This window comes from Musca vetustissima, unplaced genomic scaffold (assembly GCF_032173495.1).
Source record: "Musca vetustissima isolate MV318-11 ecotype Yass unplaced genomic scaffold, APGP_CSIRO_Mvet_v1 utg58267, whole genome shotgun sequence".
NCBI classification, from domain to species: domain Eukaryota; kingdom Metazoa; phylum Arthropoda; class Insecta; order Diptera; family Muscidae; genus Musca; species Musca vetustissima.
In genome coordinates this window covers 34,231-106,319 of record NW_026873136.1, presented here as the reverse complement: position 1 = coordinate 106,319, position 72,089 = coordinate 34,231, and the positions used below count along the sequence as shown (strand labels likewise).

Sequence of the window (72,089 nt, the reverse complement as noted above, 5' to 3'; positions counted from 1 at the left end):
CACAAAGCATTTAAGCCTATTCGTAGAGCTTTATGACACGTGTAATACAATACAAAGTATGCAATTAAATTGAAAGAAAAACAACAACAGCATCCCCCACCCGGAAAAGAAGAATAACAATCAAAATATGTAAAACAGCAGAGTAACATCAAATTTTCTGGTGATTTACTTTAATGACATTTTGTTAACCACTAAAATCACAATTGTTTTATATACACAGAGGCGAACACACTGAATTAACTACAAAAATATTTAAATTTAACGATGCCTGTATTACTTATGCAAATCCTCGTCTAAGGACATTTCAGGGAATTTAAATGATTTGCCTAGTCTATAAAATTGAAATCATAAAAAGGATTAACTTTCGACAATGTTTGAATTGCTTTCTTCCCTTTCCAATGAACATTTGAATTCAACACTTGTAAATAGAGTATAGAATCGAATTCATCCCTTCTTATATATAACATGCAAAAAGATGGCAAAGATGGACCGGTAATATCTTTCAGGATTAGTAAATTTAAAGATGAGTTCCAACCAGCCGATTGTCTCTCACTGAAAGGAGAAAAGTTCGTCCGAAGTGAATAAGTAAAAAACCCAGTAAGGAAAGTAGTAAAGTCGGATTGGGCCGACTATATGATACCCTTCACCACTTTGGGTATATTTTACATATGTATCCGAAAAGACGTCGCTGTACTGTTTAAAATTTAATCTCAATCAGACACCCATTGAATATTTGGCGTACAATTAACATAAATAAGTCGAAATTATATATGGAAGCTAAGTTATATCTATATCTGAACCGATTTCAAGCAAACCTGCCAGAGATCCATGCCATAGTCAATCGAACTATGGTATGGATCTTTAGTGTACAATTTGCTTAAAACCATCACGTCATTCTAGACGCTATGCCAATATTCTTGCTAATCAAAAGATTTGCAGGGACTTTGGTGCACCATTTACCTAAAATCGGCCGCAACTATATATGGGATATATCTAAATCTGAACCAATTTTCACGAAACTCAGCACACATCATTCTAGACCTAATTCAGTAGGCTATACCAAATTTCGTGCAAATCGAAAGATATGTAGGGACTTTGGTACACCATTTACCCAAAATCGGGCGTTACTATATATGGTAGCTATATCTAAATCTCAACCGATTTTCTTGAAACTTGGCACAAGATATTCTAGACATAATTCAATACGCTATGCCAAAATTCGTGCAAATCAAATCTTTTTCAGGGACTATGGTGCACCATTTACCTAAAATCGGCCGAAACTATATATGGTAGCTATATCTAAATCTGAACCGATTTTCATGAAATTTTACACACATAATTCTAGACTCATTCCAGTACGCAATGCCAAATTTCGTGCAAATCGAAGGACATATAGGGACTTTGGTACACCATTTACATTAAATCGGGCGAAACTATATATTGGAGCTATATCTAAATCTGAACCAATTTTCTCCAATTTCAATAGGGTTCGTCCTTGGGCCAAATAAGTGAACTGTGCCAAATTTCATCCAAATCGGATCATAAATGCGAACTGTACTTTGTTAACAAAAATACATGGACAGACGGAGGGACGGACAGACGGACATGCGTAAATCGACTCAGAAAGTGATTCTATGCATATTCTCAAAAGGAACCATGGGTCTATCTCGATTCCTTTTGCCTGTTACAAACACATGCACAAAGACATAATACCCTGTACCACAGTGTGGTGAAGGGTATAATTAATTTCCGACTCCATTTGGAACAATTATTATTATACTGCAGCGAAATACCTAGGGATCTGCAGCAAAACTTCTGATTGGTATATAGGGTAACATTTAAATTGTTTACTAACGAAATTTGGCTAGAACAGATTTTGGAAATCAAATAAAATGAATCCGAAATGGCGGATCAAATATAAGAAAATATTTCATTTTATGGCATTATTATACCCTTTACCACACCGCGGTACAGGGTACAGTCGACTCCGCTTTACTGTAAGTCGCTTAACTGGAAAATATCGGATAAGTGAAATTGATTTCCTGCACCATTACATTTTAGGTAAATCGCCCACAATTTACTCCGCATAAGTGAAACTTCGCATAACTGAAACCAGTGAGCGGAGGAATAGTAGTCGGACGGGGCCGACCATAGGATACCCTACACAACTTCCATTAAAATCTAACTTTCTGTGATTCTACATTCTGAGATTGGGCAATATTTCGCGATATTTTCACACTTTTGAATGGCTAGTGGTCAGCAAATGTTACTAATAATCAGTACATCCCCTCTAATTGTGTGGGTTGTGTTGTGATGTTTGGCTTTCGACTCGAAAAACACAAATAATTAAGTTTTCGGTAAACTTTATCCGAAAAATTATTATCTGATCATCACCTAGCATTTTGGGCGTTGTGCTTAACCTTAACTGGAACCTCATGGAACATTTCAAAGCGATCAGCGCTATATTTCCGCCCTCCAGTGTGGTAATAGGTTACTAAATAATTTCTGAATACGTAAGCACCTACGGCAATATAATTGGTATCAATTTAAAGGTCAATCACTTCTCGGGTCTATGCTCTTCAGGGGTAAATATATACGCTATAGAATACAAATTTCGTAATTTTTCACACAAAAGATAGGGTCCATTTGACCCGCTAAATATTGACCGATCTTTATCAAAACAGGCATGCTTATTCTTTGGCCCGATCCCCTTCTCCATGCAAAAATTCGCGATGTTTGGGCCATAATTGCGGCCTCTGGAGCGACCAGAAAATTGGACAAAAATAAAGTCATCCCCTAAATATTAACCGATCTTTTCCAAAAACAATATAGGTCTTCATTGACCAGAACCCATCCTACATGCAAAATTTCGTGAAGATTGGTCCATAACTTTGGCCTGTATCGTGTTTACAAATTATAATGGACAGACGGACGGACGGACGGACACACATGTCTAGATCGACTCAGCTAGTCGAGATATGACGATCAGTATACTTAAAGGTGGGTCTAGGACCAATATTTCGCGGCGTTACAAACATTTGGGGCTGCACAAAGCTATAATACCCTGACAACATAGTTGTGTAGGGTATAAATATCCGATAACTGAAATAGCTTTTGGAGTCAAATATTGCAATTTCCTTTGAAATCACTCCGTATAACTGAAAATCGTGAGAATGAAGAATAATGACAGAATATTTTGCATTGAGGAATACACATCATCAAAGTCATCCTAACATATACTTTTTCTGCAATTAATGATTTTTCCGTCATATGGAACGTGTGTGTTAATTTTGACGTCGAAGAACCTTAAGTTCGTTCGGCCAAACTTTTAAAACCATTTGGAAAATTCGAAACAAACTCCGATCCACATTTCTATATTTCATATACAATAACAAAGATGCACCAAAATATGTTATTGAATGTACCGTTCAAAGGGGAAATGTCAAAACGAGGTCCACATAGAATTAAACAAAATGAGAAGATCGTCCACTTTCAACTATTTTAAGTTATTTTTTAAAGCCTTCAAGATAGTAACAAAATTTTAAATACAACAATTTGAATCAATAATGAAAAAAAACCTTGCGCATAAAAAATATAGTTCATAATAAAAATCTTTTAAGCAGTGAACATGTCAATCAGTTTTCATTTCTATCGTCTAATTTATAGATATAAAATATTAATTATTCCTAATTCCTAAAACTGAAAAAATTTTCGCGTATGGGTAGTTTGGATAACTGAAATTATTTTCAGTTAACCGAACTCCGCTTAAGTGAAAACATCGGATAACTGAAACAAACATCCAAATTTTTTTTCCGATATTTTTACGGCGTGATCTTTTGTAAAGTCCTATTTTGCCTTATTCGGAATCTTCACTGTCATCGCTATTGTTTCGGAACAGGCCTTTGTATAAGATTTAATCGATACACACCGCTTTTAACAGTCCAAAGTGGATTAGCCAGATGTGTATATCACCTTTAATTATTCAATCAGACCCATTATTGCCGTTTCACTCCGATGGAGGTTTATCTGAATGGCTTATTAGCAGCTCTATAATTTTTTGTTGTTGGGTGTTTCCACACACTACTTTTTGTGGCTTCTTCCTCATCTTGAAGTAGACATCTTAGTGCGCCCTACCCTGAGTATTGGCCAGCCATTCCATTCAAGCCTACAATAATGAGAGTCCTTTCCACGTTCTTCCTCAACTATTAAAAATGTCTGTCTTTCGGGTCTCAAATTGTAGCATTATTATTGACCGCAACCGGCATCCCCTTATGGGTTCTTTTTTTAGTTTACTGGACGCATTAATCTCGTCGATCTCTGCATAGCAGTGCTCATCTCATCCTTCTCCTCCTCCTTACCAATAGTTTCTGCCCTCTTTCTCCAATACAGCTCTGCCGCCCTGGATTGTCCCAGATTACTCTTAGCCAACAAAAAGCTCTTATTTCTCTTTGCGGGTTTGACATCCGTCTGCCCTTCCGTAGACCTAATCATTTTCGCCGCTTCCGAGTAAGTGGGCTAGGCTAGGCTTATATTTTGGGCATCAGACTGATTTGCGCTATTGTTTCTTTGGTTCATCCTGGCCGTTGTGTCCCAGATATCTGCTTCTTTCTAGTCGATAACTTAGCAACGTCGTTTTTATACCCTGCACCATAGTATGGAGGGTATATTAATTTTGTCATTCCGTTTGTATATATATTCTTGATCAGCCGATCTAGCCATGTCCGTCCGTTCGTCTGTCCATCCGTCCGTCCGTCTATTGTAATCACGCTATCTTCTGAAGGAATTGAGATAGGGAGCTGAAATTTTGCATAGGTTTGACTTTTGTCTGCAGGCAGGTCAAGTTCGAAGATGGGATATATCGGTCCTCGTTTAGGCATAGCTCCCATATAACAGTACCCCCCCAATTATCTGTATTTTTGGGTTTTTGAGCGCGTTTTTCAACCAAATACGCTGAAATTTGGTATATTGAGTTCTTATTGGGTACTAAATGTCTCCACAAAAAATTATAAATATAGGTCCACTTTTTCTGGCAGCCCCCATATAACGGTACCGCATAATTTTCAGTATTTTGGGTGTTTTGTTCGTACTTTTCCACCGAATTGGCTGTAATTTAGTATTTTGATTTCTTATTAGGTACCAAATCTCTCCACAAAAAATTATAAATATAGGTCAATTTTTTGGATATCCCCCATGTAAGGGTACACCCAATTTTCGGTATTTTGGGGTTCTTGAGTGCATTTTTCTACCGAATGCGTTGGAATTTGGTATTTTGTAGTCGTATATGGTAACAAAACTCCCTACCAAAAATATTTAATATTCGCCCCCTTTTTGGGGTCGTCCCTCATAACCCCATTTTTATATTAAAATAGTTATATGATTTGTTCCGTGTTTGGGTTTGGTTCTAAGACTCTGTTGTAATCATTTCATCTGCGGAAGATACGAAAAAAACTAGAACATAAGGTTCGATAATTAACCTTAGATATATTGATATATATGAACTGTAACCCGCATTTAGGCCCAGCCCCTGTGTGGGAGGTAGCAGAAGGAGTGGACCGATATTCCCCATTTTCGAGCTTGAACTAATATTGGATGAAATAATAAAATGGGCAAAGTTTAGATGAAATCAAAATTTTTTGAAACAAATTTGGTCCAAAGATACATGGGGTCGGTTTGTATAAATGTCGGTATAGGTACACTTTTTGGTATGTTCCCTATATTTTTATTTCAAGTAGCTGTCAGTAGTAACAGAAGGAGTGGACCGATATTCCCCATCTTCGAAAATGAACTAAGTGTGGAAGAAATCAAAATTTTCTGAAACGGATTTGGTCCAAAGAAACATGGGATCTAGAACCAATATTTCGATGAGGCACATTTTCACTGTATCAAATTGTATACACCCCCATTAGTCATAAGCTGAAATTTGTATTTGGTGTACATTATGATTTACATAATCGGTTTATAACCAGTAAGGAAAGTAGTAAAGTCGGACGGTGCCGACTATATGAAACCCTTCACCACTATGGGTATATTAAACATTATTATTAACATGAAATTGAATGAAATAAAATATGTGATATTTATGTAAATGTGCATCTACCTAGATCTATCCATAAAGTATGTAAATCGAGTTCAAACAAATATAAATAGGTCATCCGTTGGGCTATGTTTGTAATTCTAGAAAACGCAACTGCGTAATTCTATGCTCAATTTTGTAAGTTGTGCAAAAATTGATGTCAAACTGACTAACAATTTACTTGAAATCAGGCGAAAATATATATGGAAGCTCTATCCAAATATTAAGCGATTTCAAAAAGAACTTGTCACAGGTTAGGTTATACTAATTTCAGAACGAAATCTGGACCGATTTTCTCGAAACTTGGCAGACATCACTCTAGGCTCAATTCAGTACGTTATGCCAAATTTCGTGCAAATCGAAGGATATATAGGGACTTTAGTGCACCAATTATATGAAATCGGACGAAACTATATATGGGAGCTATATCTAAATCAGAACCGATTTTCACGAAACTTGGCAGACATCATTCTAGGCTCAATTCAGTACGTTACGCCAAATTTCGTGCAAATCGAAAGATATATAGGGACTTTGGGGCACCATTTACATGAAATCGGACGAAACTATATATAGGAGCTATATCTAAATCTGGACCGATTTTCTCGAAACTTGACAGACATCACTCTAGGCTTAATTCAGTACGTTATGCCAAATTTCGTCCAAATCGAAGGATATATAGGGACTTTGGTGCACCATTTATATGAAATCGGACGAAACTATATATGGGAGCTATATCTAAATCTGGACCGATTTTCTCGAAACTTGGCAGACATCACTCTAGGCTCAATTCAGTACGTTATGCCAAATTTCGTACAAATCTAAAGATATATAGGGACTTTGGGGCACCATTTACATGAAATCGGACGAAACTATATATGGTAGCTATATCTAAATCTGGACCGATTTTCTCGAAACTTGGCAGACATCACTCTAGGCTCAATTCAGTACGTTATGCCAAATTTCGTACAAATCTAAAGATATATAGGGACTTTGGGGCACCATTTACATGAAATCGGACGAAACTATATATGGTAGCTATATCTAAATCTGGACCGATTTTCTCGAAACTTGGCATACATCATTATAGACCTAAATGATTAGGCTGTACCAAATTTCGTGCAAATCGAAAGATATATAGGGACCGTTTACATTAAATCGGTAAAATATATATATAAAATATATAAAATATATATCTAAATCTGAACCGATTTTTCCCAATTTCAATAGGGTTCGTCCTTGGGCCGAATAAGTGACCTATGCCAAATTGCATCCAATTCGGATCATAAATGCGACCTGTACTTTGTTTACAATTTAACATGCACAGACAGACAGACAGACGGACGGACGGACATGCATAAATCGACTTAGAAAGTGATTCTATGCATATTCTCAAAAGGAACCATGTGTCTATCTCGTTTCCTTTTGCCTGTTACAAACATATGCACAAAGACATAATACCCTGTACCACAGTGTGGTGAAGGGTATAAAAATGTCGGTATAGGTCCACCTTTTGTTATGTTACCAATATTTTAATTTCAAGTATCTGTCAATAAATCTATGGTGGAGGGTAGCAAAAGTTCGGCCCGGTCGAACTTAACGCTTTTTCACTTGTTCACTTCTTCCATCATCTTATCATTCTTTTCGCTCATCCGGCATTTTAGGACGGTAATGTTGGTCTTCCTCTCTTATTCGGACTTGGAATTTGAGTCTGAATTCCCACCTCTCTCGGAAGTTTGGGTCGATATTCTCAAACTCAGATAAATTGTTGCCTGTTGGTTTGACTACAGATGCAACCACGTGTGGTATCTGTTTTATGAGAATACCCCCCTTGTCAGTTTTAGTCTAAACTAAATACACATTTTAAAAACACCCCTTAACTGACAAATATTTCAAATTTGATATATATTCTTAACTGATCTTCAGCATCGTTGTATAAACATGTACACAAACTATTAACATAGTTAATTATAACCCTCATTCTATTTAGATTTTCTTTACCACCTTACAAAAACAATAGAAAATCAAGATTACCATAAAAGTTCTTAGGTAAACACACAACTAACACTTCCCCTTGACAAAATAAATCCAAAAATTCATTTTAACTACAAACATGCTGATAGTGTAAAGGTATAAAGGATGTTGGCGGTGGTGTTGATTATAAAAGCAGTAAAAATGTCCCCCTCAAACCAAACAAGGCCCAGACAATCATAAAACAATATCTTTAAGAACTTTAAGTTACTTCTAGTCCCGCATCTCATTCTCCTCCTCAATCATTAACATTTGTAATCACATCTCAACGCAATTGAAATTTTTGAGAAGGGGAAAAACGAAATCTAGATGATGATGATGAGATGTAGCCGTCAAGTTTTATGTAGTTGTTCTTGTTCCTTCATACAAGCAACAACTACAACACAAAATGTCATCTTAGATTTCGACTGTATGGCGGTGGCAGTGACTGACTGCACTTAACTACAAAGTTTGAGTGATTTTGAGTATCACAGTCATTTAGACAAATCCTCGCTGATAGTGATAACGCTTGTTGCGCTTGCTCTGGTTACACGCAGGCGACAGACAGAAAAACGCTTGCTTACTTACACACAATGACGGTTGTTTACTTTTTCTTGGGGAGGTGGTAAAAATTGGTGGTGTGCCAGCGCAAAGACAACATGGCAATTGGGTATGCCATGAAGGGTACAACGGTGGTTTTAGTCTTAGTAAGTTTCGTTTCTTTGTATGAAAAGTCTCCACCATATTTTGCGTGCATCTTTCAATGGTTTGTTATTTGTTCTTAGACATTGTGCACAGTACAAAAGAAACTGTCAATTAGTCTTTTTGTGTTGACATTTCTCTATCAAATGGGTCATCTTTATGTGAAGACGGTGAACAGTTTTGGGGGTTGTTATGATACAAGGTGTATATTTGGAAATATTCCCAAGGTTCAAATTAATTTCAGGCGTTACAACATATTGCGGCTACACAAAGTTATAATACCCTTCTGTAGGGAATAATAATTGACCCAAAGGTAGTCCCATATAACTGTACACCCAATATTCGGTATTTTGGACAAGTTTCAACAGAATTGGCTGTGAGTTGGAAATCTCATTAGTGCTAAATCTCACTACCAAATTATTAATATTATCCCATGTTTCGGTATTTTGAGGATTTTGGACAAAATTTGCAATCAAATTGACTGTAATTAGGTACTTTGGGTTACATATATCAATCACATCCTTGTACTAAAATTATTTATATTGACCCATCTTTGCGGGTACCCCACATCTCCGTACTAAAAATGATTTATATTGGCCCAAGCCTGTATTTTTTGGACACGTTTTAAAACCGAATTGGATGTAATTTGGTATTTTGTATTTTATATTGGCTGTCAAATTTCATTATCAATATCGATCCCCGTTTTGGTATAGTCTCATATAACGGTATATAGTCCCACTATTAGGTATTTTGAGATTTTAAATCATATTTTTCTCAAGTCTACACTTACAGTCCATTTTTTTACAATTTTCCCCTCATTAAAATACATAAAAATAAAAAAACTACACATTAATAACGAGCTAACTAGTTAACTACCTATCCGTTCAGAGCCAAGTCTGCGTTCGGCATTCCTGCAAAATTAATACGGCTATGCTGGTTAATTTTGAGTGGCACAAGGTCAACAGTTAATGTTGGAAAGGACCATTCAGAGCCTTTCAATATCGAACGAAGATTCAGACAAGGTGGCAGTTTGTCGTGTGACCTGTTTAAAATCTTGCTGGAAACGATCATACGAAAGCAAATCTTCTGTAGGAAGATTGAACACCCAATGAGCACCCAAAATATCAAATTAGAACCAATTCGATTGGAAAACGTGCCCAAAATACCGAATATTGGATGTAACGTTATATGGAGGCTACTCCGAAACTTTGGCCAATATCGATCATTTTTGGTAGGGAGATTTTGTACCCAATGAATATAAAATTACAGTCAATTCTTGTGAAAATTGTGCCCAAACTTACCAAAATTCCGAATATTGGGGCTGACCTTAAAAAGTGGACCCATATTGATAATTTTTTGTAGGAAGGTGTACTACTCCATAAGTACCTAAAATTCTACATTACAGTCGCTTCGGCTGAAAATCGTGTCTACAATCCTCAAAATAAAAAGTGGACTTAGAGTAGACATGTGATGAATTGGACTTAGCACCTTTACTCATCAATACAAAACAACAATAAGAAATGAGATAACTGTACTTCTATATTTTTAAATCGATGTATTTTGCCTAATTATACATTCCTGTATCAAAGTCTCAATTTCTAGAAAAATGGACTTATTGGACTTTACTAGTTAAGCCAGCGATATGTTACTTGCCTACGCCGACAACATCAACATAATGGGTCGAACATTGGAAGCGGTAACAGCCACCTTTAAAAGAATTAATTCTATTCTCGGACATCGACATAGTCCGACGGTTCGAACTGCAGCGACTAGGTCATGTTGTGAGAATGGATGAGGTTTCCCCCACTCAAACGGCATATAAAAGCTACTTAAGTGATGGTTCATGCAGAAGGGGAAGGCCACGATTCCGATGGAAAGATCAAGTAGAAGACAACATCTCGAAGTAGGTCTTTCAAATTGGATGAAATGCGCAAAAGACCAAAGCGCTTGACAATCTTTTTTAAGATCGGTTTATTGAACAACCGTTCTGCCACAAGCCAGCTAAGTAAGTATCCGAAACCACTACCTTACTTTATTCCTACATGACAAGACTGATCCCAATTCAAATTTCAAGAATCAAGCTCTGTGGTGCATTTTCGCACAAATTTTGAACGAACTTTGTGTTCACATTATCAGGGGCCATAAGTCCAAATTTCAGATCGAAAACGAATGTTCTGAGGTACTTTTCTTACATTTCACGATAATCAGAACATAAATCCCCAAAAAATTAGGGACGAAATTGTGCTCACACTATTATTAGAAGAACACTGTTATTTAACGGCCTTTTGAAATTTGTCTTCATCTGTTCATCAATCCTCAAAATATTCGTCAGTTCGTTCGTTCTCTCGTTCCCTACACCCTTCCTCGCTCCCTCTTATAATCCTTTTAACAAAATCCTCTTTCTTCTGTAAACTAGTTTCAAACAGTGTTCAGTAAGAAATAATCTTTTGTTTGCAACGGCATTCATCTTTCACCAAAATACTTCATTTGAATGTGAATATGTAGTTATGTACGTTTGTATGTGTATGTATGCATGTTTCTATATCAGTGCCCTTCATTCCCACAGCTTAGGATTTTGTCTTGGTTTTAGGTTGACTAGTTTTGTGGCGTTGTACTTGTTTTTGCTTTGTCTTTTGTCATATTGTGTCATAGTTTAGCTTTAGTTTCATTCATTCATCTATTGTTGTTGTTATGTTTTTGTTGTTGTCGGTGACGTCTTTTGACGACAGTCCTTGCACCAGTCCTGGCATAGTTGGTGAACCCTTTTAAGTAGTGTTAACTCCAGACATAGACTTCAACAGCTTAGACATGACTGGTGGCTGGCAGTAGTGGTTTTCCTTCTAGCTTGGCTTTGCTGCTCTTCTAGGTGGTGTTAGTGTTGGTGCCGGTGGTGGTGTTGTTGTCATTTTGGCTGACACAAAAGATTTTTCATGTCTTTTGTTAAGTGATGGATTAGTGCGATGACATGATGCTGTTCTTTCACCAGAGTTTTCGGAGTACATCATAATATTTTGTTTATGTTTTTCTCTCATCTGCTGGTGGTGGTTGTTGCATCTGTTGTTTTTAACCTAATTGGAGGTAAATTAAATGAAATGCATGAAATGACTTTAAAATGGGAGTGCAAAGGTAGTCGGTAGGGTTGTTTTTTAATTAAATTAAGATTGACATATAGAGAAGACCTGAGGAGCTAAGACAATAACAGATTTATTCACAGTTTCTCATTGAGGTAATGTAATTGAAAATGAAATATAAGCAGAGAAAGTGTATGTAACCTAACATGAAAAAAAATCATTAGATAATTTGTCATCCATTATTGAAGTTGACACCTAAGCTCGACACTGTTTGGAAATGATTACTGTCACTGTTTTCAAATACAGGGTAATTTATGGAGGGCATTTATTAACGTTCATGACTTTCTCTAAACAAATTACAGGTTTTGTTATTTGTGTAATTTTTATACCCTCCACCATAGGGTATATTGATTTTGTCATTCCATTTGTAACTCATCGAAATATTCATTTCCGACCCAATAAAGTATATATATTCTTAATCAGGGTAAAATTCTAAGACGATCTAGCCATGTCCGTCCGCCCGTCCGTCCGTCTGTTGTAATCGCCAGAAGGAATTGAGATAGGATGCTGAAATTTTGCATAGGTTTGTCTTTTTGCTGCAGGCAGGTCAAGTTCGAAGATATATCGGTCCACGTTTAGGCATAGATCCCATATAACCGTCCCCCTATTTTCGGTATTTAAAATTATTAATATTCGCCCTCTTTTGGGGGGTAGCCCCCCCTTAGAACGTAAGGTTCGATAATGAACTTTAGCCGCATTTAGACCTAACCTCTGTGCAGAGGTTCCAGAAGGAGTGGACCGATATTCCCCTTCTTCGAATTTGAATTAAGTTTGGAAGAAGTAATAAGATGTGAAAGTTTGGATGAAATCTAAATTTTCTGAAACGGATTTGGTCCAAAGAGCCACATTTTCACCGTGTTATATATTATCCATTAAAAATTATAATTATAATTATGTTATAATTATCCATTAAAAATTTCTGAAATTTGTATTATGGTTTACATAATGTCGGTATAGGTCCACTTTTTGGTATGTTCCCTATATTTTCATTTCAAGTATCTGTCATAATACCTATGGTGGAGGGTAACCAAAGTTCAGCACGGCCGAACTTAACGCTTTTTCACTTATTAAACATTCACAAAAAATCGGACGAAACTATATATGGGAGCTATATCTAAATCTGAACCGATTTTACCAAAACTTCGCAGACATCAATCTAGACCTAATTCAGTACCCTGTGCAAAATTTTGTCCCAATCGGAAAAACTATATATGGACGAAACTACATATGGAAGATATATCTAAATCTAAACCGATTCCAAAAAAAAAAAAAAAAAATTCGCATACATAAGTATGTACCTGATTCAGTGCGCTGTGCAAAATTTTGTCCCAATCGGACAAATAATGGGAGTTTGGTGCATCATTTACCTATATCTATATCTAAATCTGAACCGATTTTAACAAAACTTCGCGGACATGAGTCTGGACCTAATTCAGTACTTTGTGCAGAATTTTGTCCCAATCGGACAAATATTGGGAGTTTGGTGCATCATTCTGAACCGATTTTACCAAAACTTCACAGACATCAATCTGGACCTAATTCAGTACCCTGTGCAAAATGTTGTCCCAATCGGAAAAAATATATATGGACGAAACTACATATGGAAGCTATATCTAAATCTAAACCGATTCGGACGAAGCTATATATGGGAGATATATCTAAATCTGAACCGATTTTTCCAATTTCAATAGGGTTCGTCCTTGGGCCAAATAAGTGAACTGTGCCAAATTTCATCTAAATCGGATCACAAAAATACATGGACGGACATGCGTAAGAAAGTGGTTCTTTGCATATTCTCAAAAGCAACCATGGTTCTATCTCGATTCCTTTTGCATGTTACAAACATATGCACAAAGGCATAATACCCTGTACCACAGTGTGGTGATGGGTATAAAAATGGGTATCTAGGGAGGATTGTGAAAATAGAGGACTTCTATGAGAGAGGCATTATTATGCCATTTAAAAAGCCTATAATTTATATAAAAATAATGGATTTCTTTTTCCCCAAACCTTATATTAAATTTCACCTAAATTGGTTGAAACACGTGCTCGAGCTCCCCGAAATATCGAATATTGGGCTGTAGCGTTATATGAAGGCTTCCCTAAAACGTAGACTAATATTGATCATTGTCACTCCATGAGAATCACAAAAATCAACTTAAAGCCAATTCGGCTGAAATCGATCCCAACATAGGAAGACTACCCGGAAACATGGGCTAATGTTGATCATTTTTGGTAAGGACATTTTATTCTCAATGGGGATCCAAAATATTAGAATGCAACAAAAATTGGTTGAAACGCGTGCTCAAGTTCCCCAAAATATCGAACTTTGGAATTTAGCGTTATCTATATGGCGGCTTCCTCAAAAGGTCGACTAATATTGATAATTTTTAGAGAAAGATTCTCTACCACTCCACAACCCATAATACCAAATTCGATTGAAAAATGTGCCCAAAAACCCCAAACACGCTTAAATCAACATAGACTTTTAATCTGATCAACAACACTTTATGGGGTCTCCGCTGAATATTTCGATGTTTTGCAAACGGTATGACAAATTTAATAAACACTCCCCCTATGGTGGAGATTATAATAAATAACCAACTCACTTAATCAATTTAGAGTTAAGTGTCATTATTTTGAGATAGAGAAAAAACTGTCCCAATCCTAGTATCAATGAAAACTGTTATACATACTTCTGCAGAGCCATCTATTGTGTTCCATAGGTACTACCATTAGTGGCTGGTAAATTGACTCGTGCCTAGTATAGACACACGCCATTTAAACCTTTACCTAATATATTTTATTGGTTCTATGCGAAATGAATAAGCATATAATAACGACAATAACGATGTGTATTTATTAAACCTATATCCGGTGTATGTCCAAACTATGTAAGCATAACAAGAGTTGTTATGTGGCCCCGTCAATAGATGGCGCTTGGGTTTTGTGTTTTGTCTAACTCATTATACCCTTCACCTATCTATGGTACAGGGTATTATGTCTTTGTGCATATGTTTGTAACAGGCAAAAGGAAACGAGATAGACACATGGTTCCTTTTGAGAATATGCATAGAATCACTTTATGCATGTCCGTCCGTCCGTGTGTCCGTCCGTCCGTCTGTAGATGTTAAATCGTAAACAAAGTACAGGTCGAATTTATGATCCGATTTGAATGAAATTTGGCACAGGTCACTTATTTGGCCCAAGGACGAACCCTATTGAAATTGGGAAAAATCGGTTCAGATTTAGATATAGCTCCCAAATATATATTTAACCGATTTAATGTAAATGGTCCCTATATATCTTTCGATTTGCACGAAATTTGGTACAGCCTAATCATTTAGGTCTAGAATGATGTGTATCAAGTTTCGTGAAAATCGGTCCAGATTTAGATATAGCTCCCATATATAGTTTCGTCCGATTTCATGTAAATGGTGCACCAAAGTCGCTATATATCTTTCGATTTGCACGAAATTTGGCATAACGTACTGAATTGAGCCTAGAATGATGTCTGCCAAGTTTCGAGAAAATCGGTCCAGATTTAGATATAGCTCCCATATATATTTTCGTCCGATTTCATGTAAATGGTGCACCAAAGTCGCTATATATCTTTCGATTTGCACGAAATTTGGCATAACGTACTGAATTGAGCCTATGTATCCTTACAATTGTATGTCAAAGTTCCTTAGAAGGAACATACTCATGTTATTCTGCAACCTATGATAAATTTAATTTCATGCGAGCAGATTTAAATATATAGGGTCCTTGGTGCACCATTTACCTAAAATCGGGAGAAACTATATATGGGACCTATATCCAAATCTGAACCGATTTCCACGAAACTTAGCGCACATCTTTCTAGACTTAATTCGTGCAAATTGAATGACAAAATTCGTGCAAATCTAATGATTTTCAGGGACTTTGGTCCACCATTTACTTAAAATCGGACGAAACTATATATGGGAGCCATATCTAAATCTGAACCGATTTTCACGAAACTTAACACACATCATTCCACACTTAATTCAGTACGCTACACCAAAATTCGTGCAAATCAAAAGACTTGCAGGAACTTTGATGGAACATTTACTTAAAATCGGGGGAAGCTATATATGGGAGCTATATCTAAATCTGAACTGATTTGCACGAAACTTATCACACGTCATTCTACACTTAATTCATTACGCTATGCCAAAATTCGTGCAAATCTAATGATTTTCAGGGACTTTGGTGCACAATTTACTTAAAATCGGGCGAAACTATGTATATATGGGAGCTATATCTAAATCTGAACCGATTTTCCCGAAAATTAGCACACATCATTCTAGACTTAATTCATTACGCTATGCCAAAATTCGTGCAAATCTAATGATTTTCAGGGACTTTGGTGCACCATTTACCTAAAATCGGGCGAAACTATATATGGGATATATATCTAAATCTGAACCGATTTTCCCGAAATTTAGCACACATCATTCTAGACTTAATTCAGTACGCTAGCACGGACAGACGGACATGCATAAATCGACTCAGAATGTGATTCTATGTTCTCTATATTCTCAAAAGGAACCATGGGTCTATCTCGATTCCTTTTGCCTGTTACAAACATATGCACAAAGACATAATACCCTGTACCACAGTGCGGTGAAGGGTATAACAAAGATTTAAAGAAATGACACTTTTTTACATTAGATTCTTTTCAGCTGCATCAATATATGATCACTTGTTTCATATCATCTACCATAAGGGGGTCTTTATGTTAATACGGTTGCAACACCTCGAAATATTCATCTTAGACCTCACACATATACTCATTATATTCTTCATCAAAAATTTTATTATTATTTTTTTTTATTTTTTCTTCTAAGAATTTAAGAAAATAAATTCGTTTTCAATATATACGAATAAATAATATCCATAGAATAAGAGTATGTATGGATGCCATAATTTCGAGAATATTTGTTCTTTTCTACTATTTTTCATCACCATTTGTAGGAATAGGTTTCATTTCGGTGCCGTTTTCATCTTCATCATCAAATACTTTAAGATTTTTGACATGATACCAAACACCACCATTAAACAGGGTACTTATGCAAATAAAAATGGCAGCTACAGTATTTAGTGTTATTCTGGAAGATCGAAATTTAGAATTTTAAAATTTGAATTACCAAATTTTTACATTCTAACTTACCTCAAACTTTCGGAATCATACAGCCAACAATTGCCCTTATTGGTACATGTTTTACCCCATACTAAACAATATTTATCAAATATCCAACCGAATAAAATGGGTGCGGGTACAAAGCACACCAACGAAATGAACATCATGCCGAAACCCATAATGGCGGATTTATCCTCGGGCGGTACTGAACGCATTGTAATTAACATATTGGCTGCTCTACCGGTGGCAGCAAAGAATTTAATGGTACACATAACCACCAAGAATGTTATAAATTGATTATAACAATTGACGGGACAGGCACCAGCCATGGCCTGACCTCCAACACCGAGGGATAGCTGAAAATCGAAGAGGTAACCATTAAACATAATTTTTTTCGAAATCAATTGAACAAACATTTAACTCACATTTGTTCCATTCATGGAAGAACTGTTGAGATCCGTCAATGTTAGTGGTTCAAATAAAGGATTTTTATTTAATGTTTGATTCGTAGTGGTGGGTATGCACGAACAATCATAGTAACTCTAAATTTGTGAACAAATAAAAATAGTTTTTAAAAAAAAAAGAATGTTAAAAATATATATTTCCCCTTGCCTTAACACCATTAGCATCCATATGTTCTCCCTTGCATCCGGCATGACATGGTGAAATATATGTCCTCATATCCTCACCACATACTGGCGTATAGCGCACATAATCACAGTGGCAAATGCCATTACAACTTAATGTTGAATTCAAAATACTGCTAAAGAAATGTATACAACTTTTTAATTTAATTTATAAATTATGGTTAATTTTTTTGTGGTTACTATTACCTATCACTGGCATTATTTATTAGAGAATTATCATTTGCCGCACAGCCAGTAAACACATAGGCAATCATGCCAGTCAATGTAACAATATCCACCAAAATGTTCCAAGCGGCCAGATAACGTGCTTTTGGTTTAAATTTTGATATGATAACACCGGAAAGTAAAACACCAATAGCCGAAAAGACCAGAGCCACGGTGCCAGTAACCATGCTGGAAAATAATAACAAGTATATAGAAATTAATATAAAACAAGTGAAAGGCGGTATACAGGTATACTGACAGGTATTTGAAATGAAATAAAGGACAGATATTTATAATTTTTAGTAGCGATATTTGGTACCCAATATGAACCCAATATACCAAATTTCAGCGAATTCGGTTGAAAATCGCGCTCAAGGACCTCAAAATACCGAAAATTAGGGGTGCCCTTCTATGGGGGATATCCCAAAAAATTGACCTATATTTATAATTTTTTATGGAGATATTTGGTACCTATTAAGAACTCAAAATACTAAATTACAACCAATTCGGTGGAAAAATACGATAATAACCCCTAAAATACTGAAAATTAGGAGGTACCGTTATATGGGGGCTACAAGAAAAAGTGGACCTATATTTATAATTTGTTGTGGATACATTTAATACCCAATAAGAACCCAATGTACCAAATTTCAGCGTATTCAGCTGAAAAACGCGCTCAAGAACCTCAAAATACCGAAAATTGGGGGGTACTGTTATATGGGAGCTATACCTAAACGTGAACCAATATATCCCATCTTCGAACTTGACCTGCCTGCAAACAAAAGACAAACCTATGCAAAATGTCAGCACCCTATCTCAATTCTTTCAAAAGTAGCGTGATTACAACAGACGGACAGACAGGCGGACGGACGAACGGACGGACGGACATGGCTAGATCGTCTTATATATACTCTATAGGGTCTGAAATGAATATTTCGATGAGTTACAAACGGAATGACAAAATTAATATACCCTCCATACTATGGTGAAGGGTATAAAAATTAATATACCCTCCATACCATGGTGGAGGGTATAAAAAGGATAGTAGTAAAGTCTGGCTAGGCCCACTATAGGATACCCTTCACCACTTTGGGTATATTCTAAATATGTATTGAACGAACTTAAATATGTGATATTTATCTATATCTAAACCGACTCACATCAATCCCTACACATTTCATTCTGCAACCTATGCTAAATTTTTTAAATCGATTTAAAGCAAACTTCACACACGCTAGTTAGTATGCTGCACTGTTCAAAATTTAATCTCAATCAGACACCCATTGAATATTAGGTGTAAATTAAATCGAACGAAAATATATATGGGAGCTATATCTAAATCTGAACCAATTTTCTCGAAACTTAACACACGTAATTCTGGACCTAATTCAGCATCATATGTCAAATTTCGTGCAAATCCAAAGATATATAGGGACATTTGTGCCTCATTTACCTTAAATCGGACGAAAATATATATGGGAGCTATATCTTAATCTGACCCGATTTTCATGAAATTTGGAAGAGTTCACTCTATGCTTAATTCAGTACCTTATGCCAAATTTCGTGGAAATCGAAGGATATATAGGGACATAGGTGCACCATTTACATAAAATCGGACGAAAATATATATGTGAGCTATATCTAAATCTAAACCGATTTTCACGAAACCTACCACTCATCAAATCGAAAGATATATAGGGACTTTGGTGCACCATTTACATAAAATCGGACAAAAATATATATGGGAGCTATATCTAAATCTGAACCGATTTTCAGGAAACTTAACACACATCATTCTATTCCTAATTCATTGCGCTGTGCCAAATTTCCTGCAAATCGGAAGATATATAGGGATTTTGGTGCACCATTTACATTAAATCGGACGAAACTATATATGGGAGCTATATCTAAATCTGAACCGATTTTCACGAAACTTGGCAGACTTCACTCTAGGCTCACTTCAGTACCTTATGCCAAATTTCGTGCAAATCGAAATATGTATAGGGACTGTTTTTGCACCATTTATATAAAATCGGACGAAAATATATATGGGAGCTATATCTAAATCTGAAGCGATTTTCACGAAACTTAACACACGTCATTCTGGACCTAATTCAGCATCATATGTCAAATTTCGTGCAAATCCAAAGATATATAGGGACATTGTTGCCTCATTTACCTTAAATCGGACGAAAATATATATGGGAGCTATATCTAAATCTGAACCGATTTTCACAAAACTTGGCAGACTTCACTCTAGGCTCAGTTCAGTACCTCATGCCAAATTTCGTGCAAATATATAGGGACATTTTTGCACCATTTATATAAAATCGAACGAAACTATGTATGGGAGCTATATCTCAATCTGAACTAATTTTCTTGAAACTTAACAGACGTCATCCTGGACCTAATTCAGCATCATATGTCAAATTTCGTGCAAATCCAAAGATATATAGGGACATTGGTGCCTCATTTACCTTAAATCGGACGACAATATAAATAGGAGCTATGTCTAAATCTGACCCGATTTTCTCGAAACTTGGCACACGTCATTGTAGACTCAATTCAGTACACTATGCAAAATTTCGTGCAAATCGAAAGATATATAGAGACTGTGGTGCCCCATTTACCTTAAAACGGACGAAACTATATATGGGAGCTATATTAAAATCTGAACCGATTTTTTTCAATTTCAATAGGGTTCGTCCTTGGGCAAAATAAGTGACTTGTGTCAAATTTCATCCTAATCGGATAATAAATGCCATTACAAAACAAAGAATTCAGGCAATTCACTGCATCTAAAGTTAGATCGGCAGGGAAATGTGTACTGTAATTTATCAATGAATTTAAACTTAAACAATAGCTGGCAATTAATTAATTTCCCTGTGGATGATTTTATCTACAAGTGCCAATAACATTAAAACACTTGTTAACTATTAAATGATATTGTTCTTTCTTTTTGGCTGTTGTTGTCTCTTATCGATTTAAAAAAAAATACAAATAACATTAGCGCAAAATCATTGATCACCAATAAAAACAACATTTCTCACTTACCTTGACGTAGCAGCCGATTGTCGATATTGAATTTCAATGTATTTAGCGGTAAATATCCAATACGGGGTATAACCGAAGAAATAGAAAGTGTTCGATAAAATATTGCAGAGAATAATTTTACTCTTAAAGAATGTGTGGAAGGTCTTGAGCATATCCTTAAATGATGTTTTACGTTGTATCTGCTCCAGAGAGACACCCATATTTTGTTCTTTGTCGAGTAGACTTTGTGCCTTGCGGCGTGCCGCTGTCAATGGCAGCTCCTTGGGGAACATAAACATACATAATCCAAAAGTGAAGATGAGACCAGCAGTTATTAGCCAACCCATCCACCAGGCGCCCAACCAACGTGAATCACGAATGGTAATAATCGGTGTTAGGTGGGGAGCAATATAGACTCGTAAACACAGCGAGGCCAATGTATAACCCAATGAGGGACCCAACAAACCGAAGAAGTAGGAAATACCTATGAATGGAAAATGGAATTCGGAAAAGTGTTCTTGTTTGTAAATAATATTTTTTCTCTTACTCAACATAGCCGGTGCCTTGGACTTTTCGGTGTTGTCATCCATATAAGAAACACCCAAGGAATAGTACAGAGAACCTCCTACACCAGCCACAAATTGTGCAATAAATAATAATATTTGTGGCAGTAGACTACCCTCTCGCACATCACATTCCACACCGGTGCCATCTGTACGACAAAGGATTTTTTGCCGTTGTTCTTCTAAATCCTGCACTGAAATATTAATATCGGATACGGCACCATATTCCTTGGTGAGACTTAAAGCATCCTCTCCCGGTCCATAAATAAAATGAGGAGTCACGGTGAGCATACAGAACACGATCAGCGTTAGGAGACCTGGGAGATGGAAATAAACAAATTTATATAAGATAATTAATCAGAACTAATTCAGGGTATGACTTTTTTAATTCCCGACATATAAAAACAATATTTTAATACATATATAAATAATATTAACTTGCCGAATCCCATCCACCGAGGTCGATGTTTTTTGCCAGCGTAGTAACCCAACACTGCCGAACACAACACCTGACTCAAATCATTGCCAATCATAATCATGCCGGTGTTGCGAGAGGGAATTTTGAAACGTTTCTCCAGTGTCGAAATTGTACCATGAAAATAGGAATTGGTCATGGCAAAGACACAACCGACGAGGCCATAAATAATCACATATGCCGTTTGATTTGCAAATCTAAAAATACGAACACACACACACATATACACAAAATTATTAATATAAAACAATTCCCATATAACAATAACACAAATATTTACTTTTGTAAAAATCCACCTTTAAAACAACCAACACCGCATGTTGTATCCTCAGTTAAAGGCATTTCATTTAAGATACGCCTCACCTCCTGAGGATCAACGGATTTTTGTTTATTCAACAGAGTTTTAGTTGATTCCCGATCATTTTTTGTGTTTTCGTCGATTTTGGCCATCGTGTTTCGTTTAATTTTCCAATATTAATATTTATTTTTTTCCTGTTCCGTCCCGTCTGTTTACTTTTGGTGATATCGCATTGGCGGAAGTTTAACGCGGCTATTGTTTAATCTAAACGTCCACCAACGGAATGAACTTTTAATACATTGATTTACTTTCTTAATTTTTTTTTTTACGTTTGGATCTTTAAGAGAGAGTAATATTCTTATCGGATTTATCAATTCTCTTTCCAAGAAAAACTGTTAACTGAACTATTCAAGACTGGTGACCAGATGCTGGTCAGGAGCATGCACCAGCTGATTAGCACAATTTGGCTAGATGAATGCATGCCCAATGATTGGAACCTCAGCATCCTGTGTCCAAAAAAAGAAACAAGACGATATGTGCCAACTATAGAGGAATAAGTCTCCTTCCCATCGCATATAAAGTGATATCCAGTGTGCTGTGTGCACGATTGAAGCCAATGGTCAATGACATCGTCGGACCATATCAATGCGGCTTTAGACTTGGCAAATCCACCATTGACCAGATTTTCACTCTGCACCAAATCCTGGAAAAGACTCACGAAAAACACATCGACACATACCACCTATTTGTCGACTATAAAGCCGCATTCGACAGCCCTATCCGTTCAGAGGTGTTTAAAGCCATGTCTGCGTTCGGCATTCCTGCAAAATTAATACGGCTATGCAGGATAACTTTAAGTGGCACAAGGTCAGCAGTTAAAGTAGGAAAGGACCTATCGGATCCCTTCAAAACCGAACTAGGATTCAGACAAGGTGACAGTTTGTCGTGTGATCTTTTTAACATCCTACTGGAAAAGATCATACGAGACGCAAGGTGAACAGAAATGGCACTCTGTATACCAAACAACACATGTTACTCGCCTACGCCGATGACATCGATATAATGTGTCGAACATTGCGAGCGCTAACAGCCACCTTTGAACAAATTGAAAAGGAGTCTGCCAAAGTGGGTCTGGCAGTAAACGGCGAGAAGGCCAAGCTGATGGTATCAACGCGCAAGACGTCCAGTAGACTCGGACCAACTGTGGAACTTGAGAACTACAGCTTCGAGGTAGTTAAAGACTTTATATACCTTGATACCGCCATAAATAAAACTAATGACATCAGTTTTTAAATTCGGAGAAGGATTGTGATGGCCAACAGATACTACTATGGTCTAAGTAAGCAGTTTATAAACAAGGCCACCTCCCGCCATACCAAACTCACACTTTACAAGACGCTGATACTACCCGTGCTATTATATGGATCAGAAGCATGGGTACTTGCGCAAGCAGATGAGGCAGCTATTGGGGTGTTTGAGAGAAAAATTCTCCTAAAGATCTACGGGCCAATCTGCGTCGACGGTGAATATCGGCGTCGAATGAACCACGAGCTTTAAAATTTATACGCGGACATCGACATAGTCAGTCGTATTGAGCTGCAGCGACTACGGTGGCTAGGCCATGTTGTGCGGATGAATGAAAGTCCCCCAGCTCAAAAGGCATATAAAAATGAGCCTACTGATGGTTCCCGTAGAAGGGGAAGATCACGAATTAGATGGAAAGACCAAGTAGAAAACAACATCTTGGAACATGGTCTTCCAAATTGGTGGGCTTGCGCACAAGACCGACGCGCTTGGAAATCTTTTTTAAGCTCGGCTTATGGAATAACCGTCCTGTAACAAGCCAGCTAATTAGGTAAGTACACTTCATTCCAATATTATTATCTGATCATCGCCGAAAATTATAGGCGTTGTCCTTGACTATACCTGGATCCTCCTGGAAAATTTCAAAACAATCAGCGCTATATTTTCGCCCTCTATTCAGATAATGTTACTAAATAATATCTGAATACATAAGCACCTGTAAATATTTAAGTGTAACTCCCTTTGGATATACTATCAACTTCTTGGGTCTATGTCAAATTTTGTAATTTTTCACACAAAAGTCAAGGTCCATTTGACCCATCTTTACCAAAACAGACATGCTTATACTGCCGATCCCCTTCTCAATAAAAATAAAGTGTTTGGTTCATTTTGTCCCCCAAATATTAACCGAACAATAGGGGTCTTTATTAGCCAGAACGCATATTACATACAAAATTTCATGAATATTGGTCCATAACTGTGGCCTGTATCGTGTTAGCAAATTATAATGGACAGACGGACGGACACACATGTCTAGATCGTCTCTGCTAGGAGAGATATATAGCATGATCGGTATACTAAAAGGTGGGTCTGGAACCAATATTTCGCGTAGTTACAAACTCTTGGGGCTGAACAAAACTATAACACCCTGATAACATAGCTATGTAGGGTATAAATATACCCTTCTTACCAAGTTGAAGGTTAAAAAAAGACAAATACCCGAATATTGATAACATTAGGTATCGCCTATCGGTATACTTAGGCCGTTAACTAAATTATAGTTAACGATTATTGATAAGCAGCTCTTCGGAACTCTATTGGAATTTCACTAAAAGTGATTATGTAGTGAGAGTTATTATTTTAATTTAATTGATTTGAGAGTTTCTGAGAATTGTTGAGAAAATTATAATTTGCAGAAGACGACATTATTAAAACGCAATGAAAACGTTTAAATATCACGTTTATTTCATTGTTTTCGGGTTTATGGCTTTCAAATATTATTAATTAGCCCAATTGATAATGTTAGTAAGTGGGAAAAATGACACACAAATTATAAGGAGTAAAAATATAAATATAATCCAGTAAGGAAAGTAGTAAAGTCGGACGGGGCCGACTATATGTTACCCTTTGCCACTATGGGTTTATTAAACAGATGCATCCTAACAGACGTCGCAATTTTGAAGGACAATAAAAATTAAATTGGATGAACTAAAAAATATGATCTTCATCTAAATGTGAACCGACTTAGATCGATCCATAAACATGTCATTCGTTTTTTACAATGGGCCAAATTGTGCAAATCGATTTGAAGCAATTATCACTTGGACTCCCGTTGAATATTTGGAGCTCAATTAACGCGAAATCGGTCGGAAATATCTATGGGAAGTCTGTACTTCCCATAGATATTTCCGACCGACTTCTTCCGACTCCTACAAAAACCAACTAAGTCATTCTATGCTCATTTTTGTACGTTGTGCAAAATTTCCTGTCAATCTAACAAACATGAGAAGTTTGGTCCACCATTTACTTAAAATCGAATGAAAATATATATGGAAGCTATAGGAACCGTTTTTAACGAAACTTGTCACAGGTTAGGTTATACTAATTTTAGTACGTTTTGTTCATACCGGCCATATTTTGGGCCGGCGAAAATATGTGTGGAAGATACATTTAAATCTGAACCATTTTCACCAAAACCTGACACACGTTGAACTATACTAAATTCTGTACGACGAACAAAATGTTGAGCCAATCGGCCCAAAGACGCTAAGTCCTTTTGTGCACCATCTAAACCTACATCTAAATCTGATCCGATTTCACCAAAACTTGACACACATTAACTTATATATGGGCGATATATCTAAATCTAAATCGATTCCAATAAAACTTGGCACTACTTAGGCTGTCCTAACTTCACTACATTCGTGTCAATCGGCCTAACGTTGTCCATTTGGTGCACCATTTACTCAAAATCGGACGTAAATATACATGGAAGCTATATCTAAATCTGAACCGATTTTCACGAAACTTAACCGACATTACTCTAGACTCAAATCAGTACGTTATGCCAAAGCTTTGGTGCTCCATTAATATAAAATCGGGCGAAACCAGTATATGGTACCCTTCACCACTTTGGGTATATTCAGCATATGTATCTATATCTGAACCGATTTCAAGGAAAATTATCAGGGATTAATTTATATTAATCCCTGATAATTTATATTAACTTGTGTCAATCGGCCTAGCTATGGATCTTTAGTGCACCATTTACTTAAAATCGGACGGGAATATATATAGAGGTGTATGTAAATCTGAACCGATTTTCACGAAACTTTGCACACATCATTCTAGATTTAATTCAGCACCTTATCACAAAATCGAAAGATATATGCGGACTTTGGTGCACTATTTACATAAAATCGGGCGAAACTATATATGGAGCTATATCTAAATTTGAACCGAGTTTCACAAACTTTAGCACTCATCATTCTAGACTAAATTCAGTACACTATGCCAAAATTCGTGCAAATCGAAAGATTTTGAGGGACTTTGATGCATCATTTACCAAAAATCGGGCGAAACTATATATGGAGCTATATCTAAATCTGAACCGATTTTCAAGAAACTTAGCACACATCATTCTAAACTAAATTCAGTACACTATGCTAAAATTCGTGCAAATCGAAAGATTTTGAGGGACTTTGGTGTACCATTAACCAAAAATCGGTCGAAACTATGTATGGGAGCTATATCTAAATCTGAACCGATTTTCACGAAACTTAGCACATATCATTCTAGACTTAATTCAGTACGCTATGCAAAATTTCGTGCAAATCGAATGATTTGCAGTGACTAATGTCCGTAAATCGGACAAAAATATATATAGGGTTCGTCCTTGAGCCAAATTAATGAGCTGTACCAAATTTCAGCCAAATCGGATTATAAATGCGACCTGTACTTTGTTTACAATTTAACATCAACAGACGGACGGACAGACGAACGGACGGACATGCATAAATCGACTCAGAAAGTGATTCTATGCATATTTTCAAAAGGAACCATGGGTCTAAATCTGAAACGATTACAAAAAAACTTCGCATAAATTAATCTGGACCTAATTCAGACCTCTGTGCGAAATTTGGTCTAAATCGGACAAATATTAGGAGTTTGGTGCAGTATTTAAATAAAATCTGACGAAAATATATATGGGAGCTATATTTAAATCTGAACGTATTTCAATAATACTTGGGAGACGTTAGGCTATGCTAACTTCAGTACGTTGTGCAAAATTCCGGCGTAAGTTTGATTCTTTGGTGCACCATCTACTAAAAATCGTAAAAATCGGACGAAAACAAATATGAGAACTATATATAAATCTGAACCGATTTTCACGCGCATTACTCTACACTCAAATCACGAAACTTAACGCACATTACTTTCGACTCAAATCAGTACGTCATGTCAATTTTCGTGAAAATAGAAAGAAATATAGGTGCATTTTGTGCTCCATTAACATAAAATAGGTCGGGAATATATATGAGAGCTATATCTAAATTTGAACCGATTGCAACAAAACTTCGCATACATTAATCTGGACCTAATTCAGTCCTCTGCACAAAATTTAGTCTAAATCGGACAAATGTTGGAAGTTTGGTTCATCATTCACATAAAATCGGATGAAACTATATATGGGAGCTATATCTAAATCTGAACCGATTTCAACGAAACTTCGCACACATCAACCTGGGCCGAATACAGTACGTTGTGCAAACTTGTGTGTCTATCGGTCAAATGTTAGGAGTTTGGAGCAGTATCTACATAAAATCGGACGAAAATATATATGAAAGCTATATCTAAATTTGAACTGATTTTTACTAATTGCAATAGGGTTTGTCCTTTGGGCATGTACATGAGTTGCGCCAAATTTCATCTCATTCGGATAATTAATACGACCTGCACCTTGTTTACAATTTAACATAGACAGACTGACGGACGGACAAGCATAAATAGACTCAGAAATTGATTCTATGAATATTCTCAAAAGGATCCGTGGGTCTATGTCGTTTACTTTTGCCCTTTTACAAACATATGCACAGAGACATAATACCCTATACTACATTGTGGTAAAGGGTATGATTATAGTCAATTCATGTAAATATTGATGTATAACTCTCACATCCGGGTACATTCTTTAAGCCCAGCTACTGCTCCTACTGATATTTTATGTGATGTTCGGATCATTGTTGTCACCTGTAGAGCGACCAGATAAGCAGACAAATATAAAGTTTTTTAATACATTTTATTCTCTAAATATTAATCGATCCCCTTCGGTGAGAACTGGATTTACAGGCAACATTTCGCAGCAACTGGTCCATAACTGTTGTCTGTACATTGTTTACAAATTGTAATTGACAGACTAATGGACACACAGTCCTAAATCGACCCAGCTAGCTGGGATAAGATCCAATATATGTGTATCCAATTTGTTAACCAAACCCACATGACAACTATATTCCATATTTTAATGAGGCATAATTTTGATCATATTATCGTATATAATAAATATTTCATTTATAGTGTTGGCGCGTTATTTGGGATACCATTTGTATTTTGTTTTTGCAAAATAGTCAGGCTTAATCCCAGTTTGTTGTTTTTATAAAAAACAACTATTTATTAGTGGGGAATGTATGGCATTGTCCGCCGAGGGGTAAGGCAGGAAGACTATAGTTTGGGATCTCGCCACTGATCCTCATCAGTTCCCTTAGTTTTTTGTTGGGATATTCTCCCCAGAAGCTATTAATAGCTTCTTTACAAAAAACCTTTCAAACCCAAATGTCTCTTGTGACAATTCGAAGTTCTTACGTTACCAGCGATACGACCCCAATGAGAAGTTCGTTTCGTTGGCGCCTGTCTTCGTGGTCAACAAGGCATTTACAGACAACTACAATACATTTCCCACTGCTATGTGTCGTCACTTTGTGACGAATGCACATAACGTTGTTGTTGGTATTGCTAGTTATAGCAATAAACCAAACAGTATGACCGTGCCTCGTCTACAACTTCAGTAGTGTTGGCGGGTTATTTGGGATACCATTTGTATTTTGTTTTTGCAAAATAGTCAGGCGTAATCCCAGTTTGTTGTTTTTATAAAAAACAACTATTTATTAGTGGGGAACAAAAAACTAAGGGAACTGATGAGGATCAGTGGCGAGATCCGAAACTATAGTCTTCCCTGCCTTACCCCTCGGCGGACAATGCCATACATTCCCCACTAATAAATAGTTGATTTTTATAAAAACAACAAACTGGGATTAAGCCTGACTATTTTGCAAAAACAAAATACAAATGGTATCCCAAATAACCCGCCAACACTACTGAAGTTGTAGACGAGGCACGGTCATACTGTGTGGTTTATTGCTTTAACTAGCAATACCAACAACAACGTTATGTGCATTCGTCACAAAGTGACGACACATAGCAGTGGGAAATGTATTGTAGTTGTCTGTAAATGCCTTGTTGACCACGAAGTCAGGCGCCAACGAAACGAACTTCTCATTGGGGTCGTATCGCTGGTAACGTAAGAACTTCGAATTGTCACAAGAGACATTTGGGTTTGAAAGGTTTTTTGTAAAGAAGCTATTAATAGCTTCTGGGGAGAATATCCCAACAAAAAACTAAGGGAACTGATGAGGATCAGTGGCGAGATCCGAAACTATAGTATATTTTATTAATTTTCTTATACACTAATAATAGTTTATTAAAATCATATTTGTTCGTTAAAAAAATCACAAGAAAATTGTTCTATGTTCTACTCATTATGAGTAACAGTTTCTTCGTTAGTCTTAGAAATAGTTTTCAATTCTTTTGGCTTTTCTTCTTCGTCGTCAAAAACTTTCAAATGTTTTACATGATACCATACACCAGCATTACAGAAGGTACTAATGCCAACAAAGAAGGCTGCAACCAGATTCAATGTTAATCTGCAAGTTGAAGAAATAAATAATATTATTCGAAGTGTATTCCCTTAAATTTGTTTGTTTCCTCAGTCCTCACCTTAATCCCGCCGCATCGTACAACCAACAATTGCCTTTGTTTGTACATGTTTTACCCCATACCAAACAATTTCTATCGAATATCCAACCGTAAAATATTGGTGCCGGTACAAAGCATACCAACGATATAAACATCATACCAAAACCCATTAGGGCCGATTTATCTTCCGGCGAAACAGAACGCATTGTAATTAATAGATTCGATGCTCGTCCAGTGGCAGCAAAGAATTTTATGACACACATAACCGCCAAAAATGTTATAAATTGCTGAGAACATTTGACGGGACATGCTCCTGACATTGCCTGACCACCAGAACCCAAAGAAAGCTAAATAATAAAAAGTAAATAATTATTTAGTAATAAATTAGTGGACATATGTTTTAATTATTTTCTAATACTCACATTTGTTATATTCAAATTTGAATTGTTAATCTCATCAGTTGTTAGTCTTGCAAAAAGTGGATTTGTATTCAGTGTCTCATTCGATACAGTTGGAATACAGGTACAATCGTAGTAGGTCTGCAAGTAAAAAATGTAGATATATATCACAATTCTGTATATGTTGTTTTGGGGATTTACACGCATTTCAGTTAATAAACCAAAAAGGGTCAACATTTTGCGGGGCCGAATATTTTTGTACACAAGGATCTGGAACTTTGAATTTTATGCGGAATATTTTTACCAACCTATTTCTGATACCTTTGGAATCCTCTTGCCCGATTAGAGGTAAACAGCACCCCTTGCACAAAGTACATACATTTTGTAAAATTTGTGAATCCAATATCAAGAGATTACCAAACCTATATTAAGGGGACCCCACCCATTCTCCGTTTCAAAAAATTTAATTTTGTATTTTGATTTAATTCGAAAACAACACAAAAAATGTCCCTATAAATTTTCAAGTGAACATCTCAACAATTTTTGAAGATATATCCGATTTATTGCATTAGCATCAAGTGACAGCAAGAGGGCTTCTCAAACTTTAAACGCTTTTTTCCCCAAACAGCGTTTTACTAACTTATATGAATACGGAGATACCTGTAAATATATAGCGTTTTTGCGAATGGCGGGCACATAAAATAATATAATTGGTAATAACCAAATCGATTTCGCCTCTTGGATATAATATCAACTTCTCGAGTGTGTAGCTATCGTATATATACTAGGATAAAGCCACTTTTCACACATTTGAACCTTATTTTTGAACTTAGTTTGTGGTCAAAAATAAACGATTTTCCAAAAAAGAAAAAAAATTCAAAGTTCTGTCATTTTGTTAATTGTTGTGCGATGCCAATAATCCTAGTTCCTACGAGAGCCAGACATGTACTCTTTTCCGATGTTCCGGCGAGGAGTTATCATGTTACAAACCTTAAAAAGCATTGGTATTTATTTGTCAACCCATTTAAAATCTTGAAAATAAAAAATTGTGAAGGGGGGGGGGGGGGGGTTCCCTTAAGTGTGAAGATAGGCCCTTCCTAGGACATTTGTGTGAACATTTGTATATGCAATATAAGGAAATTGAAGTGAAGTCTAAGTACTAGTCTATATTCCATTCATCGTGGGCTGTGTTCTTCCGCTTATAATTTTGGCCTATAGAACCTCATGGAAAATTTCAAAGCGGTATATTTCCGCCCTGTAGTGTGGTAATGGGTTACTAAATAATTCCTGAATACGTGACCACCTGTAAATATTTATGTGTAACTCCCACATACGAGTCAACCACTTCTATCAAGTTATTGAGTCTATGTTCTTTAGGAGTAAATATATACGCCATAGAATACAAATTTTGTAATTTTTCAGGGTCCATTTCAGTGTTGACCAATCTTTATCAGAACAGGCATGCTGAGTCTTTGGTCCGATCCCCTTATCGCGATGTTCGGGCCATAATTGCGTCCTCTGGAGCGACAAGAACAACCGACAAAAAATAGGTATTTGTTACATTTCATCCTCTAAATATTAACCGATCTTTACCAAAAGCAATAGGGTTCTTCATTGGCCAGAACCCATCTCACATGCAAAATGTCGTGAAGATTAATCTATAACTGTGGCCTGTATCATGTTTACAAATTATAATGGGCAGACGGACGGACATACACGCATGTCTAGATCGACTCAGCTAGTCAAGATATGACGATCGGTATACTTAAAGGTGGGTCTAGGACCTATATTTCGCGGTTGTGCAAAATTTGATGTTAATCTGACTAACATGAAGAGTTTGATGTCCAATTTACTTAAAATCGGGCAAAAATATATATGGAAGTTATATCCAAATATGAACCGATTTCAACGAAACTTGTCCCAGGTTAGGTTATACTAATTTCAGTACGTTTTGTTCCTATCAGCCATATATTGGATCCTTGGTGCGTCAATTACTTAAAATCAATCTATAATATAAGGGAGCTATATCTAAATCTGGACCGATTTTCACGAAACAAGGCAGACATCACTCTACGCTCAATTCAGTACGTTATGCAAATCGAAAGATATATAGGGACTTTGGTGCACCATTTACCTTAAATCGGTCAAAACTATATATGGGAGCTATATCTAAATCTGGACCGATTTTCTTGAAACTTGGCAGACACCACTCTAGGCTCAATTCAGTACGTTATGCCAAATTTCGATGTGACTGTAGCTTAAATTCATGCCCCTAAAAACTCTTCTCTGAATATATCATCTTGTTAAAAAAATTCAAGATTTCAAGCCTAATTTTCGGCGTTCAAGGTCTTAGCGGAATATTCCATATAATTTGAATTACGTTTTTTTGCAGGACAATACCCTATATAGGTTATTTTTGTTAGCAAATTGGAATTTGAGGTCCAGATGAATAAAATTTGGCCCGTCCATAGGCGTACATTAACCGACGTTTAGTCTTCAACCTAGCCATACTTTTCCAACGAGATGATCATAATTTGTAAATAGATTAGGTCTTTTTAATTGATTAAAAAATCCTGACCACTTATTTTGACGTTTTTTTTTATATATATTCACGTTTAAGAGATTTTCATATCATTTTTCATTACCTTAATTCCATTCGAGTCCATGTGTTCGCTCTTACAGCCAGCATGACATGGGGAAATATATGTTTGCATATCTTCACCACACACAGGCATATAACGCACATAATCACAGTGACAAACACTGTTGCAGCTCATGACTGTGTTCAAAACACTGCTAAATTTATGAAAAATAAAAAATACAATTATAAAATAAGATTAGTAAAACCACCTGTCCCGCAAATAAATGGTAGACCATTACCTATCATAAGAATTGCTAATCGATGATATGTCATTGCCATTGCAGCCAATAAAAGCATAAGCAATCATGCCAGACATAGTAACGATATCGACCAGTATATTCCAAGCGGCTAAATAACGAGCTCTTGGCTTATATTTTGATATGACAAAGCCCGATAAGAGTATGGCTATGGCCGAAAATGCCAAGGCAACAGTACCGGTGATAATACTGGAAAAAATTGAACAACAAGAAAATATTTTAAAGAAAATTAAATTTGTTTGCTTGATGATATTCCAATTACGGTGTGAAAATTCTCAAAAAAAAATATCCACTTCAATTCCACTGATATGGATTATTTGTGAAAACTTAAAACCAATTAAGATCTAATCACTTTTGCTAATTGTTATCGTGAACATTTGACAAATCATTTTATGATGTTTACCAACCTTGAAGTAGCCGCTGATTGGCGATATTGAATTTCAATATATTTGGCCGTAAATATCCAATAGGGAACATAACCAAAGAAATAGAAAACATTCGACGATGAATTGAATAAAATAATCTTGTTTTTGAAAAACATTTTAAATGTGCGAATCATATCGGAGAATGAGGCTTTGTTTTCAATACGCCCCACAGATTTGCCCATATTTTCCTCTTTGGCTCTTAGCTCCAGGACTCGTCTACGGGCTGCAGTCATTGGTAACTCTTTGGGGAAGAGAGACATAAAGAGACCACAAAGGAATATTAACACAGCCATAATAAGCCAACCCATCCACCAGGCACCCAACCAGCGGGAATCACGATTATTGATAATTGGTGTTAAATATGGGGCAATGTAAATACGCAAACAAATGGAAGCCAAGGTATAACCCATTGATGGACCCAATAGGCCAAAGAAATACGAGATACCTAGAATTATAAAAAAGTATATTTTTTATTTTTCTTTATAAATTTCACATGTAACTTACTCAACATGGCTGGTGCCTTGGCCTTTTCGGTATTATCGTCCATATAAGATACACCCAAGGTGTAATAGAGTGAACCTCCAACGCCGGCAATAAATTGTGCTGTAAACAATAACAACTGAGGCAGCAGACTGCCTTCACGCACTTCACATTCTACACCGGTTCCATCATCACGACACAGAATTTTTTGCCTTTGTTCCTCTAATTCTTTCATAGAGATATCAACATCTGAAACGGCTCCATATTCTTTTGTTAAACTTAGAGCATCTTCTCCAGGGCCGTAAATAAAATGTGGTGATACCGTAATCAAACAGTATACAACTAGTGTCAATAGGCCTATGAAGAAAATAATAATTAGTTATTGTTTATTCATACGATTATTCCGTCAGGTGGAGTGTATTTGAAATTTGTCATTCTGTTTGCAACAGCTCCAAGAAGGACCTTTATATATCCTTGATCAGAATAAAAATTATGACGATTTAGTGACAGAGAATTGAAATTTTGCACATACATTGTCATTACTCCTAGAATGTTTGGTATTGAAAATGGGATATATCGGTTCACATAACGGTACCCTCTATTATTCGGTAGTTACCGCATTTTAATACCATACACAACTATGTTGTGGTCTAAGAGTTTTTAACACTGAGAACAACTAGCTGAGACTATCTAGACATGTGTGTTCGTCCGACTGTCCGTCCGTCTGTCCATTATATTTGTAAACACAATACAGGCCACAGTTATGGACCAATCGTCGCGAAAGAAAAATTAACTGGGCTAAAAACTTTGTGTATTTTTTCTGGACGCTCTAGTGCCTACCATTATGGCCCGAACGCCACGAGAATCAACGGGAAGGGAATCTGGCCAAAGAATAAGTATGACTGTTTTAATTAAGATCGGTCAATATTTAGCGTGTCTTTTGTGTTAAAAATTACAAAAAGCGAAATAGACTGAAAACTAAATTTTTGTGTTTGTTTTTTAAGTCTCTCTATAGACCAAAATTGTGGGCCGAACATCACAACACAACACATTGGGAAGAGAATCTGACCAACTAATTAGAAGGGACAATATTTAGCGGGTCAAATCAACCCAGACATGTCTGTGTAAAATTCACGTTATGGCGTATATGTTTACATGGTTCGGAAAATATGCCATGGTAAGAAAGAGGATTTGTTGATCTCTTATCCGTCAAATAACGTCCACGGATCCACAGAAAGTATGAATTCCTTGGTAGTTGTGTAGATTTCTTACCGCACTAGACGCCGAACATCACACATTATCATGGGGAAGAGAATCTGGCCAACTAATGAGAAGGTCGGTTAAAGATCGGACAATATTCAGCGGGTTAAATCAACCAAGACTTAAATGACAAAATTTGCCTTTTATGGCGTAAATTCTTACCTCGGGAAAACAAGATTCGGAATATATGCCAGGTTACGAAAGATGAGCTGTTACCCTTTAATCGGTGAAGAGGGTGCTAATATAGTGAAATAATGCCCAGATTCGCAATATAATTCCGCAGAGAGTTAGAGTTTCGTGGTAGTTGTGTAGGGTATGCTCAGTGGTTTTGTCTTATTTTCTAGTTACTCTAAACATCTCAATTATTAGCCAAACATCACAAATTTTCCATGGTACAGGGAATCTGGACAACTAATTAGAAGATCAGTTTAGATAATTTTCGAAAAATATTTAGCGGGTCAAATCAACAAAGATTTTCTGTGTAAAATGAAAATAGATTACGTTAGGTTGAAAAGAGGGGTGGATGATACCACCACATGCCTAACGTGAGAAGGACATACACTTAAGCCATGAGGCCTGTTGTGCGCTCTAGATGTGCGGAGAAAGTACAAATCAAGAATTAGTGAAAGTGTATATTATAAAGAAAAACATTTGAGTTTGATTCCCTATGAATCTAGCAATTCCGTGTTTTTTGCGAGCTCCTTCAGTAATTTTCAAAAATATTTCGCTTAGTCAAATGAAGAGTTTCATTTAAAATCAAAAAGATTTCGAAAATATGCTAGGTTATAACAGAAGAACGGTTAACGTCTAATCGGCGAAGAGGATACAAATATCTCGAATTATTGCCCAGGCTGGGAATATAGATCCGTAGAGATTTATAGTTTCGTGGTAGTTGTGTAGGGTATTATATGTTCGGTCCGCTAACTTGTTTGTTAATTTTTTGGTTATTCGAGTTCAAATTGGGCAACAAATCTCCCTATCAAAACTCATCGATATCGGTCCTTCTTTAGGGTAGGCCCCATACAACGCTACATCCCCAATTTCGGTATTTTGGGAGTGTGAGCACGTGATTCACTCGAATTGGTTGTAATTTTATTTTTTGGATTCTCATTGAGTAGTAAATCTTCCTACCAACCATTACAAAGATTTGCCCATGTTTCCGGATAAACCCCATATAATGTTACCTTCCATTTTTCGGTATTTTGGGAGGATTGGACACGTTTATCAACCGAATTGGCTGCGATTTTATTTTTAATTTTTTCATGTGGTGTCAAATATTTGTAACAAAACTTTTCAATATAGGATTGCGTTTTGATATAGCTCCGGTATTGTGATTTTATAGAGGTGGCTCTAATTTGGGTAGCTTCATATAAGGGTAGCGCCCCTTTGTCAATATCTTGAAGGTTGTAGCTGCTTTTTCTCCATTGTAGTAGAGAGTTCCGAGTTATGGAGGGTAAAACACATTTTTTCCGACAATTGTCTATGTAGTCCAAGTTTTTATATAGTCGACTACATAGTGCAATAACATAGTTCCCATATAAAGGCCCTGACCGATTTCCAGAATTTTGAATGCACACCATATTTAAAGTAGCCCTCACGATGGCTCCCAAATTTTGGTATTTTTGTGAGTTTAGGGCCGTTTTTTTAGCCAAATTAACTTTAATTTATATGCTCATTTGGTCAAGTCTTACTTCCAAAAATTAACAATATCTGTCCCCGTTTAAGTATAGCCCACTATTTGGTATTTTGAAGATTTCATATATCTTTTTTGCAATCACGCGACATTTCCGGTATTTTCTGATTCCTGATTGTTTGTCAATTTTAGTAATTTTCAATGTCTATCTCAAGGTGGATGTTCGAACTTAACGGCATTTTTATTTATTTTTCACTTATTTTCCTCTACTTACCAAAAGCCATCCAACGTGGTCGATGTTTTTTACCCGCATAATAACCCAAAAATGCCGAACACAGCACCTGGCTCAAATCATTGCCAATCATAATCATACCGGTATTACGAGAGGGTATTTTAAAACGTTTCTCAAGTGTTGAGATTGTGGCATTAAAATAGGCACTTGCCATGGCGAAAACACAACCGACCATGCCATAAATTATAACGTAAGCTGTTTTATTAGCAAATCTACAACAAAAATAAACAATAAGCAATGATATTTTACAACAAAAAATTAAACACAAATTACTTTTGCATAAATGCTCCTTTTAAAAATCCCACACCACAAGTGGTATCCTTTGTCAAAGGCATTTCTTCGTAGACACGTCGCACTTCCTCGGCATCGATGGATTTTTGTTTATCCAATAGTTTTTTACTCGATTCCGGATCATTTTCTATGTCCTTATCCGTTTTAGACATTTTGACTAGTTTATGTTTCAGACAATTTTACGCTAGAATTAATATCACGTTTTTCTATCACGCACTCATTGAAGACTAACTAAAAACTAATCGTTACCTCTTTCATGAGCAACGATTGCCAACCGAATGATTGTAATTCGACTAAGTAAAATTTATCGAAATGGAAATTGCAGCGGTGGCTAGGGGCGGACAGCACATCTTATCAGCTATTTTATACGTCTATACGCTTGTACTTCATATTTTTTACTGTTGTTTATTTGACCATATTTACTTCAAAAATAAAGATATGCACCCTACTGATTGGCAGGTGTACACACAATTGTAAATGTAAAGACGGAGGCATTTCTTTACATATGGATTAAGTGAATATATTCGCATTAATGTGATATGTCTTTGTTCAAAGATTAATGTTTCATTAAAGGTAATCTTGTTTATTTAGGAGATTTTTTTTTTAATTTTTCAAATACTTTCAAATGATCTGTGAGGCCCCCTAATATTGTGATACCTTAAGTTTATTGGCGATATAATTTCAATTGGTTAAAAATTAATTTCACTGATAAGCTAGTTTGGTATATTAGCATATAAAGTGTCTAGGTCATTAAAACGAAATGATTGAGAATGAAGAAAAACGTCTAGTTAGTTTTCGGTGAGCAATTTGTATTGTAATAGTAAGGAGATACAATATTCAAATTTAAATTCCGCTCCACCACATAAACATGACACAGTTCGGAAATATCTGATCCCTAACCTTAGAAACCCAAAGAGTGATGACGAAAATTATACTTTTTATACTTTTTTGTTGACATATGTCGTTTTTAATTTTTTTTTCTTTTTATTTTACCCCTAAAGTTTATTAAGAAAATGCTGTATATTTCGTCTCACATCACTTTATTCTGTTCACAAATCCATTGGATAATATTTGACGTATACGCAATGGAATTGACATTTGAGATCGAGTGGATTTCGTATATCTAAATGTTTTTGCTTGCATCTATTGTAGTTTATTTTCGAAATAACTATTTTTGTAAAACATATCGAATTCTAGTGCATCTTTTTCGTTCTTACTTCTTGAACCGTAAATTAACCGAACCAATCCATAAAAATGACATTCTGCAACCTATACTAATTTTTTTCATTTGTACAATCGCTCATTTGCTGCAAGACAGGCATTAGATTCTTCATAACTTTTGAAAGCGTAATGGTTCAGAAATATTTTGAATGTTTATTAAAAGCTTATAACCTACTCAATGCGACAATATTAAAGATTGTTTGACAAAGGTGTCATATTAACAATAAAATACAGTTTGCTAGGATCCGTTATAATTTTTGAACAAGTAAACATTTGCACTACGATAAGAGTTATAGGAAAAAGAAATGAGTTGTATAATTTTCATATAGGCATGCATCAAATAAGGCACATCAGTTTTTCGCCCCCTCCCCCACATAATGGTGCCTGCTCATCATTCTGCACTTTGATTTTCACGAAACTCAGCACACATCACTCTAGGCTCAATTCAGTACGTCATGCCAAATTTCGTGCAAATCGAAAGATATATAGGGACTTTGGTGCACCATTTACATTAAATCGGACGAAACTATATATTGCTATATCACAACATTTTCACAAACTTGGCAGACATCATTCTAGGCTCAATTCAGTACTTTATGTCAAATTTCATGCAAATCCCCCATATATACCACTTTACACCAAAAATCGGACGAATATATATATGGGATGGGCTATATCTTAATCTGAACCGATTTTCACGACACTTGACAGACATCACTTTAGGCTCAATTCAGTACTATGCCAAATTTCATGCAAATCAAATTATATATAGGGACTTTGGTGCACAATTTACATGAAATCGGACGAAACTATATATGGGAGCTATATCTAAATCTGGACCGATGTTCACGAAATTTGGCAGACATCACTCTAGGCCCAATTCAGTACGTTATACCAAATTTCGTGCAAATCGAAAGATATATAGGCACTTTGGTACACCATTTACATTAAATCGGACGAAAATATATATGGGAGCTATATCTAAATCTGAACCGATTTTTCCCAATTTCAATAGGGTTCATCCTTGGGCCAAACAAATGAGCTGTGCCAAATTTCATCCAATTCGGATCATAAATGCGACCTGTACTTTGCTCACAAAAATACATGGACAGACATGTAGGGACTTGGCTGCACCATAAATCGACTTAAAATATATATATTCTCAAAAGGAAGCTATATCTACAAACATATGCACAAAGATTTTACCACAGTGTGCAAGGGTAAGGGTTCGTCCTTGGGCCTTACAAATGAGCTGTGCCAAATTTCATCCAAGTTTACAATTTAACACCAAAGACGGACGGACATGCATAAATCGACTTAAAAAGTGATTCTATGCATATTCTCTCGTTTCCTTTTGCCTGTTACAAACATATGCACAAAGACACAATACCCTGATCCACAGTGTGGTGAAGGGTATAAAAATGTCAATATAGGTTTACATGTTCAGTTTTTAGTAGACATCAGACACATTCTTCCACGGTTGTGGTTGTCATTTCGTATAAAGGGTTATTACAGCGTTACAGACATATATATAAAAGATTATTAATATGTTTTGACATAGGGTAGCACCCTGTATATTGATAGTTTAAGAAACATTTTCCCATTGTAGTGGCTGTAATTGGTGCTACCTATGCATTGGAGGGTAAAATAAACTTTTGCGGAAAACTTTTTGGCATATTTTGGCATATAGGATTCATGGCGAATAAAACAAACTTCGTTTCAGAAATTATTCAATATAGTTTCAAACCAGCGAGCGGGGTCGTGCAGGACAGACCATATTATACCCTACACAACTTCCGCTGCAATTTAAGTTTCTGTGGATCAATATTTCTAGCCTCTGCAATATTAATTGCATTCTAATAAATGATCAGTTTCCCTTCCTCATGTTACATGTGCCTCTAGAGCGATTAGAAAACCAGACAAAAATAAATAAATATTCGGTCTATTTCGTCCCTGAAATATCATATGATCATCATCGAAAATTATAGGCGTCGTCCTTGTCCATAACTGGAACTTTATGTGAAATTTTAAAGCAATTAGCGCGTATTTCCGCCATCTAGTGTAGAAATTATAATAATAAACAACTTAAGATTAAGAAGACCCTATTAAATATTTAGAAAATAATTAGTACAAATATAATGATCAACCACCCCACTTGGATATACTATCAACTTCTCCAGTCTAAGTCCTTTAGGAGTAAATGTTTACGCCATATAACTAAAATGTTTTTTTGAGTCTATATGACCCGCTAGTCAAAACAGTCATATTTATTCCATGGTCAGATATTTCTGGGCCTTACAAACTGTTGGGCCACACGAAGCTATAGTGCCCTTACAACATAGTTCTATAAGGTATAAATAACCCGCATACAAATGCCTCCTTTAATTTGTGTATGTTGAAGGTCCTACCCCAACTGTCCAATCATTATTTTTATACCCTACACAACTAAGCATGCCTGTTTTGATAAAGATCGGTCAACATTTAGCGGGTCTAATTGACCCTGACTTTTGTGTGAAAAATTACAAAATGTTTATTCTACGGCATATATATTTAGTCCTGAAGGACATATACCCGAGAAGTTGATAGTATATCCAAGAGGAGTGGTTGACCTGTAAATTGATACCAATTATATTGTCGTATGTACTCGGATGCGGAAGCTACACTTAAATATTTACAGGTGCTTACGAATTCAGATATTATTTAGTAAGCCATTAGCGCACTATAGGGCGGAAATAAAGCACTGATCGCTTTGAAATTTTCCATGAGGTTCAAGTTATGGTCAAAGACAACGCTTATACTTTTCGCTGATGATCACATAATCATTTTCAGGTGGACCAAAAACGTATTTTGTTTTTGTATTTGTTCGACTCAATCTATAGGCCGAACATCATAACACAACCCACGGTGAAGGGAACATGGACAATTAATTAGAGGACTGTACTGGATATTAGTAATATTTGGAAAATATGTCAGTGTAAGGAAGTGGTGCTGTTGACCTCTAATCGGGCAAGAGGGTGTAACTATCATGAAATAGTGCCTAGGCTCGGAATAAAAATCAGGAGAAAGTAAGAGTTCCGTGGAAGTTGTGTAAGGTATCGTATGGTCGGCACCGTCCGACTATACTGCTCCGCTCACTGGTTTTAATTTAGAATATTATTTTTGCAGATCCTGAAAACCCCATTACCACTTTATGCAATAACAATTTTCAATAATATTATTTTCAGAGTTAAATTTACTAATTTCGCTTTTCTTCTCTATAAAACGATTTTTTACCATATTAACTCAATAGAATTCCATTTAATTTTATTTCGAAAAAAGTATTTCTTTACATTATATGGTAACATTACACATTATGTGTATACAATAAAACTTAACAAATATCAATAAAATTAATTTCCAAAAAATACCAACAATAATAATATTTGTCTCCAGAACGTTTTTTTTTCTATTTCACTTTCTGAATTTATAATAAAAAATAAATGATTAAAAAAACAAGATCACATTCACACAATATGGCATTCACTCAACAAACACTTCTATAATACTAACTCTCACACACACTCTCGCACGCATAAACCTACAGAAACATATAACAGTTATTTATAGATTCTTCTATTGGTGAAAAAATAAGAATAAGAAGTAAATGATGCGATCATCTCTCTCTCCCTCTCAGCGTAATCTCTTATTAAATTTCTGCTTTCATAGATTCTTCCTCCTTTTGAACAATTTCCATTTCAACTTCTTTCACCTCATCATCGAATATTTTAAGGTCTTTGACATAATACCAGACACCGCAATCGAATATTGCACCAATGGCTATGAAAACGGCAGCTGTCATATTTAAGATATATCTAAAGGAAGTACGAGTTAATAATTTCATATTTGGATATGATTTTACAAAAACTCCTACCTTAGAGATTCGGGATCGTATAGCCAACAGTTGCCTTTGTTTGTACACGTTTTACCCCACACCAAACACAAACGATCCAATACCCAACCAAAGAATATGGGACTTGGTATAAATGCCAACATCGACATCATCATCATACCAAAACCCATGGCAGCCGTTTTATCTTTTTCCGGTACACAGCGAACTGTAACCAAGAAATTCGATGCTCTCCCCGTGGCACCAATAAATTTCAAACCACACATTACCGCCAAAAAGGTAACAAATTGTGTGAAACAATTGACCGGACAGGCACCCGAAATGGCCTGCCCACCATCACCCAGAAAATGCTGAAGAAAAAAATTAAATATATAAACTGTAAATTTGATGGAGATAATAATTTAATATTTTTATAACATACATTTTCATTCGAATTTGCCAAAGTTGTCAGCATTGATGACGAAGCCGTTGAATACTTGAAATCCACATCGTCTGTTAGGTTTATCGCTGTTAGCCGCTCAAATGCCGGGTTTATATTTATTGTAGCGTTAACGGTTGGAATACAGGAGCAATCATAGAAGAACTACAATTGAAAATTTTAAAATAATTTATTAGAAATGAATGACAATAAAACTATTTGTGAATTTTATCCAGTCTGGGGATTTTATGCGAATATCGAGGGTTTATTCTAAAATCGGCACAAAAGAGAATATTATGAAGATTCGATTGTATCAAATATATTTTGGAGATTTTTGTTTTTCAAACGAATTATTATTGTTAATTTAGTATTTTGAGCTCTCATTGCTGCCAATTTTTTCTATAAAAATATCAATAATGTTATGGATATTGTTAGGCCTTCATATAAACGGACTCCCATTTTTCGGCTGTAATTTGGGACTTTTAATGCACATTGGGTAGCAAAGATACCTATCATAATTCGAGAATATTAGGTCACTTTTTAGGATAGCGATACCATCAAATTTCGGTATTTTAGTGACTTTAGATAAGTTTTTCAACCAAATTGATCGAAATCAGTGATCTATCGGTGCTAAATTGATAACTTCTAAATCATTTGAGATACGTTGCTGAAATCTTCCTAGGATTTGAATTTTAAATAATTATTTTTGAATGTCTACCAGATTTTGTCTCAATCGGACAAATATCGGGAGTTTGGTGCACCATTTAGGTAAAATCGGACGAAAATTATATGGGAGTTATTTCTAAATTTCAATAGGTTTCGTCATTGGGCCAAATAATTGAGCTGTGCCAAATTTAATATAAATCGGATCAGAAATGCGATCTGTTTTTTGTTTACAATTTAACATGGACAGACGGATTGGCGGACATGCATAAATCGACTTAAAAGGTGATTCTATGCATATCCTCAAAAGGAACCATGTGTCTATCTCTTTTCCTTTTGCATGTTACAAAATCATGCAGAAAAACATAATACCCTGTGCCACAGTGTGGTGAAGGGTATACAAATATTTTTTGAATGTCTACCACTTATTTTTTAAAGAATAGTTTTGAAGCTCTAACAAGCTACAAAGCTGCCCATAAGGAGCGTTTTTTTAAATATATTTTGAAGTGCACCATAGGCTTAGATTTGTTAAAAAATATTTTAGGGTCTTCCATAGGTTTCGATTGAAAAAAAAATATTTTAAGGTTTAACATTTAAATGGATTAAAAAAATAGGATTCTCCATAGGCTTGTTTTTTAACGAATATTTTTAGGGTACTCCATAGGCTTGGTTTTTTAAAAAGAATATTTTTATGCCTACTGCGTAGGCGTTAATTAAAACAAAAACATTTTTAGGGTCCTCCATAGACTTAAATTGTTTACAAAAATATTTTAGGGTCATCCATAGGGTGGTTTCTTTTTAATTACTTTTTAGGACCCTCCATAGACTTGATTTTTTTACAAAAAATATTTAAGGGTCATCCATAGACGTGGATTTAAAAATATATATCGACGCCTCCAAACCATAGTATGCTAAGTCTGAAAAGTGAGTTTTTCAGTAGAAGCTTTCAAAATATGGAAGTTTCTTTAATCGTACGTGCCATGCTAAGTACATTTTTGCTTATAACTTTGGTTTGGATTGGCCGATGATTACCAAAATTTCAGTGAATTTAAATTAAGGCTAAGTCGACTTAGCATACTATGGTTCGGAGGCGTCGATATATTTTTAGGGTCATCCATAGGCATGAATTTTTGACGATGGATTACAATTTAACTACAAATCTATATGACCCAGAATTGTATTTTAAACTAACACATACCCGCTACTTCCTTAGCGAATGTGTGAAATATTTAAACATGTATTAACATATGATTTTATTTACACAGAAAACTGCATATGCCAGAAAAACTAAACAATCCAGACATTAATATCGACCATAAGTTAAATTTGAATACCATGATTCAAATCAAATTTTTACCAAATTTAATTCCATTTAGCACACTATTATTTCCATAAGTACCCTCCTCAACCATCCAACAAAACTTCCTGCATACCCCGATCCTACACCCCCCGCAATAATTCCAAATTCAAATTTCAGGATTCCAACTCTATCGGTTCAACCACAATTCAAATTGTACCAAATTTAGTACATAGTAGTATGAATTTCCAAAACATCCTACATACCCCAATCCTACACCCCCACAGTGATCCACGTTTCAGGTTTCCAACTCTGTCGGTTCAACCACAATTCAAATTGTACCAATTTCACTACAGAGTAGTACGAATTTCCAAATCTTTCTATTTAACCCAAACCTTCACCACACATTGATCCTATATTAATGTTTCAGGATTCCAACTCTATATGTTCACCCACAATTTAAATTGTAACAAATTTTGTACATACTAGTGCCAATTTCCAAAATTTCCTACATACCCCAATCCTACACCTCCACAGTGATCCTAAACCAACATTTTCGGATTCCACCTCTATCACTTCACCCACAATTTAAATTGTATCAAATTTAGTACACATTAATACAAATTTCTAAAACTTCCTACATATTTCAATCCTAAATTCATGTTTAAGGATTCCAACTCTATCACTTCACACACAATTCAAAACCAAATTTAGTATACAGTAGTACGAATTTCCAAAACTTCCTACATACCCCCATCCTACACATCAATCCTACACAGTGATCCTAAATCCAAAATTTCTGGATTCAGCGTACAATTTAAATTTTACCAAATTTAGTACAAATTTCTAAAACTTCCTACATATCTCAATCTTCCACCTCAACAGTAATCCTGACTCCAAATTTCATGATTCTAGCTCTATTGGTTCACATAAAATTCAAATTGTACCAAATTTAGTACCATTTAGTACTCTTATGTATTAATTACTTAAACTGAATCCTGATCCTAATCCTACACCCCTACAATGATCCTAACACCAAATTTATACAATGAAATTTGGTGTTAGGATCATTTAGTAATTTTCGTACACATATGTAAAAAATTTCCAAAACTACATATCACAATCCTACACTCCGACGGTAATGGTAATTTCAAATTTCAGGATTCCAGCTCGATTTGTATCTCCAAATTAAATTTGTACCAAATATAGTACCATATTGTACTTTTCGTACAAATGAGTACACGCTTTCATAACCATCTCCTTAAATAGACCCTACATCTCAATCCCATTTCGTTTTTAGCTCTATCCATTTACATGCTAGGAAATTGTACCAAATTTAGTACTTTTCGTATACTTAAAGTTCGAATGTCTAAAAAACCATTTGATATATATATTCTACACCCCATCAGTGACACTCATTTAAAAAAGTTCTAGCTCTACCGTTTCGCCAAATAAAAATGATATCGCATTTAGTACTTTTTGTATCGTTCTAGTACGAATTTCCAAAAACCCAGCCTTATCCGTCACTTTTGGACCAAGAGTGACCCTCACCCAAAATTTTAAGATTCTAGCTTCAGCCGTTTCGTCTGGGTGTTGATGAATCGTTAAGTCACTTTATTGGGGACAATATGGGCTTTAAAGTCTACACTCTTAAACATTTACAATTGCCGATAAGGAAATAAAGTCTTAACGATTCGAAATTTAAAAACCAGTAAGGAAAGTAGTAAAGTCGGACTGGGCCGACTATATGATACCCTTCACCACTTTGGGTATATTCAACAGATGTATCCTAAGATGTATCATATCGATGCACCAATTACATAAAACCGGACGAAAATATATATGGGAGCTACATTTAAATCTGAACCGATTTTCACGAAATTTAGCTCTCGTCATTCTAAACTTAATTCAGTACGCTATGACAAATTTCGTGCAAAATGAATGATTTTCAAAGACTTTGGTGCACCATTTACCTAAAATCGGGCGACTATATATATATATATATATATATGGGAGCTTTATATACATCTGAACCGATTTTCATGAAACTTGACACACATTATTATAGACGCAATTCAGCACGCTATGCCAAATTTCGTGCAAAGATATATAGGGTCTTAAAAGCACCAATTACCTTAGATGAAAATATATGTGGAATCTATATCCAAATTTGAACCGATTTCAGACATCACTCTAAGCTCAATTAAGTACGTTTTGCCAAATTTCTTGCAAATCGAAAGATATATAGGGACTTTGGTGCACCATTTACATAAAATCGGACGAAAATATATATGGGAGCTATATCTAAATCTGGACCGATTTTCAGGAAACTTGGCAGACATTATTCTAGGCTTAATTCATTACGCTGTGCCAAATTTCGTGCAAATCGAACGATATATAGGGACTTTGGTGCACCATTTACATAAAATCGGACGAAACTATATATGGGAGCTTGGCAGACATTATTCTAGGCTTAATTCATTACGCTGTGCCAAATTTCGTGCAAATCGAACGTTATATAGGGACTTTGGTGCACCATTTACCTTAAATCGGACGAAAATATATATGGGAGCTATATCTAAATCTGAACCGATTTTTCTCAATTTCAATAGGGTTCGTCCCTGGGCCAAATAAGTGAACTGTGCCAAATTTCATCCAAATCGAATCATAAATGCGACCTGTACTTTGTTCACAAAAATACATGGACGGACGGACGGACAGACGGACATGCGTAAATCGACTCAGAAAGTGATTCTATGCATATTCTTAAAAGGAACCATGGGTCTATCTCGTTTCCTTTTGCCTGTTACAAACATATGCACAAAGACATAATTCCCTGTACCACACTGTGGTGAAGGGTATAAAAACAATATAATTTTAATTCTTACCTTTTTACCCGTTTTACTAATATATTGTTTCTTACAGCCAGCATGACATGGAGAAATATAGGTCATATTATTTTCACCACAAACCGGTGAATAGCGGACATAATCACAACCACAGGCAGAATTACAGGTTGGTGTAGCATCGAGAGCCCTGTTGACAAAAACATATAAAAATTAAATATATTAAAGATTTTGAAAAAATTACAACAAATTATTACTTACTTATCATGAATATTCACCACAACCGATTGTTCATTTCCAGGACAACCAATGAAGGCGTACGATACAATACCAATTACGGTTAGAAAGCCCACGATGACATTCCATGCGGCCATATAACGAGCACTGGGCTTATATTTTGAAATGACGAAACCAGATAGTAATACACCAATGGCGGAAAAAGCCAGAGCCACAGTACCAGTAACCATACTAGAAAGAAAAATTAAAATCTTCAATTAGTACATAAAATACATACGTTGTTTATTTGTTGCCCTTTACCTTGATGTTGACGCCGATTGACGATATTGAATTTCAATATATTTCGGTGCAAATATCCAATATGGTGTATAACCAAATAAATAAAATACCGATGAGAAATTATTATACATCAGTGTCTTGTTGGTGGTTAGACGTTTAAAGGTCTTCATCATATCCCTAAAGGATGCCTTGTGCTCAGCTGGGGGTTTTTCCTCCAGCTGTTCATTGAGTATGTCTTTTTCATTCTTTTCTTTATCTTTTATCGAAACTCTTTGTTTGCGTCTTTCTTCTTCGACCTTACGACGTGCTACTGCCCGTGGCAAATCTTTGGGGAACATTGTCAGCAGAATTCCCGATAAAAATATCATGGCACCTATTATTAGCCAACCCATCCACCAAGCGCCCAACCAGCGAGGATCTTTCATTTTTATAACAGGATGTAACTGCGGAGCAATATAAATTCTTAGACACAGTGATGCCAAGGCATAACCAATGGCGGGTCCCAACATTCTTAGGAAATAGGACAAACCTGGAAAACAAACACAAACACACACACATAAACCTTATTTATTATGCAAATTATTTCATCACCTTGAAAAACTTGTTGTCCCCCCTATTTGAATTATCTTTTAATTATCCACAATACATCACAATTATCTCAAAACCTAATTATATTTGTCTAACGACCATATATCTCATTTCGTTTTATTGTCACACTTACTTAACAATGCTGGCGTCTTAGATTTCTTGATGTTATCATCCATATATGACACGCCCAGGGTATAGTATAAAGAGCCTCCGATACCCGATATAAACTGCGCTGTAAATAATACAACTTGTGGTGCAAAATTACCCTCGCCTGCTTCGCATTCGGTAGCACCATTTAAACGGCACAGTGTTTTCGACCGCTGTTCTCGTATGGCTTCGATTGTGGCGTTTTCATCTGGCGTTGCACCGAATTCCTGTGTTAATGCCAAGGCATCATCGCCGGGGCCATAGAGGAAATGAGGTGCAGCCGTTAACAGGCAAAACATTACAATTGTAAGAAGACCTAGTTTTGGGGAAAAAAAATAATTTGTAATTTACTCCATGTTTATTATTTGTCTATCTCTCTCTCTCTCTCTTACCAAAACCTATCCATCTTGGTCGATGTCCTTTGCCGGCATAATAACTTAAAACCGCTGATACTAACATCTGACTGATATCATTGCCCACCGATATGAGACCTGTATTTTTTGATGGTATTTTAAAACGTTTCTCTATCGTTGTTATCGTTCCATTGAAATAGGCATACGTCATTGAGAATATACAACCGACCAAGCCATACAATATGACATAGGATGTTTGGTTGGCAAATCTGTAAAGAAGAAAATCATAAATAGAATATAATTCGAAGAACGGACTAATAAATGGTAATACATCCACTTTTGAAGACTGCATGAAATCGGGCGTATCCTTATATAAAAGCTATGTATAAACACTGATCAATATCGATAATATTAGTTCTGTGCTTAATTAATGGAAGACCCAATATATAGCCAATTTTTAGGGCCCACTTGGTTGGAAAAATTAAAACAAAAAAGTAAAAACAAAAACAGTGAGCGGAGCAGCATAGTCGGACGGGGCCGACCATATGATACCCTACACAACTTCGACGAAAATCTAACTTTCTTTGGTTCTATATTCTGAGCATTGGTACCAATATAAAGGCCAACCTCTCCTTTTGGATATATTATCAACTTCTCGGGTCTATGTCCTTCAGGAGTAAATATATACGCTATATAATACAAATTTTGTAATTTTTCACGCAAAAGTCAGGGTTCATTTGACCCGCTAAATATTGACCGATCTTTATCAAAACAGGCATGTTTATTTTTTGACCCTGTCCCCTTCTCCATGTAAAATTTCGCGATGTTCGGGCTATAATTGCGGCTTCTGGAGCGACCAGAAAAACCGACAAAAAATTAGTATTTGGTCCATTTCATCCCCTTAAATATTAAGATCTCCACCAAAAAAAAAGGGGGTTTTCATTGGCCAGAACTCAACCTACATTTCGTGAAGATTGGTCCATAACTGTGGCCTGTATCGTGTTTACAAATTATAATGGACAGACGGACTGACGGACGGACACACATTTCTACATCGACTCAGCTAGTCGAGATATGACGATCGGTATACATAAAGGTGGGTCTAGGACAAATATTTCGCGGCGTTACAAGCTCTTGGGGCTGCACAAAGCTATAATAATTGAATTCTCGGTGAGTAGAAAATCTCCCTACCAAAAATTATAAATATTGGCATAAGTTTCAGCTTTCAGCTTACCAATATAGTGGTAATGTCCATTTTCCTACTAAAATAATGTCACATTGCATATATGCAAAAATGATCAATATAGGTCCATGTTTTGACACAGCCCTCACATAGGTAGCTACCCACTGCTAATATTTTGAAAGAAAGGCATTCCGTGATATTGAAGGATAAAAAACATGTTTGCAGAAAATTAACCATTTATATATAGCCCCCACTCAAAAGGTCCCGTCCGATTTTTATACCCTACACAACCATGTTGTCAGGGTGTTATAGCTTTGTGCAGCACCAAGAGTTAGTAACGGCGCGAAATGTTGATCGGATCGGATCGGTCGGATTTTCTAGTCGCTCCAGAGGTCGCAATTATGGTCCATCCAAGTGGAGTGGTTGACCTTCAAATTTTTACCAATTATATTGTTGTATATACTCGGGTGTTGGATGTGTCTACGTATTCCGATATTATTTAGTAACACATTACCACTGGGTAAATATAGCTCTGATAGCTTTGAAATTATCTATGTTCCATTTATGGTCAATGAAAACGCCTACAGTTTTCGGTGATGATCAAATGGCAATCAGAATATAGGCCACAGTTATAACCTCAAAATCACAACACAACCCACAGTGAAGGGAATCTGGACAATTAGAAGGGCTGTACTGTACAATAATAATATTCGGAAAAAAAGTCAGTATGTGGAATAGGTGCTGTTGACATATAATTGGGCAAGAAATTTTGTCCAGTCTTGGAATAAACATCCACTGAATGTTAGATTTCCGTGGCTGTTGTTTAGGGATTTTTGTTTTTTTACGTTTAGGCTGATTTTTGAGTTTTAGTCTATTCTGAGACTTATAGTAAAACTTTATGGCGAACATTTCTGTAGAATATTCTGAGCAGCTTTAACCCCGTTTTGAATGAGTTTTCAATCACTCCTGGAAAAGGGTCCGAAAAGACCCCTTTTATGAGTCGGTTGAGGGTTAAAGTTGCATACCAAAATATTCCTCGATATTTTATCAGTAATATTGCCGAAGACACTACATACCTAAAATGCAAGGATTTCAAGAAAGCATAATCCGAAAATGATCAAAATTCTTGAAAAGGGGGAATATTGGCCCGCTTTTTAGGTTACCTCCCGACGTAAACTTTAAAAACGCCGATACACGTGTCTTCTTTTTTAGCTCCTCTTTCATAATCTGTTGGAATTTCCCGGTAATTATAAAAAAAAAATTAAAATTTGTCGCACAGTGTAATATTCCGTGTAAGGAATAGGTGCTGTTGCCATCTAATTGGGCAAGAAATTTTGTCGAGGCTTGGAATAAACATCCGCTGAATGTTAGAGTTCCGTGGCAGTTGTGTAGGGTGTCGTATGGTTGACCTCGTTCGACTTTACTGCTCCGCTCACTGGTTTTTAGATTTTTTTTTTCAAATTTTGAAGAGCCAAAAAAATTATTTTAAAAAAATTTCCATATCAGTCAACGTGTTGACATAATTAAAATAGAAAGGTCTCGCCTCATCGGCAACAAATCCGACAGTTCTTCGTAAAAAAAATCGTAATGCACAATTTATTGGAAAATTATTAGTATTTGTATATACAAGATTTTCTGAGCATAGATCGGGTAAACGTGGAAAAGTACGATGTAAACTTACGAATATCGAGTTTTAGTCTTTGTGGACCCTCCCTTAAATCATAGGAGCAATATTTTTTTATAGAGAACAAACAAACATCTAAGCTTGTTCTGGAAACTAAGGACGAAAAAGACGCATAAAGATTTGAGGTTTGTTTGAGATTTGTTTTACAAAAATATTCGATTTGAATAAAAAACCTGCAATAGCCGTAAACAATAAACGTAAAGCATACCAGCACAAAAAATTACGAATGTATCCATATGGATTCTTAGTATAAGCATCTGGCAATGATCGTTTATCAAAAAAATGAGATCCTCCGAAATAACGAAATATACACAATTTTTCTTGCGAGGTCGGGACCTTTATGATAAGATTATTTAAAACCATGGAATTTTCATTCAATATTTCTACAATGACGGCTTTCTGCCTCCAAAAACCCTAAAATATAGACTCTTCGGTTGAAAAATATTACTGAAATCTTCAAAATATTTTCTAACTAGAATCGGTAAGTTCTTCATTTAAATCTACTCTCTACTGCAGACCCCTAACTTGTCTGCAAAATTGAGTCACACTGTTGAATTAAAGAATATATTATTCTTCAACATTTTCAAATATTATACGGAAAAGAATACCATTCGCATTCTTAAATTTTTAAGAATTTAAGAATGCTTCGAATGTGAAAATTTAAGAATGCTGTGACCATTTGATATTAATTAAGTCAAAATTTCTGCAGACATCCCTCTAACTCTTTCACACTTTTTTCCACATACATATTCTACTTACCTCTGCAAAAACCGTCCTTTGAATATCCAAAAACCACAGGTCATATCATCTGTCAGTGGCGTGTCACGCAACCATTTATTTATTTCTTCTGTTGTATTACGATCTAATTCGGATTTTTCATTTTTCTTAAGACCATTTTTCGGTACAGTTCCATTTTGTGGAACTTTAAGCAAACGTGCCTCGACATCAATAGCATCACGATCGTCGGTGGGTTCACTTATGCGATTATCGTTGGCGTCACTTTTGTGTGATGAATTTTCTTCGATCTCCACCATGTTTTTTAGTTAATTATTTATATATTCTTTTAAATTTCTTATTAAAATTATAAATTAATCATTCACTTCTTTTTCACTTTTCATAGGACATTAGTAAAGAATTTGTGTTTTGCAATCACTTAGGGGTATAATATCGTATTTTATATTTTTTAACACTTTATTTTCTGCCATTTACTTTAATCTTAGGGGGTCTTGAGGTCCTTTATATATGTCTATATATGTTTATCCGTTACTTTGTGACTGTGCTCGGGGCCAGCCACCACTGAAGTGTTATTTTGAAAAATGCTGCCGTTAATAATCACTCTTCGCCTTTAGTACTGAAAACGCGTCAAAGATTAACAGTGGCACGAAATGTAATCACATCTATTTGGTCTCTGGATAAAGATAATGATAGGCGTCTCTATTATCGGAGTATATTCTTCTTCTACTTGTGTTATAACCTGTCATCTTTTTTTAGCTATTCAAATAGAGTTTGTTTTGTTTGTCACATTTATTCTTCCTTCAGACATGTTCGCTGGGGGGTTGTATATTTCTATCCGATATAATGTTGATCATCTGAATTAAGAGTGTGTGTGCGCGCGACCGGTTGTTTTTCTACGAAAAAGGAAGCTAAAACTTTTATTGATCGTAATATCAAGTAACCGAGATTTCTTGTTATAGATATAAAGGGTTGTAATTTTTGTTGATGTATTATCACAACTTGTTTGTGTCAGTTGGTTATTGACCTATGGTGTGCTGTGAAATTTTAAATTTTTTTGGTGAATTTTGTTTTTGTGAAATTTTTGATAATGATTTGCAAATATCTGGAAAAATAAGACTAAAACCTCAGTCAAGGTATTTACACATTCGAAAGTTGAAGGCTAAATTGTCGATATATTAGAGATTTTTTTAAACAAACATAGAACTGAGTTTTAGAATTGATACATATTTTGCACAATGTAATATTTTTTGATACAACAAAAAATTAACCGATCAACATATAGGGTTTATACTCCAAATTCTTTGAACAATTAATCGGTACAGGATAATTTGAAGTCCATTCCAAAATATTCGTCTGGCTGGCCGGTGCGCTCTATAACCCTCAAAGGGAATGACCAAAGAGTACAAAGTTTTCGTATGAACAAGGATAAACTTTTTATACCCTATACCTTGAGGTGGATATTTAAAATACGTGTAATCTTTGGACTATGCGGTGGTAATTTTTTGGTAGAAACCAATTATACCGATTCAACTAATAACATGGATAATTGAAAGTAGGAGTACAGCGAATTTGATTGAAAATGAGTCCAAATTCCCTAACATTTGGGATATAATAATATATGGATATAAGGGCCTATCGTAGGAAGATTAACTACCCCATGGGAATTCAAAATACCAAATTACAGCCAATCCGGATGGAAAACGTCTCCAAACTCCCCAAAATATCGAAATTTGGAATGCGCTGTTATATGAGGGCTATCCTAAAAAGAGGGACGAAAATTGATAATTCTTGGTAGGAAGATGTGTTACCCAATTAGATTCATTTCTGTTAAAAACGTACCTAAAACTGCGAAAATATAGAAGTTATAGGAGGCTACCCTAAAAAGTTCCATTTGCAATACCAAACATGTCAGGAGTCGTAGCAATGTATGCGCAACATTTTAATGTTCTATCTTAAGTAGACACCCTACATTATAGGTTAAAAAATCTATTTTTATTTTTGCTTAACTTATAACTATAGCTTTTCAAGAATGTCTCTTTTGAATTTTAAGTAAAAACGTCAATAAATTTTGAAAATATATGATCCATTTATTGCGTAAGTGACAGGTGGCAACGAAAGTCCCGAAACAGTGTTTTTACGGTTAGAGGGCACAATAAGTTAAAGAGCTATTAATCCAATCGGTTCCAAACTTTAACACGTTATTCTGGATCCAAACGGTGAAGAACTTCTCTTTGTTACAGATTGAAAATACGCGATTTTGCAAAAAACTAAAAAATAAATAAATAATGTTCGTAGGTCCGACATTTGCTAGTTCTTCACAACACTGTGGTACAGGGTATTATGCCTTTGTGCCTATATTTGTAACATAAATAGTTAAATAGTGCACCAAAGTCCCTATATATCTTTCGATTTGCACGAAATTTAGCATAGTGTACTGAATTGAGTCTAGAATGCCGTGTGTCAAGTTTCGAGGAAATCGGGTTTGATTTAGATATAGCTCCCATATATATTTTATTCCGATTTAAGGTATATGGTGTACCAAAGTCCCTTAGTATATTGCAATTTGCACGAAATTTGGTACAGCCTAATGAAATAGGTCTAAAATGATATGTGCTAAGTTTCGTTAAAATCGTGTCAGATTTAGCTATAGCTCCCATATATATTGCCAATTTATGGTATATGGGGCACCAAAGTCCCTATATATCTTTCGATTTGCACGAAATTTGAAATAGGGTACTGAATTAGGTCCAGAATGATACGTCCTAAGTTTCGTGAAAATCGGTTCAGATATAGATAAAACTCCCATATATATTTTCGTCCGATTTTAGGTAAATACTGCACCAAAGTTCCTATATATCTTTCGATGTGCACGAAATTTGGCATAGCGTACTGAATTAAGTCTAGGAAGATGTGTGTTAAATTTCGTGAAAATCGGTTCAGATTTAGATATAGCTCCCATATATATCTTCGTCAGATTTTAGGTAAATGGTACACCAAAGGCCCTATATATCGATTTGCACGAAATTTGGCACAGGGTACTGAATTAAGTCTAGAACGATGTTTGTTAAGTTTCGTAAAAATCGGTTCAGATTTAAATATAGCTCCCATATATATTCTCGTCCGATTTTAGGTAAATAGTGCACCCAAGTCTCTATATATCCTTCGATTTGCGCGAAATTTAGCACAGGGTAGGAATTAAGTCTAGAACGATGTGTGTTAAATTTCGTGAAAATCGGTTCAGATTTAGATATAGCTCCCATATATTTTTTCGTCCGATTTTATGTAAAAAGTGCACCAAAGTCTCTATGTATCATTCTGTTTGCACGAAATTTGGATTTATAAGTAAATGAAGAACTTAAAATGTGGGCGAATGCACAAAACATACTGAAATAAGTGTAGCTTAACATGTGATAAGTTTCGATAAAATCGGTTTAGATTTCGATATTTTGCTTTAAATTTATTTACATAATTTTGTCCCATTGTAAGAAGCAACTCTATATCTGACCAAAATTTGGTTTAGGTTGCAGAATTACATGTTTAATTTCATTCGATATGTTGAATATACCCAAAGTGGTGAAGGGTATCATATAGTCGTCCCTGTCCGACTTTACTGCTTTCCTTAATGATTTATCATTAAAGAAATTTTGCAATGCAAGAATAAGTTGATAATCGCTTGGTACCAAGTTCGGAGTGTATGGCAGATGCATTAAATTTCCCACATCTATCCTGTTGGCCAATTCTGGCCGTTTCTGGTCAATTGTAAATTGTAATTAAAACTGTTTCATGGTCAATTTTTAGCTCGTGGGCGATGTTACGACTGCTAACATGTCAGTCAACTTCGAACGATTTTTTTTTTGACTACCGAAGAAACCAAAATTGCACATAACTGGCTGTTACAACGAGCATAAATCTGAAAATTTTTGATCGATACCTTATGAGAAATCTATGAATACAGCTTCTCCGGAAAAATAATTGATTTCTTTTTCCCCAATCTAAAATATGTCTCTGGTTTATGTTTGAGAATATACGAAATGCGACAATACCTTGGATCACATTAAAAACACACACAATACGGAAGAATTTGAAACTACACATCTTGTTTAGTAAGTATCTTCAACTATATACGAGTAATACGCACTTGTTGACATATATAAAACAATACAACAACAATTCCCTATATCTCATAGAAAAATACATAGAACAAAATTAAGATAACAAAGGTTATTGCATATCATGCTGATATAAATTGACAAAATATATGTATGCACGTACATACATACGTATATCATTAACTGAAATATTGTTTTTATAACAGTTATATTTGAGTGTATTGTTCTAACTTCTGCGCGAAAAATAATAATAATACGATTACACTTAATGGTACTCTCTCTAATCTAGTCAAACTAAACGAGTGACATGACACAGACGAATATCTGAATATCGTCGTCTTGTCACTTTGGCTTATCATTTCGCTAAATGAAAAAAGAGGGAGTCAAAACGCCACAAGACACCGAAATCATTCGACTGCGTTTAATTTGTTTGAATTGTGTTCAGCGTCGACCGTCGTCGTGGTCGCCGTGTTGTCGTTGTCAGTTTCATGTTTGCAAATTGGATGTGAGATTTGTTTGTCTTTTGGCTTCGCATGTTGATCCCATTGAAAATAATTTACAATCAACACTGAATTTACGGCCGCCGCTGACACACAAGTTGAAACGTGAGAGCGGTCTATCAGATAAAACAAAATCTACAATGAGATGATCTCTGGATGGATTTTAAAGTTCATATTTGTTGTATCTATCTATTATTCGTTCAATAAACACAAACAGTCTATTATGGGGTTGTGAAGATGCGAATATCTATAAATAAAGATAGGAAAGCTACAGTTAAATAAAGTATATTTTCATTTAAACTTTCCGTCTATAAATAAAATTTGAAAGAGGATGTATGTTATCAATCCTAAACAAAATTGTGATATTCTTAGCCAAAAATAATATTTTTTCAAGGATTATAAAATCAAGATTTTTTAAGTATTTATCAACAGAATATATCAATGTTTTCGGAAGTCATCGATTTATAAATAAACATTTTATAAATAATTAGAATTTTTCAAAAACAAATTTTCTACAGACTATAGACTGATTGTTCACGCAGAAGTGGAAGGCCACGAATACGATGGAAAGGTCAAGTAGAGGATGACATATAAAAAAAGTGTCTTTCAAATTAGAAAAACTGTGCACAAGATCGACACGTCTGGAAATTTTTGGCTTTTAGAACAAGCGTTCTGTATCGATCCAGTTAAGTAAGTGGGCGTGGATTTTTAAAAGACAATTTTTAGAAGTCGTGAATTTTGTTAAAGAATATATTTCCAAGAACTTCCGAAGTTTGGAATTTGCAAGAATCAATAGTCCATTTTTTGGAGTGATAAAATTTTAAACACATTTTTCAACCGATTTGCCTGTAATGTGTTATTCAAGGTTCACGGAGGTTGAAATAGTCTATGCCGCAATAGTCTATGCCTTGGCCTAGCCCCCATTAAAAGGACCTGCACAATTTTAAGCAAGATGAGGGATTAACCCTTGGGTTTGGTAGAGATTGGTGTACCATTTATATAAAATCGGGCAAAAATTTATATGTATATATATTTATCTAAATCTGAACCGATTGCAACGAAACTAAACCCTTCGACTCCATAGAATGTGTTGTATGTGAGGGATTGTGATCGACCATGGCATAGCCTCTTACCATGGCAGGGACTTGTCAGCTAAGCTTGAATATGCTTCTTGAGGCGCCCAACTATCAACAAGGCTCCGTTCTAATACAGACGGGACCCTGACTGCAAGCCGTAGAACGCTGATGACACCCCAGCGTTAGGGGGGTCACTTTAAAATGTAGTAACCCAGACCCAGATGGTTATTTAGGTGCGCCATTCTCGCCTCGTCGGCCCAGGGATCATAGGCACTCGGTCATTTCCTCCGAGCCTCTCCTCGCTGATTGCCCGCGACTGTTAATTTGTTAGTCACAGCTACCCAATGAATAATATTGGGCTTCCCACTATCCGAAACTTGTGAACGCGTCCGTTAGCATTCAGCTCTGCTCCCCAAAGGAGCAGAGCTGTCCAAAAATTTGCGGCAATCGGTATAACTTTGTAGCTACGGTGCACCATTAAATCGGCCGAAACTATTAAATACGACATGTACATTGTTTACAAATTAACATGGACAGACGGACGGAGATTCATAAATCGACTCAGAAAGTGATTATATGCATATCCTCTATCCTATCCTATCCTATCCCGCTTCTTTTTGTCTGTTACAAATATACACACAAAAAACATAATACCCATTTAACGCAGTGTTGTTAGCAAGTAACTTTTTTTTGAAGGCGGGATATGTTTAGATATATATATATATATATATATATATACTAGCAGACCCGGCAAACGTTGTTTTGCCTTCAATTTAGCACCCAATGTCTAATCGGGCAAAACGCAAAGAAACTATATAGCCGCTATCTGTGGGACGAACTTAAAATTGAACAGAAACACTCCTCACGCCCCATAGAGCAAATACATAAAATTTGGCCAAAATCGGTGCAGTAGTTCTTGAATTACGGTGTAAAAACACAAAAAAATAAGTATTGCGCCGCCTGTCTGATGAACTTCAAACTACACAGAAACACTTCTAATGCACCTTAGAACCTGTACATATACTTTGGTCAAAATCGGTGCAGTAGTTCTTAAGTTAAGTTGCAAAAACACAAAAAAAACTAAATATTGCGCCATCTGTCGGATGAAATTCAAACTACACAGAAACACTCCTCACGCCCCATAGTGCCTGTACATATAATTTGGTCAAAATCGGTGCAGTAGTTTTTAAGCGAACATACACGTAATTATACCCTACACAACTATGTTGTCAGGGTATTATAGCTTTGTGCAGCCCCAAGAGTTTGTAACGCCGCGAAATATTCGAAATCCTAGACCCACTTTAAGTATACCGATCGTCATATCTCGACTAGCTAAGTCGATGTAGACATGTGTGCCCGTCCGTCCGTCTGTCCATTATAATTTGTAAACACGATACAGGCCACAGTTATGGACCAATCTTCACGAAATTTTGCATGTAGGATGGGTTCTGGCCAATGAAGACCCCTATTGTTTTTGGGAAAGATCGATTAATATTTAGGGGATGAAATGGACCAAATACTAAATTTTTGTCGGTTTTTCTGGTCGCTCCAGAGGCCGCAATTATGGGGATCAGGGCAAAGAATAAGCATGCCTGTTTTCATAAAGATCGGTCAATATTTAGTGGGTCAAATGGACCCTGACTTTTGTGTGAAAAATTACAAAATTTGTATTCTATAGCGTATATATTTACCCCTGAAAGACATAGACCCGAGAAGTATATATTATATCCAAGAGGATATTATATCCAAGAGGATATAAAGGACAACGCCTATAATTTTCGGTGATGATCAGATAATAATTTTGGAATGAAGTGGACCGAAAACTTTATTTTTTTGTGTTATTATCGAGTCGATCTATAGACCACAAATGAAAGCCGAACATCACAAAACAACCCACGGTGAAGGGAATCTGGACAATAGCTGTACTGAATACTAGTAATATTCGGAAAATATGTCAGTTTGAGGAAGAGTTGCTGTTTACCACTAATCGGGCAAGAGGGTGCAAATATCACGAATTATTGCCCAGGCTCGGAATATACATCCGCAGTTCCGTGGTAGTTGAGTTCCGTGGTAGTTGTGTAGGGTATCGTATGGTCGGCCCCGTCCGACTATACTGCTCCGCTCACTGGATTTTATATATATAGAGATAGAGATATATCTACAAAAAATAATAAATATAGATCCATGTTTTGGCATAACCCCCATATAAGAGGAGGATATAGTAGCATATTTCATTTTAGTGTCTGTAATTTGGCGGAACATTGTCCATATATGTCTAGATTTATATATATAGGGCGGTGGGTGCCCTATTTTCGAACTTTAATTTGAATTTAGATTCGCCGCTCCCGATCACGTTTCCAGTCGACCATTGGTCAACTTTTGGTCAACTTCGTTGAAAAATGTTAACCCTGACTTTGCTGTTTTTTTTTTTTTTCGATAATACAAATTTTTTTGCTGCTGCTATAACCATTATCGGGAAGGGTTACTATAATTTTAACTGTTCCTTATCTCTTTTAACTCAGATGCGTTTACTACAACTAATTTGTGGTTTGGGAACAACGGATCAACTCTTTTGACACAATTTAAGTTTCTACCAATTTAAGGAATTTTGAATGCACACCACCTGATGGAGGGTATAAATAATTCGAAACATCCAAATTTTCTTTTTGTACAGTTCCTACATAAAACACCCATTATCATTGTGCTTTATATCCAGCATTATATTGGGCACCTACTTAATGATAACGTTAAAATTAACTTATTCGGAATGTTTTATATTCAGAACAAATTAGATTTAACTGGCATAGAATTAAAAAAGAAATATCTAATAACCATTTAATGCCGGTTAACACTTGTTTTGTCATTTTCGTTATTTTATTTCATTCTAATTTTGCTAACTAATTTAGGTAAACAAATTAGCTAAAATAATGGACAAAATGTTACACCTCGTTATTTACGTTGGACTTAATACTTTGCATGGCCGTAGAACATAATAAATTACATTTAGTAGACAGCGGCGATAAGATTGTGTTAAAGTTAAACAAAAGGATTATCTAAAGTTCATGTCATAAAATAGCAAGAAGAAGATACATATCTAAACAGCATTAACCCAGATATTAGGTTGAAATGGCAATGACGTCTGCAAACCTCAAATGTAGATATGAACAATGAAAACAAATTTTGGAAAAACAAAATTTTATTTGAAACTATTAAGAGAAACGCCATTTGGCAAAAGCAAGGCACGTTTTCATAAGTACGACATGATTTGCACAAAGATTTCATTTATAGTTGGTTATACCCTAATAACGGGCAAACTGCCTTCGATAATAAAGATATTTGTTGTATAAAAATGTCATATATTTTTAGAATGATTTTAGATAAAATATTGTGTGTTGTTTTTTGTTTTTCAAAAACAAACACAAATCCACAGAAGTTTCCAAGAAATGCATTTTGTTGGTGTTGAGTGTTCGTTTTTTCTTATTGTGAACAAAGGCATTTGCGATCACTCGAACTTCAACTTTTGTAATTCCATTTTTTCTTTATTAGCTAAATAATTCTATTGTTACTGTATTTGTATATGGATAACAAATCCACCTCATATACTTGTATATATGCCTCGCATTGTCTCGCAGAAATGATCACGCTCTTCTCCAGACAATTTATAATGATTTAAAATGTCAACTTTTTCACGTGCTTAATTGTTGAGAGTATCTTCTCTTAAGAAGATGCAGTTGTGTTTTCACTTATATTCTCTGTCAAGTGTAGCGAAAATTGCGAACTTGATCAACGACGTTTGCTTCACTAAAATAACTACAATTGATAATTAATATTTCCGTTTATTCTTAGCATTTGAAGAAAAAGGTGTTCCTTTTTGTAGTGATTGGATTTTGAAGTACATATTTTATCTACTCGAAGTCGTGTAATGTTATGATTACTGAAATATTAATATAAGACTAAAGAAATGTTGAAAAATGTACTATGGTAAAACTACTAGACCAATCAATATAATTCAAACAAAGTAACATTTGAGGTACAATAAATAAAACAAAATTTTTTATATAAATATAAAGAATTATTTTTTATAAATTACTAAGAGCTTTTAAATGCTAAATCGCTAAATCGGATGATAATTGTAAGAGTGCTAAAATATAATTAAACTTTTTGAGCCCCGAAATTTTTTCCCTGACCATAGAAGTATGCTCTACACAATTTTGTTGCCTATAAGCCAAATTGGCACACAGAGGGTTAAACACTTCCATATCCACTAAGTTTCGAAAAAATTGATTCCGATTTAAATATAGCTCACATATATATGCTCGTCCAATTTATATAAATAGTGTACCATTAAACCCATATTTATTATATTTACACAAATTTGTCAAATTATAGGTTTGTGCAGCCCCAAATGTTTGTAACGCCGCGAAATATTGGTCCTAGTATTACACCTTTCAAATATTGGGATCGTCATATTGGATAAAAAATATAAAATTTTAAACATTTGTGTCCGAGAAGGTCCGTCTGTCCATTATAATTTGTAAACACGATACAGGCCACAGTTATGGACCAATCTTCACGAAATTTTGCATGTGGGATGGGATTTGGGCCAATGAAACATATATTGTTTTTGGAAAAGATCGGTTAATATTTAGGGGATAAAATGGACCAAATACTAAATTTTTGTCGGTTTTTCTGGTCGCTCCAGAGGCCGCAATTGTGGCCCAAACACCGGAATTTTTGCATGAAATTGAATCGGGTCGGAGAATAAGCATGCATGTTTATATATAAGAAACCGTCAATATCAATTCCAATACATGCCATTCTGAACTTTTGTGTGAAAAATGACAAAATAGATTTAAAGCACACGCACTGTTTACTCCTGTAGGATCAGGCACCCATTGATTACTTGGTGTACATATCCAAGAGGAGTGGTTGGCCTTATATATATGAAACCAAATATATATGTGAGCTAATCTGAACCAGATTTGGGAGTTACAGTAAATATTATTAGTTTCTGTACGTGTATGGGTCTGTATGGGCCTTTCAGTAACCCATTACCAAATTAGAGGGAAAAATATATATAGAATGTATGTGTAAATCTGACAAATTTCAAGAAAACTTCACACGTTAGGTTATAGTAACAGTACATTTACTGAATTGTGTGAGAACGGCCAATCTTTTGGGATTTAATGCACAATTTGAATTTTTTGTGTGTATATATTGAAGCTATATCTAAATCTGAAATTCACAACACAACTTAGCATGCATCATGCTGGACCTAATTCAGTAACCCATGCCAAATTTCGTGCAAATCGAAAGATATATAGGCACTTTGGAGCCCCATTTAGCTCAGATCGGATGAAACTATATGTGGGAGCTATATCTAAATCTGACCCAATTTTCTTGAAACTTGGCACAAATCATTCAGGACATAATTCAGTACTCTATGCCAAATTTCGTGCAAATCGAAAGATATATAGGGACTTTAGTGCACCATTTACCTTAAATCGGACGAAACTATATATGGGAGCTATATCTAAATCTAACCCGATTTTATTGAAACTTATCACAAATCATTCAGGACCTAATTCAGTACTCTATGCCAAATTTCGTGCAAATATTACAATATATTGCGATTTGGTACACCATTTACCTTAAATCGGATAAAATATATATGGGAATATTTAAACTTTTTTCCCATTTTCAAAGGAGTGGGTCCTTGGGCCAATTAAGTGACCTATACCAAATTTCATCCAAATCGGATAATAAATGCGACCTGTACTTTGTTAACAGAAATACGTGGACAGACAGACATTTGTCAATCGACTCAAAATTGTATGAATCGAATTTGGTCCAAGGAAACATATAAGGCTGAATGTATAACAATTAAAAACGACGTTAAGTTCAGTCGAGCCGAACTTTAACATTGCAAAAATGAAGAGGGACGTTTTGTATGTATTTCAAACCACTTATATTGAAAATTTCCTGGTAAGAAGTATTTTCTTCATCAGCAATCTGGAACGCTAAATTAGTTTAGTAGGAAAATACGCATAAAGCCTTCAAAATATCCATTCTTTATATTGATTTTTTCACCCTTAGAGAATTTTGCATTCCAAATAACATAAAGTGACGGTTACGTCAAACCATGATTGGGCAAAAAGAAATCCATTATTTTTTCACCAGATGGCTGTACTGATAGATTTCTCGTAAAGTATCGATCAACCAATTAAAGATCTATACTCGAAGGAAGGGTGACATTTCGCAGTAAAACAAATATGTTGCTGTTTTTTTGGTGAATTTAGTTGTGGTTTACAGGATTTTAAAAATGGAGGTGAACAAAGAAAAAAATAAAATGGGAGAATTTATCAAAGTTGACCGGCATGTTAGTCGTAAGATCGCACAGGAGCTAAAAATCGACCATAAAACTTTTTTAAACCATTTACAATTGACAAGAAACGGCCGGAATTGGCCAACAAGAGAGGTGTCCTGTTCCACCAGGACAACGCTAGGCCACACACATCTACGGTGACTCGCCAGCAACTTCGGGAGTTTGGTTGGGAATTTTTAATGCATCCGTCATATAGTACGGACTTGTCACAAATCGGTAATATCATATATATTTTTTTTTCATTGCAAAATTTCTTTAACGATATCTAGGGAGTATTGTGAAAATCTTTGTTTATGCAAATAGAGATCAGAACTTCTATGAAAGAGGTATTATGAAGTTACCTTTAAAATGGTAACAAATCATACAACAAAACGGTGCATATTTGGCCATAATCGGACATTCCAAAGCATGTGCAATAAAGTCCTATAGTTCATATAAAAATAATGGATTTCTTTTTCCACAACCTAATATTCTAATAGTTTTTCAAAAATGTTCCTCGCCCTCCAAGAACTTGAAATGCCAAATTACAGCCACTTCAGTGAATAAACTCTGCTAAATCTTTAATAATAACTAAAATGTTCGGGCATTTACGTGGGAGTTTGTCAGAATATGGACTTATATTGATATGGCCTTTATCATCACCTCTGAAATAGGCCTTTATCATCATCTCTCTCATAAAGCGTGAACATTTTTGAAAACTTGTAATTCTAATGGCAAGGTACTTAAATAATAGGCTGGCTATGGACGTGCGTTAAATTGAAGACTTGAAGGCTTAAAGTATAAGAAAATGAATTAACATAATGTTATTGTTGTTTTTTTATAATTGACGAAAGTTACTTTAACGCGTTAGAGACTTAAATGTTTAAAAGGAACATTCTTGAATTAGTGAAGTTTCGAATTAAATATAAAACCAGAATTTAATTCTAAAAACCAGTGAGAGGTGCAGTATAAGCGGACGGGACCGACCATATAATATCCTACACAACTTCCACGGAAATCTAACTTTCTATGTTAGGTCAACAAATGTTACCAATATTTAGTACAGCTTTTCTAATTACTTGTCCAGATTCCCTTCACCGTAGGTTGTGTTGTGATATTCGGCTTTCATTTGTGGCCTATAGATCGACTCGAAGAGACAATAAAAAGTAAGTTTTCGGTCCAATTCATCCCAATATTTTTTATCTGATCATCACCGGAAATTATAGGCATTATCCTTGACCATACCTCATGGAAAATTTCAAAGCCATCAGCGCTGTATTTCCGCCCATGTGTGGGTGACTAAATAAAATATTTAAGTGTTTCTTCCACACCCACCCGAGTACATACGACAATTAAATTGATATCAATTTAAAGGTCAACCACTCCTCTTGTATATACTATCAACATATCGGCTTCATGTCATGTAAATATATACGCCATAGAATACAAATTTTGTAATTTTTCACACAAAAGTCAGGGTCCATTTGACCAGCTAAATTTGGTACAGCGTATTGACCGATGTGTGTTATCAAAAATGACGTCTGTTAAGATTCATCTGTTGAATTTACCCAAAGTGGTGAAGGGTATCATATAGTCGACTTTACCACTTTCCTTACTGGTTTTATTTTGATGCTTCCTTATACAGTTCATTTAATTGAAAAGTAGTTAAATGCTTTGGTACACGTTTTATAAAATATCATACTGTATTCTTAACAGGAGTTAATTTTTCCTTCAAAACCCGATGTTTATAACAAATGTTTGATCAAATTCAAAAGGTTACCGCGTGTAAAAAAATTCAATTGCACTTTGTGGTATTTTAAGTAATTACGACTCTATTATGATCCGAATTTTCTTTTATTGTCCCATGAGCTTTAACATTTGGAATGAACAACTTTAGACGTTTCTTATTTATGTTCGCTTGTAACTTTCACACCGATTATCTCGATAAGTATTTTATAATATCTACATAACATAGAATCACATTTATATTGACAAATTATTTAACGATATTTTCTGTCACATGAAAATGTCTACTTTGCGGTAAAGAATATTGAATTACAATTAAAACACAGCCACACACAAGCGATGATCAAAATTCTTTATCGAATTAATACACATAATATTTTGTTATTCAATTCTTGATTTCTTATTACATAATAGTTGTAATAGACGTAACACGTTCTTAATACGATAGATTAAAAGAAATTGAACAAACTTTTTATCACAATTTTTTTCTTTTATTTTCTTCTCATAGATTCCGATTTAGCTTAATTGTAGCAATAATTATCACAATTTTTCGTTTTATTGTTTTAAATTAATATTTCATGATTTATATCTCTGCACTGTGAATTCAATTTATTTCTCTATCACTAAAGGCGGTTCATTTTTTATTTATTGAACAATATTTTCTTTTTTTTTTCAAAATTTGTCGCTTTTCTGTTGTTTAGTTTACGAATTAAAACGCGCTTACCGCTTGACTAACTCAGACTAAATTCACTTTTCTCGTCTACGGTTTAATCTAGCTACCTTAAATTGAGAAACTAAAGCAACGACAATAATGATGATAATAACAATAATAAAAAAAGACGACAAAAATTCTTGAAATGTGATATATTCAATTTAAGTAGAAAGAAAATTGAAATCAGAATATCGCTCATACGACAGACAGTACAGTCTTCTGCTCTCAATCACATGGCAGGCGAGCAAAGTAAAAGTAGTAGTCGTAGTGGCAGAGTATATTTGCAAGTATCCCTCCTCCAGCTCCTCAGATGAACAGAACACAACACAATAACTGATGATGATGATGATCATCATCATCACGGTTTCGTTTATTGTATTTTCTTCTTTCTTTCTCTTTCTCCCTGAATTTTGTACAATTTCTTTCTTTTTTACTGTGTGCATGTACACAAAAAATTTGAAGCCTTCAACGCCAATCTTTCTTTCGATCGTAGTTTTATACATGATTTATACAAATCACATCACATGTATATGTATGAATTTATGTATGTGTGGATGAATTTTGTTTGCTGCAGAAAATATGATCGCTACAAATGCATAATAGAATTTTCTTGAACATTTGTTGAAACTCCATTGGTCAAGGTCGCATATGAACTGTGGACTTAGTTTAACCACATCCATAAAATAAAGAATTATTTTATTAAAAGAAATATTGATGTGATTTTATTGGATTAATTCGATAATTTCTGAAAATAAGCTTGAGATTGGTGAGAAATTCTTTGTTCTTTACATGTCATTATGGTCTTGAATGGAAGGTTTGGCAAAGGTGAAATGTTCCAACGATTCGTTGTGTTCTCCGCATACTCTGCACAGGGTGTTTCCGTTGCATTCAATATTGTGTAAATGTGCCTGCAGGTCAAGTCAAAATCGTCAATTCTACTTATTTATGTACCCATTGAGACAAATATGAGCTGCGATATTTGCAAGTGCTGTTCGTTTGTAATCTATGCCAAAAACTTTCTGAGGAGACGTATTTTCTTTATCAAAAAAGGGAAAGGCCTAAAGGCCTCAAAATACCAAAAATTTTTCGCGTTCTTTATATGGTGGCAAAGTCAAACCATGGACCTTAAATTATCATTTTCTGCTCGGGTGTATGACAGCGAACAATATCCTAAAATTGATCAAAATTGGGCGGGACCTTTATATGGAGGCTATGTCAAAACATGCACCTATAATTATCAATTTATGTACAGGAAAATGCTTTCGATTGGAAAATGCTGTTAAAACCTAAAAAATAAGGAAAATTTGGAGGGACCTCTATATGAGGGCTATGTCAAAACAGATGTTTGAGAGCCCCCAAACCCCAAAAATGCGCAATTAGAGCATCCTACAAATTACCGCTAATTTGGGCATATCGTTATATGGGAGCAATTCCAAACTTTCTGAGAGTAATAGCAATATCAATGCAAATACGGCAATCGCTATCGTGATTTCAACATTTAGATGAACGGATCGGACTGATGGACATGGCTAAATCGACATAGAGTTTTATTCTGTTGAATAATGGATTTGTTGGTATGAGCTGAATCAAACCGTACAAAGAAAAAAAAATAATCGTATATTATAGGAATAATGTTCTGAAAATTTTGTCAATGTTAGGATTTCTGCATTTTATGAAAGCAATTCATAAAACTTTAAATATCGGTTCTTGTCCGAAAAAGTGAAAAGAAAAAAAAACATTTTTGTAGTGTTTTTATAATACAGGTCGCATTTATTATCCGATTTGGATAATTCATATTTAGATATAGCTTCTATATATAGTTTCGTCCAATTTTAAGTAAATGGTCCCCCAAATCTCAAGGTTTATTCGATTGAGAAAAAATTTTGCACACCGTACTGAGTTAGTTGCAGACGTATGCGAAGTTTTTATACCCTTCACCACGCTGTGGTCTTTGTGCATATGTTTGTCACAGGCAAAAATAATCGAGATAGACCCATGGTTCCTTTCTGAGTCGATTTATGCATGTCCGTCCATGTATTTTTGTTAACAAAGTACAGGTCGCATTTATGATCCGATCTGGATGAAATTTGGCACAGGTCACTTAATTGGCTCAAGGACGAACCCTATTGAAATTGGAGAAAATCGGTCCACGTTTAGGGATATCTCCCATGTAAGGGTACCCCCCAATTGTCGGTATTTTGGGGTTCTTTGGCGCGTTTTTTAACTGAATTCGCTGAAATTTGGTACTTTGAGTTCTTATTGGGTAGCAAATCTCCCCATTAAAAATTATTAATATAGGTCCATTTTTTCGGGTAGCCCCCATATAAGGGTACCCCCAGTTTTCGGTATTTTGGGGTTCTTGGGCTCGTTTTATAACTGAATTCTCTGAAATTTTGTACATTGGGTTCTTATTGTGTACCAAATTACTCCACTAAAAAATTATAAATATAGGTCCAATTTTTCTGGTAGTCCCCATATAACGGTACTCCCAAATTTTTGGTATTTTGGGGGTTCTGATCGTATTTTTCGACCGAATTGACTGAAATTTAGTACGTCGAGTTCTTTTTAGGTAACAAATCTCTCCACTAGTGGTCCGACTAAAGCAACATTTTGCACAGAGTACTGAATTAGGTCCCGACTGATGTATGAGAAATTTTGTTGGAATCGGTTCGTCCGATGTTATTTAAATGGAGCACCATACTGTCAATATTTATCCGATTGAGACAAAATATTGCACAGCGTACTAAATTAGGTCATTGATGAATGCGAAGTTTTGTTGAAATCGGTTCAGATTTAGATATAGCTCCCATATATAGTTTCGTCCGATTTAAAGTAAATTGTGCACCAAACTCCCAATATTGGTCCGATTGAAGCAAAATTTTGCACAGAGTATTAAATTAGGTCCCGAGTGATGTATGCGAAATTTCTATATCTACAGGATATTGTAGATATTAACATGTCTTGCATGTACCCATAGTGGTGAAGGGTACCATATAGTCGGCCCCGTCCGACTTTTGAACTTGCCTTACTGATATTAGATATAACTCCCATATATAGTTTCATCCGATTTTATGTAAGTAGATTTAGATACAGATCAACTCTATATTTTCTTCCGATTTTATTTAAATGATGCACCAACTCCCTGGATTGGTCCGATTGAGACAACATTGTCAGTGAAGTTTTGTTGAAATCGGTTTAGATTTAGATATAGCTCCCATATATATTTTCGTCCGATTTCATGCAAATGGTGCGCCCAGGAGCCCATGTTTGTTCGCTTTACATAAAATATTGCACAGAGTATTGGATTGAAATCGAAATTTGTTTATTTCCATTTGATTTCATCTAAATGGAGTACCAAATGATCAAAATTTCGGACACTGTGGTTGCTCAATTAGGTCCAGATTAACAGATAACTCCCACACATAATATTGTTTGATTTCATATAAATGGTACTTGAGTGAATGCAAGTCTGTCCGATCACAAATTTAATTTCGCACGATCATATAGTCGGCCCCGCACGATTTTTGAACTTTATTTACAGATTTTATGTGTAATCATGGAGGACTTTCCAAATTCAACGAAAATTGATCGTGGAAGAAGTACTTTGATACTAATTGTCATCTGCCTCCTTGGAAAAAATTGATTGGGCATCGAAAGACAGAGGGATACAATTTAAGAAAGAAAAGTGGAAAATGAATATAAGAAAAAGAAAAATTATAATGCGAGATCTAAAACATTGACGCAATACCTACAAAGTCTCCAGATAGAAAAATGATATATTTCACAAAAATACTCATCATTCTATGGGACTGCAGGCAATTGATCTTAAAAATAATCTGTAATAGCCGCAAACAAATTCTTTATTAACATTATAGTTACTAGCAAACAATTCATTACGCCATAACTCAAAAACTTCAACCTTGACCTAATTTTCCCTTCTATGAACTAAATATACTCGCCAAAGAATTCCATCTCCATATGAAATGTTCCATTGTACGATATTTCCTTATAAGCCGGATATATGTGTTGTAGCTCTCATATTAGTTTTTTCTACCTTAGGATAAAATCTCGCTCTATCAAAAACCTACAGATCAATGTGGCTTACATACAAGATCTGTAGCTTCAGCCGTTTCTTCTGGACATTGGTTATTAGATACAGGCAGGTTCTAAATTATTAATTTGAACGAGTTCCAAATGGAAGAAATATTAATTCCAGCCTCCATTTAGTAAGGTGG

The 72,089-nt window shown here is 35.4% G+C and overlaps 3 protein-coding genes across 3 annotated transcripts; all 3 read right to left on the bottom strand.

Moving 5' to 3' along the window:
* Positions 1-16,888: 16,888 nt before the first annotated feature.
* Positions 16,889-22,449, bottom strand: LOC133323085 (solute carrier organic anion transporter family member 74D-like). The gene is given in 8 exon segments (XM_061532046.1): positions 16,889-17,045; positions 17,108-17,619; positions 17,690-17,837; positions 17,911-18,117; positions 20,983-21,445; positions 21,509-21,841; positions 21,967-22,196; positions 22,280-22,449. Coding segments are annotated over 8 exon segments (2,220 nt in total).
* Positions 22,450-29,909: 7,460 nt separating this feature from the next.
* Positions 29,910-37,962, bottom strand: LOC133323075 (solute carrier organic anion transporter family member 1A1-like). Its single transcript, XM_061532036.1, is given in 8 exon segments — positions 29,910-30,081; positions 30,155-30,672; positions 33,177-33,327; positions 33,412-33,618; positions 33,837-34,299; positions 34,359-34,691; positions 37,502-37,731; positions 37,793-37,962. Coding segments are annotated over 8 exon segments (2,244 nt in total).
* A 4,744-nt stretch (positions 37,963-42,706) lies between these two features.
* On the bottom strand, positions 42,707-53,661 carry LOC133323064 (solute carrier organic anion transporter family member 74D-like). The gene is made up of 9 exons (XM_061532025.1): positions 53,372-53,661; positions 49,785-50,014; positions 49,379-49,708; positions 48,679-49,186; positions 48,403-48,609; positions 48,184-48,331; positions 43,352-43,500; positions 42,942-43,250; positions 42,707-42,882 (listed from the first exon to the last, which is right to left on the bottom strand). Exons 1-9 carry the CDS (start codon positions 53,644-53,646, stop codon positions 42,717-42,719), a joined length of 2,322 nt encoding a protein of 773 aa, XP_061388009.1. The 5' UTR covers positions 53,647-53,661; the 3' UTR covers positions 42,707-42,716.
* Between the last annotated feature and the right edge of the window lie 18,428 nt (positions 53,662-72,089).

Coding starts and splice junctions, on each gene's coding strand:
- LOC133323064 (XM_061532025.1), bottom strand. CDS start 53,646: ATGGTGGAGATCGAAGAAAATTCATCACACAAAAGTGACGCCAACGAT. Junction 43,501..48,183: donor TTAGTAAAACGGGTAAAAAG/GTAAGAATTAAA, acceptor TTTCAATTGTAG/TTCTTCTATGATTGCTCCTG. Junction 43,251..43,351: donor ATGCTGACAACTTTGGCAAA/TTCGAATGAAAA, acceptor TCTGGGTGATGG/TGGGCAGGCCATTTCGGGTG.